Source organism: Mesoplodon mirus (assembly GCF_964341445.2).
Source record: "Mesoplodon mirus genome assembly, chromosome: 14".
Lineage (NCBI taxonomy): Eukaryota > Metazoa > Chordata > Mammalia > Artiodactyla > Ziphiidae > Mesoplodon > Mesoplodon mirus.
Genome location: NC_138990.1, coordinates 45,859,034 through 45,921,017, shown reverse-complemented (window position 1 = coordinate 45,921,017; position 61,984 = coordinate 45,859,034). Strand labels below are relative to the sequence as shown.

The following is a 61,984-nucleotide window of genomic DNA, read 5'->3' as shown; positions in this document are numbered from 1 at the left end:
CAGACGATGGTGGTTTAGACAAGGATGGGAGCAGGATTTGTTGACAGATTGGATGTGGGGTAAAAATAGAGAAGTCAAGGATGACTCTAAGGCTTCCGGTCTGAGCAAGTGGAAAGATGGAGTTCGCATGTTCTGACCTGGGAGGACTGCTGGGAAGAGAAGGTTTGGGATAAGGGTGGCGATCAGGAGCTCAGTTTTTGATGAAGCTTGAGATGCCTATTAGACATTAAAGAGGAGAGGTCAAGCTGACATTTGGGTATATGAGTTCAGAGTTCAAGTGAGAGATCTGGGAATCATCATATAAGCTGCCATTTATTTTTTTAAGTTTTTTTTTAATAGAAACGTTCAAACACATATAGAAACAGAATAGTACAATGATCCTCCATGTACCCATCACCCAGCTTCAACAATCATTGCTTCCTGCTGTTTCTAGGTAGTATTTAAAGCCTTGAGACTGGATGATATCTCCATGGGACTAAGTGTAGGAAGGTAAGAGAAGAGGGTGACCAAGTCCTGGAATATTCCAGCATTAAAAGGTTGGGAAGATGAGGAGGAACCAGCAAAGGAGACTGAAAATAAGTAGTCAATGAAATAGGAGGAAAACTAGATTATGGTGTCCTGGAAGCCAAGTGAAAAAAGAAATAATCTCCAAATAACAATTTAATTACAGTAGGATAAGTGCTAAGGCAGAAAAAGAAGTGTGCAATGAGAATGCATAACATGCACTAGGCTGATTTGGGGGGGTCAGGAAGGCTTCTTTGAGGATGTGACATTTAAGCCGCAGCCTTCCCTCATCTTCCGTATCTCCAACTAAAATCCTGCTTCCTCCATCCTGCTTCCACTCTGACAATCAGCTCCTCCTTTCTGGGATGGCTTTATCGAGGACTATGTATCAGGCACTATGGTGTGCTGGGGACACAGTGTTGAGAAAGACAATAGCTGTCTTCAGAGAGCTTGTACTCTAGTGAAGAGACTGACAAGTAAACGATTTTGTTAAAACGTGGTGAGTGCTAACGTCCCCGAGGCACAGTGGGCCTTGAGATCACCAGGGAAGGGCACATAACCCACCCAGGGGTGGGAGGGGTCAGGAAAGGCTTTCTAGGGGTAACACCTCTATGCATACCCTTCAGCTTGGCTTGGCCCTTTCAAGTGTTAACCCTTGCCCACAGCCTTGGATTCCAAATCTTGCCTGAGATCCCTGGCCCAGCCTAAATCCTGACCTCAGCACTGGGCTTTGCTCTCCTTCTCTCTCAATATGAACTGTTCCAGCCTGGGTCTCCCTGAAGCCTCCTTCTGAGCTGCTCTGTTGCCCTCTGCTCTGGAAGCTGGCACTGACCTGTCCTCTCGGGAACATGCAGGCCTTCCTGCCTCCACAACTAAGAGTAGACTAAGGACTCACCTTAGGGAAAATTGGTATCTGAGGAAGGCATAAGAGCATGTGGGTAAATCAGTAACCAAAATCTGAAGAACAGAAATCTCTTGCAATCAAGTTAAAGCCAGGATGGGAGAGAACACGTCTATCTTGTTCACTAGGAATCCACAGCTAGGATAGCAGGGCGCATGGCAGGAATAAGTGTTCAGTAAATGTTGAATGAAGACTAGAGTTCCATACAGGGCACCAGCCCTCAGCTGTCCTTCTAACTCCTGCACAGTTTTCCTAGCTCCTGTCCAGGTACAGAATGCCTTCCTCAGACCTGGAATTCAAGAGGACCCTTTGCAAAGATTTTCATAGGGCCACTTGATGGTTCTTTGAGAAACAGGTGCAAGCTGTCTGTTTCACTGCCAGGCTTTTCATGCATAGATTTCCAAGCAAAAGAAACTGTTGGTATTCTCCCTGCCGTTGCACTCGACTTCTGGAGGCAGCACGGTTTCCAAGGCCAGGGAGGCGAGGCGAAGGGCAGCCCTGTTATCCGTCTGCTCCGACGCCCCTTTCCCGTCTTGCCTTCTCGCTCCCCGCCGGGTGGCAGTGGCGGGGCGGGCACGTGCCGGCGTCTGCGCCCCCTCCCGGGCACCCGGGGCTGCTGTCCCTGCGCCACGGGCTGCCCAGGAAAGGAAATCCCGAAGGAAGCCATTGTTATTACCACGTCCCCCTGCTGTTGTCATCGGCCGAGGCGTGCCTAGAAGCCCGCCCCCCACGCCCCGTCCTGCATAGGGTCCCGCGGTTTCTGCCCATTTTCGAGCTCGCCCGCCCGCCCCGGGCCACTTTGGGCGAGGCTACCGCATCTGAGCCCTGGCGTGAGCAGTGGCCCTCACGTCCCAGCTCCAAGGCTCTCAGAATTGGCAATGCCCCAGGCCCAGTGCGGACGGAGCTTTGAAAACCGACGGCGCCAGGCGGGACGTGCCCGGGGGGGGCCCTGGCATAGGTGAGCGGGACATGAATTCCACCCCAGCTCTGACACGAACCAACAAGGTGACCTTGCTGGTGGCTTCCCCTCTCGCCTTGCTATAACCCACGGAGGGGGTTGAGGCCCCATGCCTCTAGGGGAGATTGGGGGACGAAAGCCACCCCCACCCTCGCTCCCTTGCCCCGCGTGGACTATGGGCTGGGCCTTGCGGGAAGAGTGTGGAGAACAGGCTGGCGCGGGCCCCGTGCAGGGTGTGGGTGGAGGCGGCGCCGAGGGCGCGCGCAGACCCTTTCGTTCTTCCGTGCCGCAGCGCTCCCGGCGCAGTACGATCTCTTAGCACACGCCGCCCGCAAACCTTGGCACAAGCCGCACTCTCCCCGCCGGAACAGCCAGCCCGCCGCCCAGCTTGCCTAATCCGTTCAAGCCTCACCTCCTCCGCGAAGCTCTCCCAGGTTAACCCCATCACTTCCAACCACTCTAGCTGGCACGTCCTCCATTTTTTTTTTGTTTGTTTGTTTTTAGAAGTACGCACGGAGTCTCATTGTCTGAAAAAAACAGTGTTGGGGTTAGATGACTGTCACCAGAGCCCTAAATTCATTGTGACGGGTATTCTGAAGCCCAGGGTATTCTGAAGGGTGCGTTTGATGGGATTCTTGCCGGGGCTGGCTAGCGACTCTCACCCTCCACCTTCCCCATCCATGCTCACTCTTTCCCCTCCTCCTACGGACCCTTCTCTTCACAGAGTGTCACAGCTTGGAGTGCACAATCCAGTAACCACCCCTTTTCATTGTACACTGGTGGCAGGTGTGAGGGGCACAGAACGTTGAGCATTTGAAGCTTCGACTCCAGGCTCAGCCACAGACTTTGCTGTAAGTCATTCCTTCCCCTGGGCTTTAGTTTAAGTGAGGCAAGATGAAGTAATGCCCGGGAAGGTGCTACAGGTTTGGAGGTAAGGACAAGCTGACCGCAGCCTCCCTCCATGAACCTGGGGCTGTGACCCCAGAGAAGTGGAGCGCTCTTCCTTTCGGCTGCCCCAGCCTCTAAGTGACAAAACTGCGGCTGTGCGCTCTCTCCAGTCGCCTTGTGGCGTCCTGAACCGGGGAGGGAGAGAGGATGGGGTTCCAGTCCCAGTCCTTTATTCACTGGTCGTATGACCCCGGACACTTCTTCCTCTGGGACTGTTACTCGTCCAAAAAATAGGGATAATAATGGATTGAAGGAGAGCTGGAAGCTTTTTGTCGCCCCATGTCTCTATAAAAATAAATAATAATGAGCGAGCGGTACAGTGCTTGGCAGCAGACTTTGCTCGCGAATTCCGACCCCACATCCGCCACCGAGGGGTTTCTGGCCGGAGTCCCTGGAGTTCTCCCGGATTTGTCACACTGCTTACCCCACATTCTCTTTCTGGTTCTCTCCTCCACACCTGTTTCTGCCTTCGTGTGGGGAGGCTGGGGCCACGAGGTGACGGGTGGTGGGGAGAGGGGGTGGGATGCCCTGGCGCGGACCTGCACGGGGCGGTGTCCCTTGGGCGAAGATTGGTTGGAAGGTCCCTAGGCTTGAGGAGCTCGGCTGGGAACTGGTAGGCAGGGCTCGGGTAGGGGCGGGGCTGGTCTGCCTAGGGGTGGGCTATGGAGATTAGGCGTTCTCTAGAACGCGGCGGGGGCGCAGAGAGCTCCCACCGCCCCACCTGGCTCCGGCACCGGGAAGTAGGGCCATACCTACGGGGACGGGGCTCCGGGGGCGGGGCTTAGGCGTGGGGGGAGAGGGTGGGGAGCCTGGAGGCGGGGCTTGGGGAGCTCGCCCCACGCGGGGCGGGGCTCCAGCAGCCGCGGGATCTGCAGTTCGGACTGCCGGCGCCACAGTCGCCGCAGTTCCCTCCACTGTGGTGGCCCCGAGGCCCTGCGGGGAGTCTGGGGGTCGACAGGCCGCTCGGACTTGGCGCGGGGTCAGCCACGCCTCTCCCTACCTCGGTGCGGCCTAGACGGTCGGGGCCGCGGGGAAATGGAGACCTCTCCCGCCACGGGGGGCTCTGAGACCACTCGCCTGGTGAGCCCCCGAGACCGCGGCGGCGCTGGTGGCGGCCTGCGTTTGAAGAGGTAGGATTGACCTGGGTCGGCCCTCGGCTGGGGGGGCGCCACCCTTCCGCCTTCCGTCCACTTCGTTGTCTCTCTCGGCCGGCCGGCCCAGCGCACCGCGACCCCCTCGGCTTCGTGGCGCTGCGTTCTGTCCCCTTCGGCTGCACAGAGAGCCCCGGCCCGCCCAGCCAGCCCCGACCCCCCCCCCCACCAACAGCCCCATATGCCTCCTCCTGGCTACCTTCTTTCTCCCGGTCCCGGGAAACTGCTCCTCGGCCCGCCCCCCAAGCTTCCCGCCCCCTCCGCCGCCCCCGCCGCGTCTGACCCCCGCGAGCGACTGCCCCTCCGTCTGGCCGGAGTCCGCGCCAGGTGCCCCGATGTACGCATTGCTCCGGGGTCGTAGGAGCCCCTCGCCGCCCAGGCCCCCGGCCCTACCCTCCGCGCTCCCGGGCTCGGGGCGCCCCCTCCAGAGTGGCCAACTGTGGGCACCGGGGCCGACGATGGGCCCGGGCTCCGCAGCGGGTCTTCCGGGCTCCTGTGGGGCGGGCGGCCGCTGGGAAGCGAGGGGGCGGTAAGGAAGGAGCAGGTGCGGTCTGGGCGGCGGGGGTATTCCCGGCTACGCACAGACGGGGCCGGGGGCGGCGAGGTGTGAAATGAGGCGCTCGGAGCGGTCGGGACAGCGGGCCGGGGGCGGCCGGAGAACCGCCTCCGCGTCCCGCCGGCCTCCCGCGCCCGGCGCCCGGCGCCCGCCTTGTCCCTCCGAGCGGCCGCGCCAGGCCCTCCCTGACCACCTCCGCTGGCCATTTTGTCTGTTTGCCCACCGTTCGTTTATCTCGGGAATTTGACAGGGTCTCCGGCTTTTTCTCTTTCCTCATCTCCCTTTCTTTCCTTTTCCCTCCCAACCCCTCTCCCTTTGTCTCGGGTGTGGTGCCCCTGTGGGTTTCTCGCTCTTTCCCTGGATGGGGGCCGTAAACCCCGGTGGATGGGGGAATGGATGAGCAGAAGGGAGGGAAGACTTCCGTCGGAATCTCTCCCGCGGAGGACTGCAGACGGGGGCAGCTGTGGCCCTGGCATCTCTTCATCTACCTTTCGACTCTGCTTCAGGCCAGTCTCCCTTCTACCCCGCTCAATATTATTTGTTGTTTGTCGGGGGTTTCAGAGGGCCAGGGAGAGCAAGTTGTCTTTCCTTCTCTGCACACAGCAGGTGTGTGTGCACACCAACAATGAGGCTTCTTTAGTGCCCAGTTAATGCAAAACAAAAGGGAGCAGCCTGTTGATGGGTGACTACCTTGACGCCTGGCCGCGCTGTGTCTTACAGGGCCAGGAAAGGCATCTTGCCCACTGCCTCAAAGCCACTCACCCTCTGTTTGCTCTTCAGACCCGCATCTCTGACTCCCAGCTTATTCTCATTCTCATATGACCATTAGTCACCAAATCCTGCAGTATTTTCTGGAAGAGGCTCTTCCCTACCTGCCTGCCTCTCTCAAAGATTCTGCTCAGGGAGCCTCTGGCCTTGTCGGTTCTGGACCCCTCCATCTCCTCTCTTCTCTTCCTCCCAGACTAGTACATCGTCAAGGTCATCCATCTCACAGATCGGGAAAGATTAAATCAATCAGTGTATCTCCCTTTATGTTACTTTGAGCCCATCACTTTCCTCCTCAGCCCTTCCCCTGGTTCCTCACACTTAAGTTCCAAGCTGCATATCTTGTCATTGTCATTCCATGTGTCTGGAGCTCCTTTCTCTACCTAGGTCTTCTCTTAAACATCTCCTCCTCTGTGAGGGTCTCCTCATCCCCTTCAGAGTTGGTCACTCCTTCCCCTGTGCTCCAAAGTCCTTTGTTTATAACCCTCCTGGCCCCGGCTTCTCCTTGCATAGTTAGTCATTTGCGACACTTCTGTCTCTCCCACTAGACTGAGCTTCGGTACGTGTACGCTGCTTGGTTCTCTCATTGAAGAATAAGGGTGGATTTCAAAGCCACCCTCATCTCCCATCTCCTCTGGAAACGCACCTGGAATCATACACACCCAGATTCTAAGTCTCGGAAGGGGATTCCAAGAAGTTAATCTACCTGCCAGCACTTGAATTTTCCCTAGAAGCACCAAATGTGCCCCCATCTCCCTCACAGCTGAATTCGCCCATTGGGCAGAGCTGTCCTCATCCAGAAGGCCCCAGGCACCCTTCCCCACTTTACTGCTGTGATCACATTTCTATCTGGAGCCTTCATTTTCTCTCAACGGTATTCTTGTGACACCTCCATGAGTATTTCTAGAACTGTACTTTTCTATTTAGGTCCTTTATGCTGTGGAAGGTTCTGTTCTCCCTGGGGTTCAGGTTGGGTAGTCATGGGGGTGAGAATTAAGCCAGAACGGGCTGAAAACGCAGTTAGCCTGAGCTCGGCCTCTGGCATCCCCAGGTGAGGCCTCCAGCCCCATTCATTTGTCCTGGGAGGCTTACTGCACTGAGCAGTTAAAGTGGCCTCTGCTGGGTGCTTATGGTCACACTGAGGTCCAGCTAACATGTGGCAGACTCCAAACCCAGCACTCCTACTGCTCCCAATCCCAGCCCCACCAGTCTGTGTTCTCTCCTCCCCATGACAACCCAGCTCTGGAATCTGGCCATTAGTTCTCTGTGCCAGGAACTTCAGACTTTTTGGGTCCCAGCATTCTACTCTCCTCTTAAAGGGCCACGTCTAGCTGAATGTCTTAGAGAGGGAAGGTGAAGGACCTGGGAGTGGAGGCACCAGGGGGTAGGTCCAGCAGGGAGGCACTAAGGCCAGGACCATGTGCTGAGCCTCACCCCACACTTCCACACCACTTCCCCTTCATACTGCCTTCGCCGGGCATGTGCGCCTCCTCTTTATCAAAATCCTTCCCATCCTTCCAGGCACTTCTCAGCTGCCTCCTTCAGTTGTTTCCCTGATTTCCTCATTAGAGTCGGTATGTCCCTCTGAGCCCTGATAGCGCTTTAACTGCTCTAAGGCAATAGCTACCTTTTGCTACATCTCATAGCATTTAGGTACACATTTGTCTTGTTCACCAGAGGCTCCCAGAGATCAGAAAGGATATCCTGCTCATCTTGTATTCTTCGTGGTGCCTATCATAATGAATTGATCTGGTTGGAGTTTAATCTCAGCTCGACCACTAACTAGCTGTGTGGCCTCCATAAGTCCTCTCCCCCTTTGAACCTCATACTTCTAATTCTTTAATAAGTGGTAGACTAGACGTCTCTAAGGTGCTTTCCATGTGTGCTCTGAGATTCTATGGCTCTGTACGTGAAAGGAAAAGGGAGGCTGGAATCTGAATTGTCCATTTAGCCCCATCTCTCCTGTGGCCCTCTGTCCACAAGGCCTCGGGAAAGGATAGAGAGGTGGGACATCTGATGAAGCCAGTCTGGGGGATCCAGGACTGGGAGTGAGAAGCAGGTTAGCCCTTGAACCAGGCCCCAGCTTGAACTGGGCTGCCTGCCTCAGTCTCTTCACAGAGCCCTCCGAGCCCCTTCCCGAGGAGCCCAAACCCATGGAGACGTCCTTCCACCACTGCCACAGGGACCCTGTGCCACAGCCAGGTCTCACCCCTGAGAGGCTGCAGGCACAGAGGCAGCTGTGTGCAGCCTGTGCTGTGTGCTGCGTCTTCATGGCCGGGGAAGTAGTCGGTAAGTCGGAAAGCAGTTCCTCCGACACCATCCTCCGGACGCCTGCCTAAGCCACTTCCCACCCGGAGTCCCAGGAATGTTCCTGGGTGGAGGTGCAGAGAAGATGGGGATGGCTGGGACGGGGGAGGTGGGTGCCCAGGACTCAGGAAGTGGGAGAGGGCGAGGGACAGCGCCAAGGGAATTCAGGGCTGGCTCATCAGTATGAACTGGTCTTGTAAAAGCCCTGTTTTCTTCTGATTAAAATATGTCATTGTGGGGAATTCCCTAGTGGTCTAGTGGTTAGGACTCCCCGCTTTCACTGCTGAGGGCGCAGGTTCAATCCCTGGTCGGGGAACTAAGATCCCACAAGCTGCGCGGCATGGTCAAAAAAATGTTATTGTAGAAAAACTAGAAAATGTGAATGAGTGAAAAGAAAAAAAAAAACCCACGTGTAATCCCATTACCAGAGAAAAATTGCTGTTCACATTCTGGTATGTGTCCCCCCTGTCTCTTTTCCATGCCTCTACACACACTGCATGATATTTTCTAAATGGACCAGACCATATATCGCTTTACCCTTACAGGTGGGTATTTGGCGCACAGCCTGGCCATTATGACTGATGCAGCCCACCTGTTGGCAGATGTGGGTAGCATGATGGGCAGCCTCTTCTCCCTCTGGCTCTCTACCCGTCCAGCCACCCGCACCATGACCTTTGGCTGGCACCGCTCAGGTAAGGCCCCTGCATGGTCTGATGACCTCCCCCAGTCTTGCCAGAAGGTACCTCTCAGGGTCCTGGGCAGCTCTCTGATAGCTTGTCTTCCCCTGCAGAGACTCTGGGGGCTTTGGCCTCTGTGGTCTCCCTCTGGATGGTCACTGGCATCCTCCTGTACCTGGCCTTCATCCGCCTGCTGCACAGCGACTACCACATCGAGGGGGGTGCCATGCTGCTGACCGCCAGCATCGCAGTCTGTGCCAATCTGCTGTACGTTCCAGTATGGAGCAGGCACCGTGTGGGATTCAGGGCGAGGGCTCCTCCTCCAGGCTGGGAGAGCAGGCTCTCCTCTCCCAGACAGACTCGCAGCACGCACATGCTGTTCTCATCTCTCTGCTCTAGGGATGCCCGAGAAGGGACTGGGGTAGAGACCTAAAATTCAGAGTCAAAAGACCTTTGTTAAAGGCCTGCTGTGTACTGGCCACCCTGCTGGGGGCTGTCATCAGCATTGTCTCATTTAAAGCTCCCAACCACCCCATGAGGTAGGTAGTATCACTCCTGGTATACAGTTAATCAGATAGATCCCAAGAGGTGACCAGGGGACTTGCCCAGGGCACATAGCTACTTTAGTAGCAGGGTCAGGATCTGAATCCACGTCTCTGGCACCACGTATTCTTGCGCCCAGGCTGCATTACTTGTCTCTCTTGGACCGTATTGTCTTTTTCCTGGGACTGGGAAAATAGGGAGAAAGTAGATGGAGAGCGGGCTCCTGGGGAGGTGAGAGGAGGAGCCGTGGAAGCGGGCAGAGGAGCCTGGGAGGCCACCTGGGCTGAGCTGCTCTGCTTCCCCCTCAGAATGGCCTTTGTGCTGCACCAGGCCGGGCCCCACCACAGCCACGGGTCCAGGGGGGCAGAGTATGCACCGCTGGAGGAGGGGCCTGGGGAGCCCCTGCCCCTGGGGAACACCAGCGTCCGGGCGGCCTTTGTGCACGTGCTGGGGGACCTTCTGCAGAGCCTTGGGGTGCTGGCTGCCTCCATCCTCATCTACTTCAAGGTACCATCTGCCCCAGCCTTCCTCCCCCAATTCCACCCCCCAGCCCCTCCTTCCCTGGACCCCCTCCCACCCCACTCCATCTCCCAGCCCCCCAGGACTCCTGGCCCAGGGTTATAGTCCCTTTCACCCCAGCAGGGTTCTCAGGGGCCTCTCAGGTCCTGTTTGTCCAGGATGCCCCTAGGTCTTCCTCTGAAAGGTCCCTGATTCCCAGGCTTAGGGCTTTCTTTCTCTACAGCCTCAGTACAAGGCAGCTGACCCCATCAGCACCTTTCTCTTCTCCATCTGTGCCCTTGGATCCACCGCTCCCACCCTCCGAGATGTTCTCCGCGTCCTCATGGAAGGTGAGTCAGACGCCACTGCTCCCCACCCCCAGGGGCCCTCTCTGACCTCACCCCAGGACTAGGCACCTCTGTTTTCCTGGAGAGTGTGGGGAGAAGGCCTGTTGGTGGAAGGAGGATTCAGGGATGGGGTAAACTGTGGGGATCAACAGGGTGAGTGGTACAGGATGGGGGAGGTGGGGTCCTGGCCTCTGGGCAGGAGTGGCCCTGGCAATAAGGCGCGGTGGGTGCTGCTTGCAGGTACCCCCCGAAATGTGGGGTTTGAACCTGTGCGAGATACCCTGTTGTCAGTGCCAGGAGTTCGGGCAACCCACGAGCTGCACCTGTGGTCCCTTACGCTTACTTACCATGTTGCCTCCGCACACCTGGCCATTGGTGAGTCCACACTGACCCCAGCAAGCAGTTACTTTCCAGAAATATTTCTCCCTTCCCGTACCACCATCCAAACATAGGAAGATGGTCTGAATTAACGGCGAATGTTTCCATCTCTCTGTCTTTTGTATTTCTCTCTCTCTCTCTCTCTCTCTCTCTCTCTCTCTCTCTCTCTCTCGGGGAGGTTTCACTCTCTCTGAAGTAGTGCTGGGAACCAGCAACCCTTTAAGAGGTCACTGGTACCTACAGGTCTCGTGATGGGGCACAGTTAGGTAAATTATGGCTCCTCCACTCAGTGGAGTATCATGTAGCTTTTAAAAATTGATGATTATGAAGACTGTAGGGCAACTAGGAAAAATGTTTATGGTATAATGCTAAGAGAGAAAGCGGAATATAAAATTTTAGCTACATTATGGTTCAACTATTTAAAATATATATGGTGACTCACAAGCTGACAAAGAATTTTTGAGTTTCTTCCAGATGCAAGAAGCAATCAGAGACATGCAATTTGGATGCCAAAAATATTATACTTTGTAGGATATTGATGGTAACTCTAGAGGGACAATGAGAACAGAATATTTAACATCTGGAATGTCATGGAAAATCGGGTGGTATGGCTGCTGAAATGCACAGCTGTATACTGATACTCAAAGAGCAGAAGAGAATAGAAAAATAACGGTCTAGTGTGTTAGCCTAGCTGATTAGGGATGAGTCTGTCCGACCTTTTTTACAGTTTTACACAGTTCATACAATATATAGAGAAAATAAAGCTTCCCATTCAATCTTGGCTTTCATGCCATGCAAACCCCTGGGTCCCCTTCACCCATCCTTATCTGGGCCCCTGGCTGGTTCCCAGTTCCCCTGGAAACCTGCTGCCTCTTATCACTCCCCCGCAGACTCCACGGCTGACTCTGAAGCCGTCCTGGCTGAAGCCACATCCCGGCTCCACTCCCGGTTTGGATTCTCCAGCTCTACCCTGCAGGTCGAGCAGTACCAGCCTGAGATGGCTCAGTGCCTGCGCTGCAGGGAGCCCCCCCAAGCCTGAGCCACGGCCGCACCCTCACCCCACTGCCAGGCCCAGGCTCAGCCCTGGACTCTCAGCAACTGCCTCCCTGCTCACGGAGAAGGGACGGAGCTGGGTCCGTACCCTTCCTCTCTGCCCGCTTCCACCTGTCAACCCCCCAGCCCCAGTGGGCAAGACCAAAGTGTGTGTGGGGAGTGGGGCCAGGGTCAGGCTGAACAGGGAAGTCAGGGCAGTCGGGGTGTGTAGAAGTCCTGTGGTCCCTGCTCCCTGTGCTCGGGGGAGCCCCCAGCCTCCTTTCCGTGCAGTTCATTTGTCTGTGTGGCAGCCTGGCTGGCTGGCTGGGGGATCTGCCTGTCTTTGTGCTGTTGGCGTGCCTAAGCCTGGGGGAGGTCAGCAGGGGCCCCCTCCCCACGTGGCTGTCTGTCTATGCAGGAGCCCCAAAGCCTGCACTTTGTCCGTGTGTTCTGGCCTTATGGTTTTGTGTCTGTGTGTGTGTGTGTCTTGGTGCTGTGGCCTGTGTGTCTCTGTGCCTGTGTGGCTGTGCTATGGTCTCTATGAGTCTGCACCATCCATGTGTCTGTTTGGGGGTCCGTCTGGCCATCCCTCTGTTGGTGCTGTGCCCTCGGCTCTCCCAGAGAGAGGGAGGACTCCGCCGCACCTCTGCCAATAAACTTGTATCTTATTGCACCTTTCAGCCCCTGTGCTGACTCCTCAGGAGGGGGACACAAAACCGGTCATCTAGGAACGGATAGAATCCCTCAGCCAGAGTGACCTTGCACAGCTCCCCTACCCCCTTCCCAGCCTCTCCATCCTCTCCACCCTCAAATATCCATTCTGATGTAGGCTGAAACCCACCAGTCCCTTTACTGCCTTCACCTACTTCGCAGTGTGCTCGAGCCTGGGTCCTTGGCTCAGGGAGATGCCCATTCGTTCTGGGCTTGGTTATAGGAAAAAGCTGGATGGCAAGGAGCTGAGGGATACTGGAGTCATTCTGAAAGGCTCCCGCAGGCCAGGTGGCCTTGGGCTCGGTGGTTGGAAGCTGCAGCCATTTGGGAGAGAGGGGTTGGACCACGGTGCTGATTTGGCTTTGTTCTCAAGCTGTGTGAGGTGCTGGGGAGCAGCCCTCAGTCCCAATTGCCCCAGCCCTGCCTCACAGCAGCCAACCCCAAGTCCAGGTTTGAGCTGTGGACACCAAGGACCTCTTTTACAATTATCCTCCCTTTGCCTCATATACGTTGAATCATATATTTTGACAGATTTGACCTTACAGATTTCATTAAGGGATTGTTCATTTTCTCTTAAAAAAACATCAAGCCCTTTGTGCTTTCGTTTTGGATATAGTGCAGGAGTCCACCGGCCTTCCCATCCTAGGTTGATATAACTCCAGCCTGAAGCAAAGACCCGGAGCATTTTCATTAGCTCGTGCGTATTTCTGCAAGCCTTCTCCCCCACAGTGGAAATATCTTTATTATTAAATTGTGTTGATTTTTTTTTTTTTTTTTTTTTTTTTTTGCAGTACGCGGGCCTCTCACTGTTGTGGCCTCTCCCGTTGCGGAGCACAGGCTCCGGACACGCAGGCTCAGCGGCCATGGCTCACGGGCCCAGCCGCTCTGCGGCATGTGGGATCTTCCCGGACCGGGGCACGAACCCGTGTCCCCTGCATCGGCAGGCGGACTCTCAACCACTGCGCCACCAGGGAAGCCCAATTGTGTCGATTTTTTAAAATTATAAAGGCAATATATGTGCGCTTTAAAAACCTATCAAAGGAGGGAATTCCCTGGCTGTCCAGTGGTTAGGACTCTGTGCTTCCACTGCCAGGGGCATGGGTTCGATGCCTGGCTGGGGAACCAAGATCCCACAAGCTGTGCAGTGTGGCCAAAAATAAAAATAAATAAATAAAAACCTATCAAAGGAAAGCGTAGAAAGTGAATGATTCCCCTATACTCTTACTCCCAGAGAGAACTGCTATTCACAGTCTCTCTGCTCATATTTTCTTTTATGTACAAAGATTTCTTTGTAATAACATAAGAGGATTACATTATAGGCGATAACATGTAACCTGCTTTTATGATTCAGCCATACATCCTGGGTGCGTCTTTCCACGTCAATACACATAGATTTCATTACTTGTTTTAAGGTGTGGTCTTTGGACCCATTGAAAATAGGCCTCCCCATTCTGATCTTCAGCTGGGGGCCCCTCGACCAGGATGGGTGAGTCGCTGCTGGCCTGAGTCTAGCACGGGAGGCTGGGTGCAGGCGAAGGGCTAGCAGTCCCTCACACTGGGCACCAAGGCTGCCCCAGCTGCTGTCCATGCTTTGCTAGTTCCTGCTACTTTCTCATTTTACGACTCATTGATTACAGGCCCCAAGTGACAGGATGGGGGTGGGGAAGAGTGAGGAAATAGGGAGTGGGGAAAACGACTAGATTTTTACCCTATGAACAGCCTTAAGCTGCAGCCCTGCCCTATATGCACGAGGCTGGATCCCTTTGCAGGACAGGGAACCGAACATTCAGGGCAGGAAGAGACCTCACAAAGCATGCAGTCCACCTCTGTCTCATACCCCTGCAAAACGAAGAGGAAGCTGAGGCTCAGAGAGGGAAAAGGACTTCCCCAAGGTCACCCAGCAAGTGACAGGGGCAGGTGCAGAGCCTGGGCTCTCACTCCCACCCAGGCCCTGGGAGGCTCTTGCACAGTTGAGTTTCTCAGCAAAACTCTTCTCGGCTCCTTCCCAGCAACCTCCTGCTGCTGGCTAGCCCCTCCTGGGGCTCTGCGCTCAGGCTCCTTGGTTCTGCCTCGGCCTTCTGCTGATACTCTGGTCACTGGTAACCCCTCTGCATTCCAGCTTTCCTAATTATAAACAGAGGGGTTACATGACGTTGTGGGTACAAGTGTGCCCAGTATATAGAGGGCATGTAGGAAAGGGTTACCTTTTGGGTGGAATCTATGAGGGATTTCAGGGAAAAGGGTGACCCAGCACCCTGACAGCAGGGACAGGAATGACATTTATTGAGCTTACACTTGGTGCCAGGCGCTGTGAGGCAGACAATATTGTCTGTGCTTTACAGATGGAGAAACTGAGGCTTACCTGCCCCAGATCATGCAGCTAATAACCGTCAGAGCTGAGATCCAAATTCAGTTCTGGCCGCACTAAGTCCCCAGCCCTTTTCAACACCACCCTGCTTTTCCACCCCCTCCAGGCATTGCTGTCAGGGACGGGGAAGCACAGAAGAATCAGGAGCATTCTCCCCGCTTCGTAGGGCATTCCCAAGGGGGTCCAGGGAATCCTTATCTGCAGGAGCTGCCTGCACGCCCCTATTATCTCCCTGACCCACCTCTCCACTTGCTTATCCAGAAGCCCCTTTCCTCTTGGTGTCCTTCCTTGATGGTAAAAATGAGTGGTGGAGGCAGAGGTGAGGAGAAAGGGCCGGGAGGGAGGCGTGGGGACAAGGGGAGGCCTGAGAAGAGCAGAGCGGGGGAAGGGCCCATCCATCAGCCCAGCCCTGGCAGCTCTTTACACAGCTGGTTAACCAGGGGAGGAGAGGGGAGAGGGCCGCTCTCGAGGTGGAGATGTACCAGAAAAAAGGGAAAGCCAGAGGAAGATGAGGTGGACAGGAGGGAGGGCTCAGTGCCATTGCAGGAGCGCTTGAGAGAGACCAAGGAGTCAGACGGAAAAGCCAGAATGGGAGGCTGTGGATTGGAAGGCCTCGTGCTGCAGAGACAGGGCAGGTGCTGAAGGAGAAAATCTGGGCAGCTGGGCAGGCCCTGCCCTCCTCAGGGAGCTGCTCACCCAGGGGGCCGCTGGGCCAGCTGGCCATGGGTGGGGAGCCGTGCTTTCCTGTTTGAGGGGCGAGGGCTGAGGACCCGGCACACCAGGGAAGCAGCCTGTCTGTGGTCAAGAGCAAGCTCAGGGTGATAAAGCGGTGTTCTCCTCCATCCAGTGACTCTGCCGCCCCCTCGGGGACTTCCCTAAGCTGTGGGCCCATTCTGGCTGCCTTGAGCCATGCTATCAGAGGGGGAGCAGCGCCCCCCTGAGGCCTGTGCCGTGGTAGCAGCCCAGGCAGCTGGAAGACTGGAGGGAATCACAGGACCCTGAGTCAGGCTGGGACGACCCCTGCCCCTATTCCTGGCAGAGTCCCCCACCTCTGTGGAGAACTGAATTTAGGGAGTTTCTTTTATTTATTGATTGACTGACTGATTGATTGGCCTCGCTACTTGGCTTGCGGGATCTTAGTTCCCTTACCAGGGATTGAACCTGGGCCCCGGCAGTGAAAGTCCTCACCACTGGACTGGTAGGGAATTCCCTAGAGTTTCTTTTATACTTGAAGGACTCTTCCTCCCCAACTCTGAGTTCCCTGGGCCTCCCTGTCCCTGCTCTCAGCGCCCCGGCCATCCCATCAGCACCTGGTCACCACCTTCCAAAGGGTGCTGGGCAGTTCCCGGGTGCCTGTGGGGCAGAGCCTGAGGCTGCACGTGCAGCCACGATCACAAATGATCCCACAAAGTGGGCCCTGTTGCCAGGACTGATGAGAAAGTGGGTGGGGAGCACGGGGAGGAGGGCCCCAAGGTCGCCAGAGCCTGCACTCTGCTCCTGCGCCCCATTCCCCACCCTACCTCTGCTGCTCTCTGGCTATAACATCCTGAAGCGCCTGGAAGCAGCCCCAGGCCTGGGCGACGCTTACTCAGAGGGCAGCTCTCCTCCTGTCGGGGCTGACCCTCTGTACCCAGCACCAATGCAGAGGCCGTGGTAGCTACCCTGGGAAGGGCACGTCACAGCCCGCTCATGAGCTATTCCCAGCCTCTCCTCCTGAGCCAGAAATCCCACTCCCTCTGTTACCAAGCTGATACTGCTCACTGCACAACAGGCCAGTAAAATCAAGAGATGAGTTGTTGGGTCAAGGAATAGTGACTTTATTTGGAAAGCCAGCATACTGAGAAGATGGTGGACTGGTGTCCCAAAGAACCATCTTAACGGAGTTAGAATTCTGGCTTTCTTTTTTCTTTCTGTACTTACTTATTTGGCCGCACTGTGCGGCATGCAGGATATGGGATCTTAGTTCCCTGACAAGGGATCAAACCCCCTGTACTGGAAGGCGGATTCTTAACCACTGGATCACCAGGGAAGTCCCTCAGGCTTCTTTTATACTAAAAGGAGAGGAGATGTGGTTGTTTGCTGCAAACTTTTTGGTGCCCGAATGCTTTGCTCTTGCAGCTGTTTAGGTAGGTCTGGTCACAATGTTCCTACAAACCTCCAACAAGACAAATGTTATTCTCTGTTCTGCAACTTTTTATCTCTATATGAATGCAAAAGTGTATACCTTTAAAGGTCAGAGCCCTGGGGCTATCCTGTATATTTCAGGCTGTAGGCAACATTCTTAACTTGTAGCAAAAGTAATAGCCTACAAAGGTTAAAAGTAAAAACAACAACAAACAAAACAAAACAAATTAAAAAAAGCTAGATCCAAAGTGGAGTCAGATTTGTTCTTCCCTATTACATTTCTGTAAGATTTTATGGTCAATTCCTAAGTGGAAGCCTCATTACTGGAGAAAAGAAAAGTGCAGCCATCCATAGCCTCCCCCATCCTAGCCTAGAGCTATGATCCTAGGGAAGGCTGCAGCCTCCTGATACAGAATAGTTTCCATTCTTAAAACAAAATCTTCCCAGAATAGAACAGGAAAGCTCTGTGTAGGTGGGCCTCCAGGCACCCCTTTTGAGTTTTCCTATCCTGTTTGGTGCTGTGCCCATGGCACCTGGTGGCAGGGTTTACTGCCTGACTTTCTCTCTGACCCAAACAGTCTGAACATCCATTTCCATTCTCTCGTTCCCTTTGGCTCAACCAAGATAGATAGGCTATAAATTTTAAAAGGACTGTAGCCAAAAAGCCTAGGGAAAAACTAAAGGGAACCAAATCCAGGAGATAAAAAACAGCTAAAGCTTACCAAAATAAGCAGGTTTCAGACGTTACAACAGCAAACTTGCCTTTTCCCTGACCGTGGAGTCTGCCCAGAGATCACCTCCCGGCTCTGGTCCACCTCGCCCACCTGCTGCACCAGAGCAGGGTTCAGATCAGGACCCAGTCACACAAGACTTCTGGGAGGCACAGCAAGTGGGTGAGGTTGCCCTGCAGATTGCTTATGCCCCGAGGGAAGGTACTGCTTTCCTCATGTTTGCCTCCCCAGCACCAAGCTCGCAGCCTGGCACTTAGTAGACTCTCGGTAAAGACTGCTGGTGAAGGAATGAATGGATGGAAAGATGGGGAAGGAACGGGTGTGGGGTGAATACAAGCCCATAAGGAGGTGCCATCTTAGTCCCCAGGCCCCCAGCCATGGGCCAGCAAGCCAGTGCCTTACGGGCTAACTCCCCAGGGCAAACCTGCACCACCCTTTGGTGGTAGCTAATCAGGAGTCTGTCAAGGAGGAAGTAACTGATATTTGTAGAGAGGGTCCTCCAAGGTGGGTGAGGTGCCATGGCCCTGCCTGGGCATTGCCTGCCTAACCCTACCACAAACTCACGATGTCTAGCTTCCCCTTTGAGCCCTGCTTGGTGATCCTTTTATTAATCTCCTGAGGATCCAGCACAGCTTTCCCAGCCTTTTCTAGACTTTCAGGTTCTAATCCCTACACCTCTTTTCTCCTTGGCAAACAACCCTCAGCTTCTAAGCCAATACCTCACTAAGCCCATAAACATGGTGTCCACCTTCCCACTCACAAAGCATCAGACTGAGTCTGTGCCTCAGACTGCATTCTCTGTGGCCTCCTGCAGGATCTGATCCTGTCCACACCTCTCCCCATATCTCACATATCTGAAATTCTGGGCCTCTTTGAGGGCTTTCTTCTGAACTCTTCTCCAACCCTTTCTGAGGTTCAGGTTTTAGCTGACCGCCTTGGCTCCCATTCTCTCGGTGAATAATACAGAGGCACAAATTTAAAGAGCTTTCATTACCTTTACGTTGATGATTCGGTCAACAGATGCTTATTAAGCACCAACTCTGTGCTCAATACTTTTCTAGGTGCTTGGGATACATCAGTGAATGACGTCTCTGTTCTCACGGCACTTAACAGTTATCACATATAAATATCACATTTACCTCTGCTGCACTTGTCTCAATTCCCCAGCTTTGTTATCGACGAGACATTTCCATAGAGATGTCCCACAGCAGCTGAACAGTATCCTGCCCAAACAATTCATCCTTTCCCACCCCATCCCCGTTCTCATCTCAAGAGCCCACCCCACGGAGCCACCCTTCACTCTCCTTAGTGTTTTATAACATCCATTCTTGTCTCTTCTCTTCAGCCATCATCTGCTTTTAGCGCAGCATCCTACCTGGCTTCCCTAATGGTGGAACGGCTGCTACCCCCAGCTCTTCTGGCACTCATTCTCGACCCCGCACCATCGCCAGCAACGTCCCCCACAGTCTACAGGACATCGTCACAGAATTACACATGCCTACCGATGCTACACTGGCAACTTCCAACTCTACCCTTTCAACTTAAAGCCCTAAGGTGCACTGACTTACCGGCCCACGGTGGCAGGTCGTTAGTGACAAGTGGCAGGAATAGGATGAAGGTGCTCAAGCTCCAAGTGGAACACCTATCTTGAGGGGATTTTCTTCTTCACTAGGATAGGCAGTGAAGAGTTGGGGGAAATGATTTTGCAAAGAAATAAGCAAATACATTAGGTCAGACCTCTTTTCACAGGGGAATATATTTAGAGTTCATTCAAGAGTAAGTAAAAAAGAATGTTAATATTTGTAAAGTGCTAGAACAGTGCTTGACACATAATTAGAGCCACGTTAACTTAAAAAAATAGATCTCTTAATGAGGAGGAAGGGAGACAAGGAAACTTTTTTTAACTTTATGTGGTTAACGATAATCACGTGGAACACATGAAGTTGTTTCTTAATGAATGTGGGACAGTCTCAGACAGGGGTGTTTTTTTTAAAGGTCTGTTTTCATTTCTTGCAGATAGTCTATTTTTACTTCCCAGTGTCATAAGATCTCCTTTCTGGTTGTAGGGGAAAGAAGTTTATTCAACTTAGAGCTGTGTTACAATTAGGAGAGCCAGAGAAAGGGTCAGGGCAGGGACACCTCCCACCACTTAGCAGCTGAGTGGAACGTGTGTGCCACTTGGCGGCAAACGCCGCTTCCGCTGAGGACAAGCCTCCCTGAGTTCTGTGGGAATCTGTGTGTGACAGATTCCTAGTACTTGGGAAAATAATCTCTGATTTGTTCGAATAGCCTAAGAAGGGTAACTGAAGTCCTAGAAAGGAGTTGAAGCGTTCTAGAAATGATACTCTCCTTTCCAACCAACCAGGTCCTCCGGGTACCTGAGGGAGAACTCGTCAGGATCCGGGGTTTGAAAAGCCTGGGAAGGACTAACATTAGGGGGATTGGAGACAGCTCAGCGACCCAGACGAACAGATGATGTTATACCTAGTCCCACCCTTCTTCCAACAGTGCCTGTGGTTATAAACTCCTATTTCTGTTGGAATCTACACCCAAACCTCTTGGTCTGGCTCATCAGACTCTCAATCCTGACAATATGCCTAACGATACGGAGCAGAAATGTCCTGCTGGGTCTGGGTGTGTGTCCTCACCGTGCTGCACACACAGAACTACCACTCCTACGTTCAAGCTGGAAGGCAAGCTTCTTCGCCCTCCTCCCAGCCACCTGGCACAGCTTGCCCCTTCCTCAGGAACCAGCCCGAACCCCAACCCCGTGGATCCTTCTGACACCAGGAGACCTGTGCTGGTCTCTTCTGAGAACCAGCTCCCCACACACAACTTAGACTTGTTCTCTGGTTGTTCAGATTTGTGTGGCTTGTCTCTCCCACTGAGTTTGAATGCCCTTAAAGCCTGAAGTAACTTTTTCCTTTTTAACAGAAAGGTGAGTTTGAAGTCAAGTGGTCCTGATATGTGAATCCTAGCGATGTGACTTTGGTTAAAAGCCACCTGGTAATCTTCTGTTTCGCGTCTGTAAAACGGTTGAACGTTTGGCATAGGATTAAATATATGTGGAAAGTTCCTGCTCATGCTAAGTTTTCAAAAAACGAGTTCCATCTCCTTTTCCCATCCCTGCAACCTGCTAATAGCTAACAGCTCTTTGCACAAAGCAGGTTCTTCCTGAATGACGGTGGAGCAGTTTGGACCATCGTGTGCCAATTCAGTCTGTAGAAGTCGCTGGATGTCTCACCACCTAAGAGGCCTCAAAGCTGAGGATCAGAATTACCTTGTTCATCCTTATACTCCCACTGCACATGGTGCTTTGTACCCAGAGGGAGTAAGTTAGCCTGCTGGATCCAGAAATTTAACGCTGCTAAAGTTCATGAAATGGAAGAGCTCTGATCCACAGAAACCCTAGTGTGCAAAGATACCTGAGCTACTCCACCTCAGCCCGCTAGCCCAGGGTTCCCAAGTGAAAGTGCTCCTCAGCCCCCCTTACCCTAGTCCAGGCTGAAAAGTCCAGTGAGGCAGGCTCCCAGGGATGGTAGGTAGGAGGGGCTCCTCCCAGTAATGGCAGCTGAACTCCAAGCAAGGTTTTGAGGATGCAGTGGCCACCTCAGCCACTGAGGAGAGGACTAACCAGAGGAGAGAAAAGGCCTATGGTGTAACGAACACCACCAGCAGGACGCAGATGCTCAGCCCTCCCTTCATGACTCATGCACCTGAATGGAGGAAGGAGGGCCGGACACGTATCAGTGTAGTGCAGGCCGCAGAGAGCACCAACAGAATGGCATGTTCCTGCCCAGAACCCCAAAGAGCCACCACTCTGAAAATGGGGGACCGGCTGCTCCCCTGGCCAGAACATGAGCCTGCCCGGCAAGGCTACTCTCGTATTTGGGAAGCTATTCTCATTTTCTAGAAGAAAGCTCTGCCTATTACACTTAACATCCTCTGCTGAAGCCAGGATACATGCAAGGAAGCAAGAACCAGAGGCAGCTCAGCTGTTTTACTAAGTCAGTGGAAAAGTAACAGTACAGATTTCAGGTGCAATGAGGGAGACGGGGCCGACCGGGCCCCAGCATCTGAGGCCCCACCCCCATGCTAGACAGCTCCAGTCCAGTCCAGCGTCTGAAGCGTGGTCCGCATGTGTGTGCATATGAGCACATGACCTATCTGGATGCCCGAGAGCATCTACTAAGTGTGCTGCCTCCGTGGAGGGCACCGGATTCCATGCCCAGCAGCTGGGCCTGAGAAGAGGCTGAGGAGTCGGGCCCTAGAAGCGGCCGAGCACAGTGGCTAACAGAGCCATGCGGATGTACATGCCATTCTCCGCCTGCCGGAAGTAGGCTGCTCGGGGGTCCGAGTCCACCTCCACGCTGCAAGAGAAGGAAGAGTTACCACGTGGCCCAAGACAGCCTGAACAGGACTGAGTGCACTCCCAGAGGCAGACCCCCGCCCCCATATCCTCAATTTTGATGCCATGTCACCTTATCTCATTGACTCGGGGCATTGGGTGCATCACCACCATCTTCTTCTTGGCCCGGGTCATGATGTGGGGAGTGAGGATGAACTGGCCAAAGCACTGCGAGGCAGAGAAGGGCCCCGTTAGCACGTCCGGGCAGGGGTGGCTATGAGCCCACGAGCCTGGGTTCCACTCCCCGCTCCTCGCACTCAGTTATCGCAAGCAAGGGACCCAGCTTTCCTGGCTGCTAGTCGGGATGCCCAGCAGCTCCAGCCCTGGCTTCTCAACCCTCGTGCTCACAGCTTCATACTCCTGGCTAGAACCGAAGCGCTCCTTCTGGATGCGGGTCATGTAGAGCACGTCAGTGTCGGGCAGCGCCTCCTCAATGCTCTCAAATTCCTCCTGGAGGGTGAGGCCCAGCCAGGGTGAGTGTGGTGCCAGCACTGACCGCCCAACCCAGGTCCCCCACGGGCTCCCAGGGCCTGACCTGCTTGGTTCCGCGGGACGCCACGAAAGCCCGCACGTTGGGGGGCATGTGCAGGCTGGGAGGCGCCACGTAGCGCAGGCTGACGCGATACTGGGTGAGCAGGCAGGCCAGTGAATGCACCGTGCGTCCGTGCTTCAGGTCCCCAACCATTGTGATCTGGGGAGGAAGCTGGTCACCAAGAGGGCCCCCAGACCGAGCACCCCCGCACCCCCATTTTAAAGCTCTCGGCCTCAGGACCAGAATGTAGGCCTCAGAATGCGGGCAACATGCGCTGAAATGCAGAAACCACCCCCCCACTGTCCCCCTCTCCAGACCATCACCAGGCAGGCCTCCAACTCCTGCCACCACCCTCACCGTCATGCCGTTGACCGTCCCAAGCTCCTCCCGGATGGTGAAGATGTCCAGCAAGGCCTGGGTGGGATGCTCTCCGACCCCATCCCCGGCATTGATCACTGGCCTCCGGCAGTGCTTGGCTGCCAGCTGTGAACACGGGAACAAGGAAGGAGAATCCTGTCTTCTGCGTCTCAGGGACCCCCACTCCCTGCCGCAGTCCCACTCCTCCTGGGGTCCCCGCACCCATCTGGCCTGACTGAGACCTGCAGTCACAGGAAGTGTGGGCAGAAGGGCCCTCGTGTCCCTGGGTCCAGCCAAATCAATCCTGCCCCGGCACACAGGCTGGCCTCACCTCCACTGCTCCAGGCTGGGGGTGCCGCAGCACCACGACATCGGCGTAGCAGCTCATGGTCTGCACCGAGTCAGCCAGGGATTCACCCTTCTGGACGGAGGACGTGGCTTCTGAGAAGCTGAGCACGGCGCCCCCCAGCCGGGCCATGGCCGCTGCAAAGGAGCTGCTGGTCCGCGTGCTCACCTCGAAGAACATGGAGGCCATCACCTTCCCCTGGGGGAGGCGGGAGTCATGTGTGCACACACGTGATCACCTTGGGGAGCGCGTGGGCTGATGCCCGCCTCCCCAACTTACGCAAGAGGGGTGCTAGAACCCTGTCCCCCAAACCTTCCCATGACCTGTTGTAGCCTTGACATTTCCACCATAGTGTCACTCTGAGCTAAAGGTCTGCCTTCAAAAAGCCATTGTTAAGAGTCTGAACGAGACATTCATTCTCTGGGAGAGAAGGAAATACCCTAGGCTTCTCTCCCACGAATACATCAGCACCAACCAAGTGACCAGATTAGTGGGCCTGTGTGCTGGTGCTCAGGGCCTCGCAAGTCAGCTGAATACTGAGCGGAAGAGGGCAAACACGGGGGCGGCCTAGAGAAGCAGGACCTCCCAGAGTAGGGCTTACCTATGGAGGCTGTGGACTCACACGAGGGGACCTATGGCAGGGGAGGGAGACCCCTCTGACCACTGCACAGCCCTGCTGACACGGGTCTGGATCCCCAGCCCACAGCCCTGACCCTGACCTTGAGGATGTCGAGGCTCCGCTCCTTCTGCACCATCATGCGCAGCGTGTGTGCCACGTTGAACAGGTGAGACATCTAAGAAAGATCCCAAGTCAGCTGGAAAGGCGGTGGCCCCCAAGGGCCCTAGCCCCGACTCTCCAGGTCCTCAAAGCTCTGGGTATCCCCCTCCTCCCTTCCCCAGGCACCTGATCCTTGGTGAACTGCTGGACAGACAGGATATGTTGGCCCACTAATGAGTGCAGCAGGGGTGAGGTCTGGGGGTGCAGCAGGCCAGGGGTCCCCAGGTTCTGGGGCGACGCCTGTCTAGGTACTGGTGGTGGAGGGTAGCAGATGCCATCAAGGGTTCCCATCAGCTCTGCAGAGTGAGGGACGGGGCAGAAGAGGCGGGTCAGAGGGTTCCCCCTACCCAGGCCAGATCAGAGAGGACCCCACGGTGAGCGCATGTTCCGGGGCGTCTCTCACCTGGCTCAGCTGCCTTCCGGGAGGTTTTCTCCTTTGGCTCCTCAGCTACAAAGAGGGCAACAGGACAGATGTAAGCCTGTGGCTGAGGTGCGTGAAGAGCCCCCACTTCCCCAGGACTCCGGATCACAGTGTCTGTGTTAAACCAACTCACACCACAGTAGCTATAGCAGGTTAGGTGAGGGCAGGAAGGACCGGCAGCTCTGGGCACAGACACGTGATTTCCCACAGGGGCTGTTGTGTGTAATCAGTGGTGCCCTCCCGGGACCCTCCCAGTTGGCAAAAAGATCCTAGGCAGGGAGAACGGCCAGGCTCACACCAACCAACAACCTGGATTTACCCCACGCTCTGCTGCCCCATGGGATCCCAGCTCCCAGGCGGAGGAACACAGCTGCCCACAACAAAAAAGGGCCTGTGAGAAGAAGCTGTGGGATGCCTCCCTCATGCTGGGCGGGCTGATTTAGGCAAAGGGGGGCACAGCAGGTCAGATGAGGGCAGCAGGAAGGACAAGGTAAGCGGACAGAGGTGAGGTGCTGGGGGGCGCTGGGACAGTTCCAAGGCCACCAAGCCCCCAACCTCAGCCCACCTGGGACACTGCGGGGGAGAGGAGCCCATCCCGACACGTCTCTAAGTCCAGGTGGCCCCACCCTCCACGTCATAGGACCTTCCTCTTACCTGGCAAACCTGGGTCAGAGGCTCGGTGGATTCGGGGCGGCAGGTGGAAGCGGCCATCGGGAAGCGCTGGGATGCCCCGGCGGGGCCTCTCTGGGGTCTGGAGAGACAACACTGGGTACTGACCTGACCCTCAAATTCAATCCCTCAAGAAAAGCCAAACTGCTTCCTGTCCGCTAGGATTCTACCTCCATCACGTCCCCTCAGCCCCGCCTCCCACTGGGCTGCCCTCAACAGGCGTGGGCCCACTGGCCTCTCTGAGATGTCTCTCTGCTTGGGTTAATAATAGGTTTGTGTTTCCTGTGGGAACACTCCTAAACTGAGAGCTAATTCTGTTTTGCAGTAGAGGGAGCAGGTGGTGAGGATATTAAGTGTTAAGTGATGAACGTTCCACCGCCCAGAACCACCAATGAAGATGCTTATGCTGTCAGCTCCGCCCCTGACTGTACCCCCAACCCCGCCCCCCAGCCCGAAGCAGTGCGCGTACCGTGTTTAGCTCACTGGCAGCGGGGGCCGAGGGCGTGAGCTGGGGAACAGCCCCCTGCGGCCACTTGCGTACATCCTGTCCGTAGCCCGGCGGCACCAGCACCTGCGGACAGAAGGCAGGGGTGGGCAAGTGAGCCAGACTGGGGTCCTAACGGGGTGGAAGCCAGCGAGAAGAAAAAAATGCCCCGGGGACCTGCACCCACCCGCACCCAGGGCAGTTGGACGGGTAGTGGGACCACAGAGATGTGCTGGGGCGGGAGGAGAATAGCACGAGCGGGTCACAACCGGCCTGGGCCCGGGCCACACACATACCTGCCCGTCAATGTAGGCAACCTCTCCTCGCAGGACCACACGGCGGACGGTGCCCTTCACCTTCTGCCCCTCAAAGGGTGTCCAGTGGGCCTTGGAGAAGGGCATGTGGTTGGGGACTGTCCATTCATGCTCCAGATCCACCTGCAAGAGTCACGGGTTATGCCGTGCACGGGCTGCAGCGTGGAACAGCTCCCAGGGCTGGGGAGCCCCCGGCCCTCAACCCCGCACCTCCACATAGGTGTCCTCCTGGGGGGGCAGGTGGAAGATGCGCCGAGGGTTGTGGTGCAGTCGCTGCAGCAGGTCATCCAGGCTGAGCCGGCCCTCGCTCACTGCCGTCAGCAGTAGGGGCAACATGGTCTCCAGCCCCGGGAAGCCGGGGGGTGGCTGGGGCCCACACTTCTCCTCCACGGCATGGGGGGCTGGGAGAAGAGAGCATGACCCTCGGAACCAATTGCCTCCACACACGAGAGGTCACGCATGCCACCAGGATGGTGCCTCACTACCAACCCCAATGCTAATTTTTTCTGGGAATCAGAAGGTAGGGAAACTGGGACGGCTGTCATCTTTGGGGGCGCACACCTTTCACCCACATTCTCTCATTTACAGTTTACTCATTTGCTCATTCGTTCTTTCAGTAAATATTTATCAAGCACCTATGACAGACCAGGAACTGTATTAGAGGCTGGGATCCTACCCAGATCAAGGCCCAATCTTCATGGAGCCCAAGGTCCTTGCCCGTGAGGATGGGGCACGAGCCCACCTGGGCAGAGGGGGTTCGGCCTGGGCCCTCTCACCATGGTCGGAGGCAAAGCAGTCGATGACGGCCATGTTCTCCCATAGGGCTTCCACGTCCTGCCGGGAGCCAAGCTCAGGCCGAACCTCCCCCTTCCCGGGCCCCAGATGCTCCAGGTCATCGCGGCTCAGGAACAGATGGTGGGGCGCCACCTCACAGGTCACTGGCAGCCCCCGTGCCTTTGCGGCTTTAATCAGCAGGATCTGGGGGAGAGCAGGGAGACCTCGAGGAGGCCTCCCTCCAAGCCCCACCCTGCAAAGTCCCTGCAGCCCACCTCCCCTCTCGGAAAGTCATGGGGCAGATGTGCTGGGTACGGGCTCCGGGCTCCCCTGCTCATGCCCTGCCCCTCTCCTGCCCCCCAAGGACTACCCTGATCACCTGAAGTTACTGGGAAAGCAACAGGGGCACCTCTGCTGGGCTCTCACCTCTTCCTTCCGCGCCACGTGACAGATGTGTACCGAGCGCTGGGTCAGCTGGGCCACCATGAGGACAGCGGCGACACTCTGCCGCTCTGCGTGAGCCACAATGGGGAGGTGGGACGGCCATGTCTCGAAGTGCTGGGGGCAGGAAGAACATTCTGGAACCGTGCAGAGCCCAAGCCCTCACGGAGCTCCTGACTCACTGCTGCCAGCCCACTGTGTGGGGCCCTCGAGCCGGGAGGTACTGGTTGGCTGCCTCCTCCCACCTGCCCACCCCTACCTCCATCCACTGGGCCACACTGTCCAGCCGCAGCTCAGAGAAGGTCTCGTTGAGGTAGAGCTTCAGCCCTGCAGCAGACCCAGCCACAGCACCCAGGGTCCCTGCGTTTTCCGACGAAGCTCCGAGGAATAAGGCATAGTCACAGCGGGCGGCGGCCTCTGCCAGCTGGAGAGGGTACTTTGAGATTAGGCCCCTCAGCAACGGTGCCAGCTTGGCACCCATGCGTGGCCTGGGCCCCTGGGGAGGGGCAGAGGGAGCAGGGTTCAGGGAGGTGGGGGAGGCTGGTGGGGGCACGTGGGTCACCAGGAAGCAGGAGAACAAGGGCTCACCTTCTGTGCCAGGGCCAGAGCAGGGGCATCAATGATGGGGGGCCGGGTATTAGGCATGGCACACACCATGGTGATGCCCCCGGCCAGGGCAGCTGCTGTGCCTGAAGCAAAGTCCTCCTTGTGTGTCCCCCCTGGTTCCCGCAGGTGCACGTGGATGTCAATCAATCCTGGGAGAACACGGAGGCGGCAGATTAGAGGAAGATTCCGAGACACGAAGGGCATCGAGGAGGTGAACTGGGGTGGCAGGAAAATAGGCAGCGGCTGATACAAGTGAGAGGTGGTGAGGTTCGTCAAGGGCATCGTGGATGGAGGAATAAAGGAGCTTAGAGTGAGGAAGATTCTGGGCCCTCCCCACTCTGTACACTCTAGGGCAGAGTGGGCCCCACGGCCATCCTTTGCTGCACCCAGGGTCCGTGCCAGCTTCTACCAGTGTCCAGAAGCCAGGTTCTCTCAAGAGATGCACTTACCAGGTAGCCGCACGAGCTTCTGGGAGGTCATGCAGTCAACATGCACCTTCAAAGGAGGGGCTGGCCCCATCTGTCCTAGGGCCTGCAAGGTGGAAACCACGGTCAGCTTTGACTTAAGGGCAGCCTGGGAGGTGCAGATAGGGATTGGGTTTTCCCATAAACCAGGCTTCTGCCTCTTTATACCCACCTTCTCTCTCTGCAGCCACAAAGCTTGATTAGCATGGCTGTTTCATACTGAGATTTCCCAGCCCCAGGGCACGCTCACTTCTTCCTCTTCCCCCACTGACACTGGCTGCCCCCTTCCCGGCACCCAGGTGTCAGTTACCTCCACAAACAGTTTGGTGCACTTGATATCGATGATGAGGGGCACGGAGAAGTCAGCGGCCAGGCGCCGGGTGCGGTAGCCCTTGGTGACGAAGGAAGAGAGACGCCGGCCCCCGGCCCCGCGCATGGACAGGTTAATCACTAGCTCGAAGTTTTTCTCAGCGAGCTGCTCCAGGATACTTCGCTGTGGTGGACTCTCTCCATTCACTGCTTCTTCAAAGTGCCAGTCCACAGCCGTTACCTGTGGCCCAGAGACAAGGTGGGGGCCAACCTGAGCCTGGCAGGGGCCAGGAAGGCCAACCTGAAGGGAGGAGAGGTGGCCCAGGAGCCCATGAGGAGGATGGGGACCAGGCTACCTCTCTTTGCTACAGGCAAAGCATTTTTCTTGACAAGAAAGGTATCTACACTATGGTTACCAAGGACTCTGCGGTATGAGCACACACATCACACAGAAAGATAAAATGCTGGTAGGAAACATGCCAAAATGTTAACAACGGTGGGGAGGTCAGGAGGGAATTTTTTTCTCTTTGCTTCTCTGTAGGTTCTACTGCTCTACATGGAACATATAATTTGTACAATGACAAGAAAAGCAGGGGAACAGGGAGAGAATTCCTGGGTGCTCTCACACCCTTGGAGAGCGGGCAGCGTGGGGTGGGGCGGGAGCAGCCCATACCTTGACGCCGTGCTCTGTATAGAAGTCAGCGGTGCCCAGGCTGGCGTAGAGGCTGTAGCCCAGGCTCTCCAGCAGTCGCACCGTTGGGAGCAGCTCACTTTTGTTCTGAACCAAGAAGGAGGATGAGGCTGTGTTTCTCCCGTCTTCCACTTCAAGGTCAGCCCTGGCCCAGGGAGCCAAGGCCATCTGTCCCCCCATCTTCAGGCACCCCCCGGATTCTGTACCTTATAGCTGCCAATGGTCAGCAAGATGTTCTTCTTGGGGATCTTAAAGCCAGTGCTTAGCATGGCCTTGAGGTAGGCCTCACAGCGGCTCTCCCCAAAGCCAGCCACTTCCCCGGTACTGGTCATCTCCACACCCAGCACCACGTCAGCACCCGCCAGGCGGGAGAACGAGAACTGGGGCACCTGAGAGAGCAGGAGGCGAGTGAGGCGCAGGCGGGAGGGGCCCACATCCTGCACCGGGTGGGCGGGGCCTCAATCCCCTCCCTTGGCCTCCTCCAGACGGCGGGGTGAGCCTTCCGGTGTGGCTCCACGTGAACCCACCAATCATCGGCTGCTTCCCAAATATTCTCGGGCTCCCCTCGGGCTCCACGAGGCTACTCCCTGGCCTTGGAACATTTCCTCAACAAGCTTGGCCAATCTCAAATCTCACAACCTGACCGTCCTCCAAGGCTCATTCCAAATACCACTTCTTTTCTTGGGCCTTCTTGAGGGTCACCACCCTCTCTGGAAGTCGCACCTCCTTTAGCATTTTGTTTTTCTCTCTACTATGCAGGTTTATCACACACTGTTCTAGATACAAGCTGTTTTTGGACCCAACTGCTCTTGCCTCCCATCACTAGAGTGGAAGCTCCTAAGGGACAAAGACCATCTTATTGCCCTGACAGCCCAGGAAGGCCCTGCCCACAGGAGGTGCTTGGTTTATACGTCGACTGACACAGCTTGTGCAGGAGATGAACTCCCTCCGCTATTTGCCTCCCGCTGACTGCTAACCTCAGGCTTCAATCCTCCTTACCTTTACCCCCACGACTCCAGAGCCAGTCATGAGCCCCACAGGATCCACTTCTTCCCCCATGATGACCCGTGTGGCCAAGGCTACTAGGTCCACACCCAGTGTCTTGGAGACGAAGGGGAAGGAGCGGGAGACACGCACGTTGCATTCAATGACTTTCAGCTGGTCGTCCTGGGCAGAGAGGGATTGGTTGGGCCTTCCACAGGTGGGCTTGTGACACCATCCCAGTGACCTTGGCTCTTCCCCTCACTCATCATTCTGTGGGTCATCAACCCGGGACAGGGGGCAGGATGACTGTTACAAACCCTGACAATACTGTGGGCTCGAGCTGTGACCCTGCCCCTCCAGCTTTCCTCCTCCAATGAGGGCTCCCTGGCACCAGGGCCGGCACAGAACAAGGAGGCACCACGGACCCCTGGTCCCTGCCTTTAGCCCCCTCTTACTACCTTGGCAATGAGCTGCAGATTGAAGGGTCCTGTGACCTGCAGCTCCTGGCCCACGGCGTGCACGATGGCTTTGATCCGCTCCAGGGTTTTGGCAGTGATGTCCTGCGGCGGGGTCACCAGCGTGGCATCACCTGAATGCACACCTGCGTTCTCCACGTGCTCGGAGATGGCGATGGCTGCCACCACACCATCACAGGCCACAGCGTCCACATCAATCTCCTAGTGGGGGGGGGGGGCGGGCGGCGTGCAGGGCAATGTGATGTAGAGCAAGGTCCATTTTCTTCTCCCGCTTGCCCCTGCAGGAAGCTTCCCTTCCTTTAAGAGCCCTGGCACAACCCATCCTATCCAGCCCCTTATGCCTACAAACTTCTGTAGGACCACAGAGGGGAGTCGCCTCCGAGGCTGGCAGCCTGCCTGCAGAGACTTGTCCGCAGCCTCCCACCTTGGCCTCCTGGATGAACTTGGAGATGACCACAGGGTGCTCCTTGGAGACAGCTGCCGCACTGCTCAGGAAGCGCTCCAGGTCCCCATCGGTGTAAGCCACATTCATAGCAGCACCACTTAGCACATAGGAGGGGCGCACGACACAGGGGTACCCCACGGTCTGGCAGAACTGGCGAGCAGACTAAGGGCAAAGGGAGCTTAGCTGGGTTGCTCACACTCGCCTGTGACATCCTCCAGCCTCCAGCCCCCCGCAGGCCCCGGCCCACCTCCAGGTCGCTGAGCTCCCTCCACTGAGGCTGGCTGATACCGATGGTGTCCAGGAGCCGGGAGAACTTAAAACGGTTCTCAGCCGAGTCGATGGCTTCAGGGGACGTGCCCAGCACCCGGCACTGTTGCCGATGCAAAGCCATGGCCATGTTGTTGGGCAGCTGCCCACCCATGGACAGGATCACGCCTTCAGGATTCTCTAGCTCATAGATGTCCATCACCACCTACGGTGCAGGAGGAGAAACAGGTGGCGGTAGCAGACAGGTCAGGGGCCTGAGCCTTCTTGCTCGCTGCTCTTCATCCTTCACCCTCAAACCCCACAAACCCCACAAGTTCCAAAGAGTCTTAGGTCCGTCAGCCGCTCCTACTTGACTGGCCTCCCAGGCTGACAGGCAGCCTTCATCCGTCTCACCTCGAAAGAGATCTCATCGAAGTAGAGTCGGTCACACATGTCATAGTCGGTGCTGACTGTTTCTGGGTTGTAGTTCACCATGATGGTTTTATACCCCATCTGCGACAGCGAGGGGAAGGACAGTCAGCAATTAGATGGGAAGAAGAGCACTGAGAAAGTAAAGCCAAAGCAGCGCTTCAGAGAGGACCGCCTCAGCTGTCTCTGAAATTGCTGTACAGGACGGCTGCCTTGGGAGGGAAGCAAGACCAGCAATGAAGGTATCGGAAAAGCAGGTACAGAGTTCTGGAGAGGAACCACATGTGAGGCACAGGATGGCTTAAGGGGACCCCCCCAACCCAAAGTCCTGCGATAGATGTAAGGTGCAGCAATGACTAGAAAGTGCCAGGATTGAGTGTGGGTGGAAGGCAGCTGCCAAAGCTGATTAGAACAGCAGAGAAAACCATATGAAAGACTAGCTCTTGGACCTTTCGGAGCTGCTGGATGCAGCCCACAGCACACCAGTCAAACTCGACGCTGGAGCCGATACGGTAGACGCCAGAGCCCAGGACCAGGACATGAGGCGTTCGAAAGCTGAGGTCATGGGTGGTGCCCCAGTATGTCAGGTACAAGTAATTTGTCTGGGCTGGCCATTCAGCTGCAACTGTATCAATCTGCTTCACCGCTGGGCAGATCCCCAGTTCCTGACGCAGCTTGCGAACAGCCAGCTCTGTGCTAAAGAAGAAGGGTCAGAAACATAGGCCCTGGGAGTGGGGTATGGACCAAGTAGAGGGCGGAGATCCCAGGTAGGGATCAGAGAGGAAAATTCCCAGGGATGAAGGTCAGAGGCCTCCAAGCTCCCCACACCCTCCCCCTCTCTGAGGGCCCCTCACTGGTACAAAGGTTCTCTGCCCGACACTTCTCAGCCAGAGGCCCTCCCCGCCATCCCTGACCTGAGAACTGCAAGGGCAATCTGCTTGTCTGAGAAACCGAGGCGCTTGGCCTGCTGCAGCAGGTATAGGGGCAAAGACTGCCCACGATGTTGCTCTAGCAGCTGGGTGTGTGCTACGATCCGCTTCATTCGGTGCAAAAACCAGCGGTCGATGCGAGTAAGTTCATACAGGCGATCCACCGAGTAGCCAGCCCACAGGGCAGCTGCCACCACAAAGATGCGCTTGTCTGTTGGAGTCTCCAACTCCTAACGGGGAGAGGGCAGACAAGCTAAGCCTCCGTTTCCTCATCTGTAGAAACAAATCTAGTGATACATCCTCATAATAATGAAAAATGAGAAATGAAGTCACCGAATTCTCAGCAAAGTGAAAACACAGCAAAGGTCCACAAGTGACTGGTGCCAGTATTACTGGTAACAAGCTCAGGGGCTGGGGACAGAGAAGCAGGGTCCGTTCTGAGGGTACTGCCAGGGGAAGGGGAGCCACTTACCACATCACTGACAGGCTTGACTGTGTGATCAAAGCCCACGCAGTTCTCATCCACCATGCGCAGAGCCTTCTGGAAAGCTTCCTCAAAAGAACGCCCAATGCCCATGACCTCACCTGGAGGGATACCATGTGAGGACTGAGGGCCAGAAGGCAAAGGCAGCTGCAGGCATGCTGCCCAGGATGTCCGTAGTTGTTTTGTGTTTTTTTTTTGGCCTCAGCTTGTGGCATGCAGGATCTTAGTTGCCCAACCAGGGATCGAACCCGCACCCCCTGCAGTGGAAGCTTGGAGTCTTAACCCCTGGATGGCCAGGGAAGTCCCCAGAATGTCTGTAGTTTACAGTCAAGTCCCACGGAGGTGGGATTTATGGTGTTTCATTGAGAATCTTACACTTGCACCTCTTCTCCCTACCATTTCCATGTTTTGTGTTTATTAGTGAAATGAAACTAAAATGCCTAAAATGGGCATGTGGATACTGGAACATGTTGCAGTTTTATCACAGAGGCCCCACCCATCCCTGTTGGGTTATCCAGTTATTCGGTTTGCTTTATTCATATTGTGATGATACCATCTGGGATCTGGCTCATCCTTTAAAACTTTAAAAAAGTCTGGATAACAGGAAGATGATCCCATTACTCTATGAATCCATCCAGAGCTAATCACATTTACAACTATCACTTTAGAGTACTTCCTCCTGGACTTTTTTCAAATATGTTTTATACATGATTATAGTATACACACAACTTCTACCCTGCTTTTTCCCTCATGGTAAGCTTGTTCCCACATTCTATGTCACTTTATTACCAGCAGTTTAACTCCTGTGTGATTTACCATAATGTAACTGCTCACTTACTGTAAGACATTTAGCTTTGACGTGTTCATCGTTCTAAGTGAGGCTGTGATGTTTTCTGTGCTTTAGGTTATCTCTTTAGGATACATTTCCAGAAGTGCATGGGCAATAGGTAAGATAAATCTTCTGGCCCTTGATAAGTATTAGTGGCTTTATAGAAGTTTGCACTTTACAATACAAAGTATAAATTCAACTAATTTTCTAAGAAGTGTGTATAATCATTTAAAACAATTTTTGCTAATAAGCAAAAATAATTATCTCATTTTAACTAGATTTCTAACTACTAAAAAGAGGGAACTTCCCCCACCCCCCAGCCCTGCTTATTGATTTCCTATTCTATAAAGTTTTGTTCATGTTCTCTGACAACTTACCCTAGGGTCTTCAAATATTCCTTACCAAATGTATTTTTCTGTTTACAATCCTAATATTTTTCTTAAAAAAAAATTTTAAAACGTCAAGATGCTACCAGTAATGTTAAGTAAGTGGATGAGTGATTTTGTTCAATTCCTTTGTAATGTGGTTATATTATAAAAGTTTTTATCTTGGGTAAAAGAGAAACCCAATGCACTAATACATGCAAGCCTAGAAAAATCCTGGAATCATATATATCCCCAAATTAATCTCTGTATGACAAGATTACAGGTGATTACTCTTCTTTGGTTAAACTATCTTTTCTAATTTCTCAATGATTCATGTATCTTACTTGTATATAATAAAAGTCATAGAAAGTTACCATGGCAGATCACACTCCAAGAACACTCAAATAGATGTAAGATACTTAAATGTCTCATCTAGGAATCAATCAATTTTTGACTGTCCTATTTTCAATCCACTTCTTTTAGCCACAATTTATGGCTTCATTCCCATGTTTATTATAATTTTTACATAACAGAAATTCATCTCCGGAAAGAACAACTTGGCAGTCCTGTAAGATTTCTAAAAATTCTGACATCATATCTGAGCTTAGACTTCCGTGTTTAAAGGCTACTACTGCTCTTAATGGAAATTTGGAGCACAGTAAAATGCTCTTATCCTTAGCTGGTGGCACTTTGGTACATGCACATGCTTGTTTTAATGGAAATGCTTTGCAGGACAAACTAAGGCAATTTAAAGGGTCAGTATAAGGAAGCATACTAACTCAATCCCAGCAGGCTCTCCACTGCTTGGAGGCTGACCATCGTGCCCACTCACTATTCATTACTAAGTGTCCCTGTTTTTATGAAAAGGTGTCTGATGTCCTGCTCTGATCTTAGACATTGTATTAAAAAACATTTCATTTAGTGACCATGGCAGGAAGTGCCCAGAGAAGGAGATATGCTCAGCATGGCTGCCACTGCGCTGACTTGGCCTTAGAAGTGTCCACAGGAAAACAGCAGTCGTCATTTCCCTGAAGCAATCAGTATTTAAACAAGCATGGAGAACAAACTGTCACTGGTATTAACAGCCTAGTGACGAAGCCATGGGCAAAATGCCATGAAATGCTGTGCGTGGAGTTTCATGGAACTGGTCTCACCCATGACAGGCAACGTACTGTAAACAGAGAAACATATGCAACTAGCAACAGATCTAGTTTTCAGTTCTTGGCTCCGCCCTTTACTCAGGCACACACTTTCCTTCTGTGGGCACCTGCTTACTCATTTGTAACATGAGAGAAATGAGATAGTCCAATGGCTATCACCCCACCCCAAGATTTCTGACATGCCATATGGGGAGTGGAGGTGGCATGTGTATTCTGACAGATTTCCAGATGCCTCTGATTCCCGCCCCTGAGGAGGACTGCTATCTTAGTTGGAAATATCCCTATTAGTTCTGAGAAACCGTGTTCCCAAGAAGCTGCTCATATAGGAGCTGAAAGATCATGCCAGGGAACTGACTCTATGACATTCTAGATCCTTGGGACATGTGGGACCCCATGAGGTGACCTTGGGAGGGGTCTCTTGGGATGTGTCTCTCACCAACACTCTTCATGCAGCTCCCGATCTTTGTGCTGACGCGGAGGAACTTGCTGAGGTCCCAGCGAGGAATCTTCACCACACAGTAATCCAGACTGGGTTCAAAGGCTGCTGTGCCCCCTGTCACCGAGTTCCTGGGAGCCATCAGGTGAGGGTGCCAGAAGGACAGAGCAGGAGATGTAAATGGTGAGCTTCCAGATAGTTCTCTCCATCCCACACATCCAGGCCAATGTCCTTTCCCCGTTCCCTGTCCCATAAACGTTTTTTTTTAGCTCCCCACCGCCTGTCCTCCCTGATCTCTCCCCAACCCCTGCACCTGAGTTCAGGTAGAGGGATGCCCAAAGCCAGCTTGGCTGCCACATAGGCCAGTGGATAGCCCGTGGCCTTACTGGCCAGGGCGGAGCTGCGAGAGAGCCTGGCGTTCACTTCAATGATGTAATACTGCAAAGAGAGAGAACAGAGAAAGAGTTACCAGATAACTGGCCTAGAAGGCCTGCCTAGGAAAGGTCTCAGAAAGGCAGGAAAATAAAGCAGCATCCTCCAACCCAAGGCCCAACCCTACCGAAGATAATCCCAGCTTCTACTCCAGGTTCTGTAGGGTTAAAGGGCCTCTTGGCCTAAGGCCCCAAAATTACGGAAGGCGGTCCAACAGCTGTAGTATCAGCTCCACGGCCTAGAGTCTCACCTGCTCAGACTCAGGATTCAAGGCATACTGCACGTTGCACTCCCCAACAATTCCAAGGTGCTGAGTCACCTTGATGGCCGTCTGCCGCAGTAGCTGGTACTCCCTGTCATTCAGCGTCTGGCTTGGAGCCACCACTATGGACTCCCCAGTGTGGATGCCCAGTGGATCTAGGTTCTCCATGTTACACACCTGTGAAGGGAGAGTCCCAGAGTGGTCACTGCCAAAGGGAGTCAGGAGAGGTAGGAGGTTGCATCCCAGGGTCCTGTTGCCTCTGGAGATGCACCATCCTGGGTCTGAGGGACATCGAACTCTCAAAGATATCAGCCGGACCCCGGCTCTTACAAGAGCTCATACTGCCTGACGCTATGCCCCTCCTCCGTCACTCACCGTGACACAGTTGCCATAGGTGTCTCTCACCACCTCATACTCAATCTCCTTCCATCCTTTCAGGGACTTGTCTACCAGCACTTGGCTGGTATGGGCAAAAGCTGGGGCCACGAGAGCAGAGAGCTCCTCTTTGTTAGAGGCAAAGCCAGAGCCCAGGCCGCCCAGGGCAAAGGCTGCACGCACCAGCACGGGGTACCCCAGTCTCTCGGCAGCTGCCTGGGCCTGCAATGAGCAGAGACGAACAAACGGATCAGGCCTTGACTGCGTGCCGCGCAGAGGGCTCCTGGACCCGGAGAGAATACGATGTCAAGGAAACGACACCCGTCCACCCCAACCATGCCTCGAACCTACCTGCTCGAGAGAGTTTGCTGCCTCACTGGGGGCCACGTGCTCTCCGATCTCGGCCATCCTGGAGGCGAAGGCGCGCCGATCCTCGGTCAGCTCGATGGTCTCCACGGGTGTGCCCAGGACCCGGACCCCATACCGAGCGAGCACCCCAGCCTTGGTCAGCTCCACACCACAGTTCAGAGCTGTTTGGCCCCCAAAAGTCAGTAACACGCCATCTGGGCGCTCATTACGTATCACCTGAGGGAGGAGAGAGGAAATAATAGGCATTAAGACCCTGGGGTTAGGGAGTGGATCAAAGAAGTTGGAAAAACCCAGAGTGCCACAGGATCCCCCTGCCCACGTGGGTCCCCTCCTCAGTCTAGCCTCACCCGAGTCATACCTGGGTTACGTAGTGAGGTGTTATTGGGAGGAAATAGACCTTGTCAGCCAGCCCCTGGGAGGTCTGCACGGTGGCAATGTTGGGGTTGATCAGCAACGTCTGGATGTTTTCCTCCTTCAGGGCCTTGATTGCCTAGGGGGACAAAAAGGGCATATCGGCCTCCAATGCAGAAGCAAGATTTTCAGTCTTAGACCAGTATTTCTCTTCCTCTTCTCCCCTCCCTGGACTCTCAGTCCCTAAAAACCCACTTCTGTTCCTCACCACCTCACCTTTCTGCACGTTCCCCAGATCTCCTGCGTCACTTCCTCCCTACAACGAATGCTCATGCCTCAGCCCTGTCTGCTCCTGGGGGCCACACACCCAGAGGGTCAGGGACGCACGTGCTTTACCTGAGAGCCTGAGTAGTCAAACTCTCCGGCTTGGCCAATGGAGAGGCCCCCTGAGCCCAGAATCAGAACCTTTCGTGGTGGGGGAAGCCCAGAGCCTGGGGTGGGAATCCCAGGAAGACAGAGGCGCTGAGCCAGCCGCTCTCGAACTACGGAGGCAAAGAAAGTCATAGAATGTTAGAGCTGAATGAGACCCGAGAGGTCATCTAGATTAAACCCTCAGTTTACACAAGAATCAAGAACAAGTCATGCCTCTAACGAGTGGCAGAGGCAGGACCAGAAGCCAGGACTTGTGATTCTGGGTTCCTTTGAATAGCAGCAGCATAAATGAATCATCTTGGCCTGACTGCCTTCCCACCCCTCCCACCTAACCTCCCAAACACCTATCAGTTTCCCGAGACAGGTCCATCTTATGCCTCTCCTGGAGCCCATTCTTAGATCCACAACCCAGTTCTACTCGAGCGCTTACCTGTCTGGCCCCCAGGGTTCCTGGTGGTGGCTTCTTTCACAGTGTCCAGAAAAATATCAAAAAGAAGTTCCATATCTGAAGGGCCAGCTTGGTGCTCGGGGTGAAACTGGACACTGTTGAAGAGAGTGGATCACGAAAATTGCCATCAGCAGCAGCAGCCTTGGAGGTAGGTAGTGGGAAAGAGGACGGGGGCCACTGCTGCGCTTTACTTTTTGATCTTCAAGTCCCAGTGGGCTTCAAAGCTGTACAGATCCAGTCATCATGCCAGCACCACCCAGGCTCACCTGAAGAAGGGCAGGCTCTCATGCACAATGCCTTCATTGGAGTGATCATTGGCGTTGGTGAAAAGAGGAAGCCAGCTTGCCGGCAGTGAGTCTGTTTCCACAGCAAACCCATGGTTCTGGGATGTTAGAAAGCAGCGCCCAGAGCCCACCAGCAAGCATGGCTGGTTATGGCCTCGGTTCCCGTATCTGGAGATGGAAGCGTACTGAGTCACAGGCCCCTTTCACCCTCCCTTCGCTACTGTACCAGACCCAGCTCCTGCTGATCTCGCGAGTCTCACCAACCCCCACTCCTATTTCAACACTAATGAACACCAACTCTACTCCCATTCCCAAGACTCCCCACACCTCACGTCAGAGGTGCGGGCACTTCCTCTCCCCACAAGTCCCACCTCATCTTGTAAGTCTTGGCCCCAATGGCTAAGGCCAACAGCTGGTGTCCCAGGCAGATCCCAAAGACAGGTCGGGGGTTCGGTTCAGATAAGACACGGCTCAGTGTGGATACCACGCTGGGATAGGAGGCGGGGTCGCCAGGGCCATTACTCAGAAAAAGACCCTCATACTCTGGAGTGGGCAGAAAAGATGATGTCAAAACCCGTGGTTCAACTAGAGAGAAACACCACTAGAACAAAAGCCCTTAGCTCCACCTCCTTCCCTGCAGCTCATGTTGACGTTCAGCAACTGGACCAAGGGCCAGATCTTCCACCCATGCTGTTTGTCTGTGACCTTGTACAGACCTAAGCTACTCACCCTGACTGTCTAATGCGTGGTCCCAGGGTACCACAGTGACCTCTGCCCCTCGCTGGCACAAGCATCGGATCTGATTGTACTTGAGGCCACAGTCCAAAGCAAGGATCCGAGGGGTACCCCCGGAATTGAATACCCGTGGAACCTGAGGAATACAGGGCGACGGTTGACAGCTGTGATTAGTACGCGTAATATGCACCCACCAACCCCCACCTTGGAGGCCTCTTCTGGTTCTCCCGCAAGTGTTCACCCCCCAGTATGGGCAGAATATAACTACTGTGCTTAGTGTGGAATACTCTCCCACTCTACCTCTGTACCTTAATGGAGACCTCCGGCACCAGGGCGCGGGCATTGGGGTCCAAGAAGGGCAGGGTTGAAGGCTCCGTCCCATCCTGGACCAGCTTTCCCAGCAGAGACCCTTGCTCTCGCAACTTCTTAGTCAGCTCCCGAGTGTCCACTCCTGCCCAAACAGCAGACTCTGAGAGATCACTCCCCCAACGCAGTCACACATGACGTCAGACTTCCATTTCAGAGCCTGAGTCACACACTGTGTGTGACTGTTCTATGGGCATCAAAAATTCCGGGCTATCCTGCTGGAAGTACCCTACCATGAAGTACTCCTGCCCCCAAACGTCACATATGAATTGAACCACCACTCCAGATCTGTTTACAGAAAATAATACCAAGGGACAAAAGAACACGCTAAATGACAATACAGGAATGTAATCAATAAAAATGCAGACTGTGGGGTTCTCTAAAGGAAAATCAACTGTTTGTGTCAAATAGGTTACAAGGCCCAAAGAGTAAAGATTATCAACCAAGTGCAATGTACAGACCTTGTGTAGACCCAGACTGAAATAAACAAAGTTTTTAAAAAATCAGAAAATTGGAGAAATTTTAAACATTCCTATATATTTGATATTAAGGAATTACTGTTAATTTTTTAAAGGTTACGGTAATGTTACTGTGATCATGTTTTTACAAAGATTTTTTTTTTCATAGCTATTGAACTATCTGTGGATGAAATGATATTGTGCCTGAGATTTGCTTCAAAATAATCTGGGAGTTGTAGTAGTGGTGATGAAATAAGTTTAGCCCTGAGCTGATGAAGCTGGGGATTCATTATCCTATTCCCTCTTTTTGCATGTTTGAAGTCTTCCATCTGAGTGAGAGCTCAGTTCCCTCCCCCAGCTCCAGCCCCCAGTCTAAAGCTTTCCAATCAGGTACACTGTACCACAGTCTTGGACTCAAGTCCCAGAGTCCACAGAGTCCTTGATTCTTTCCATCCAGGTATCTGTGCTCCACTCAGACACCCCTGTGCTTGCACCATACCTTGTAGGCCGGGTATGCCACGCTGTTGCAGCCACTCATGCAGGGTACGGGTGGCACTCCAGTGGCTGGGTGTGGGGCAGCACTCTCCTACCACCAGTCCTGCCACGTGGATCCCCGAGGACTCAAACCACTGTTGATGGGAGGAGGAGACTGTGAGGAGCCCAGGGCCACACACCTCCCTGCAGGGCCATGGACCCTGTACTCCAGCCACACTCAATGACGTGTCGTTCCTTTAACATGCCAAGCACCTCATGCTTTTGCCTTTTATCAGCAATGCTGTCCCCCGCATGAAACACTGAACACATGGGCCTGGGGTGCCTGATTAGTAATTGAAATGACATTTTCCTTTTCCCTTCCTTTTCTTCTATCCCCTTTTCCATGAAGTCACCCCCATTCTCACCCACTGCAGCTTGTGTCTCCTCCTTAGAGCTCACCCAAGTTCACTTTGTTTCTACTTGACTTGCTATTTCCATTGTATTACAAATGGGTCCAGATGTCTTCATCAGAGAACTATGAACTCAAGAGCAAGGTGCCTGACACGTGATAGTAGTCAGCGTTTACTGAGGGCCCACTTGGTGCCAGGCATTATAACAGATGCTGGGGGAGGAGCATGAGCATAAAAAAAGACAAGGTCCTGTCTTCAGAATGTTAATTTGCTACCTAGGGAACCAGAAAATTAACAAAGTAACATAGATAAAACAAGATCATAATCACAGGGTGTGATAAAAACGTACTGTAGAATAGGCAGGGGCACAATACCTTACTAAATAAAAACAAAGCTTCAGGGTGCAATACTAGGCATTATACCACCACCCCACCACCACCCCCCACTTCGTAAGGGATTATCATTTTTAAAAAAAGGTAATGTACGGCTTCCCTGGTGGCGCAGTGGTTAAGAATCCGCCTGCCAATGCAGGGGACAAGGGTTCGATCCCTGGTCCAGGAAGATCCCACGTGCTACGGAGCAACTAAGCCCGTGAGCCACAACTACTGAAGCCCGAGCGCCTAGAGCCCGTGCTCTGCAACAAGAGAAGCCACCGCAGTGAGAAGCCTGTGCACCGCAATGAAGAGCAGCCCCCCGCTCACTGCAACTAGAGAAAGCCTGCACGCAACAAGACCCAACACAGCCGAAAATAAAATAAATTTAAAAAAAAATGCTACTCAATGTAAATTTGCTACTCTATAGGTAAGCTTATAATAACTAAGTAGAGAAACAGATTGTTTATCTAGGAGAAAGTGGCATATTTAAACTACATCTGCTTAATGATGGAAGGTTTAAAGAAAGATGAATGGGATCTGAAGGCTAGTTTGGCAGAACCCTCCACGGCTAGGTGTCTGCACACGGACAAGTACATTTACAGCATATGTGCTGCAGAAGCATCCGTGGTGGGCCGGTGGCTCCAGGGGCCTTACTCACCTTGGTTCTGTCAGGGCCTCAATTTTGCAACTGTATAAACTCAACTTTGACATGTATCTAGAGTTGACAAAGCTGAAGACTTAGGTCAATTAACCAAGATAGTGGATAATAAACTAGAATGCAGTAAATTTATACAGAATGCAGTGAATTTATGTGATGAGGAATGGTTCTTCCAGGAATATCAAGCACGTCTCTTTCCTAGAGTTTCCTTTCCCAAGTGTCAGGGTGATTGGGAAAGCATATTAAGAATTAAAGCCTCAGTAACCCTAGAATTAGGACAAAGTGAGTTTTGAGGAATACTGCACTAGAGGCTATGGCTACTCTACAATTAACTTGTGTTGATTTTTTTTTTTTTTTATTACTTGAACTCTCAGAGGGCAACTTAGTTTCCAAATTCCAGACGAGGAGGAACAGGAGAAACCTCACTGAAAAGGAAACTGAGTTTCTTATCTACATGTAAGAACTCTACTGAAAAGTGATAAAGAATGAGGCAAGGTAAGGAAAGCAGGTTTAGAAAATGATAATCAACTTCATTGGTTTGGTAGGTGAACTGTGACCCACCATCACTGAGAAGGGTGTGACCCTAGTTTCCAGTCTCTTTCCCATTAATTTATGCACTCTTAAAGCACTGCTCCCATCACATCACTCTGCTGCTAAAAAATTTTCACTGGTTCCTTACTAGAGCCCAGACTCTTCGCCTTCGCCTCCAGCACTCTGTGCTTCTCAAGGTGTTACCTAACAAACCCTGCAGAGTGCTTGTCTATCACTTCAGTGTGTACCTCCTTTCTCCAGAATGCCTAGCGGAATGTCAGTGTCTTCACTAACAGTTAACAATTACTGATTTGAAAAGGAATGTAGAGAAAGCATTGGATGTGGCTACCTTGCTGAGCCCGAACTCATCCACTTCATCTGGGGGAATGCCGTAGTTACCAATCAGAGGATATGTCAGCACTAAGATCTGCGCTTTGTAGGAAGGGTCAGTGAGGGCCTCGGGGTAGCCGACCATACCGGTTTGAAACACTGCAAGAAAGAGGCAGAGATGGGGCTTAGGCAGGGCACTCTTCGGAGCACTGCCCCGAGCCAGGAGAATGCCCCAGTGGAGGCTGCCCTGACCGTCAGGGATAAAAGGGGCCGGGCTGGGGGATGGCGGGGGAGGGGGTGTGCAGGCGGGAAAATGGCGGGGTCTGGGCAGGGCAGGCTGGGCAGAGAGGGGCAGCAGAGAGTGGGATGAGGTCGGCAGCCAGCCCGGACTTGCTTACCCACTTCCCCGGCAGTCGACACAGAGGCCCCAAAGGGCTGGCCCCGCAGGACCGACCCGTCCTCCAACACCAGGGCCGCCATGGGAGCGGAGCTCAGAGGCCGGGGTGATTACAGAGAAGCGGGGAACGCAGCAAGCCCCAGCGGATGCTAGAACCACGTGAGGACGGCGCGCCCGGATTCGGTCCACGTGGCTAGCCGCGCCGGTGTCTGGATCAAGGGCGGCGTGGAGCGCGCAGGAGCCCAGGCGCTCTGGGCGGCGACAAACTGCGGCGGCGCGGGAGCTGGCGGCGTGAGGGGCGGGGCCAGAAACGTGAGGGGCAGGGCCAGGGCAGCGACAGGGTTGGGTCACCTCCTCTACCCTGCGCGAAGCGATGGGATACCTGAGAAAACCCGCTCTCCCAAAGTAGCCTTTACCACGCCAACGAAGAGAGGAAAAGAAAAAAAGAAAAACTGTTTATTATGGTCAACAGCACAAATGGGAACCGGTACTAGTCCACTCCTGGACTGGGTCTACAACACCCAGGGCTGTGCAAATTTCCATCCTCCTTCCGACGGCGGCCTCTGCCTTGGGAGGGAGGATCCGCTGACCAATGATGTCCAGGAAGCAAATCTCCCTGGCTGGACTAAGATGGGGATGATCTTTAGTCAGTAGGAAGACCTATGTGGTTCATGAAGCCTTGGCTTTTCGGCGTTGAGTCCCCCAAAGGAGGGTGGAGATGGATAATGTGGTGGATCCCAGAATACCAAAGAACATGAGCAGTGAGAAGGAGCCCTGTGAATAACAGACCAAAAAAACTTCACACAGGGTTACAACGTAACACCCAGTTCTTTCCTAGCATACCTGTCCCCTCACCCAGGGCAATTCTCTTACAGTTTCCTTCTCTAGGTGATTTGCATCAGCTCCTGGTCTTATGGCTCTTCTTTCAGAGAGGTACTTAGTCTATGCATTTCTCTTATCCCTAATTAGAAGACCTAATTCCTCACCTGGCGCATACACTTGTAGCCATGGAAGCCTTCAGCACAAACACACTGCAAGAGACCTGGACCATCAGGTGCACACGATCCATTCTCAGGACACATTTCTGGGAGCCAGAGAAAAACAGAGAACATCGCTGGATTTCATTAGGTATGTTTCCCAAATATCTCCTTCAACTTAGATTCTCTCAACGGTTTCTAGGTCAAAGGTAGAGCGGAAAGATTACAGATCATCAGAACACTGTTGTCATCATCATCATCATAAAGTTATTTAAAAAATATTAACCAAAGGTTAAGACCTTTTCTTTCCGAGGGGTTAAAGCTTCAGAAACCCAAACAAAAGGCACTTAAGCAACTTGACTGTCTTTCTGATCTAAATCGGAGAATACAAGGGAGGAAGAGCAGTTTCTGGAGGGGTGGAGGTGAGCCAACATACCTGGGTCCCCAGTGCTGTTGCAAAGGTTCCTTTGTTCTCGGCAGGTTTGGCTGTTTATATAAAAAGTGACAGTATCCCAAGCATTAATACCTCCAGGACAGTTGACATCTTGTGGCAGTATCCTGGACACAATACACGCAGTCATAATATGCAGCCTGACGTTGCTGAGTTCACAGCGCCGCCTCTCTTTAGTGCTCTCCCACACCCCACAGCCCTTACTCACAGAGTCTGGAGCTGGGTAAAGCCACGGAAGGTGTTGGCCAAGTCACCCTGGAGGGAGTTTGCCTGCAGGTCTCTGCAAAGCACACACTGTTAGCACTGTGCTCTAGGAAAACACCTTACTTCCATTCACACATGAATGTGTGTGACTGGTAATCCAGTGTGTTTCTGGACTGCTAATCCAGTTCTCATTCTGAGTTGTCCAAATGCAGACAGTATTTAAACATCCTTTTGGGAGTCCATCCTCAAAGACTTTCCCATCAACCCTTTGCCATAATCACCTTTTGGGAAGGAGGATAATTAACCACTTACATGATGACAGCAGTGTGTGCCTGAGGAAAGTATGGACCAGGGTCCTTCAGAGAGCAGTTCTGGAGATCCAGCCTGAGGAAATCAGGTAATCAGCAAAACTGTGTGTCTCTCCCCTTCACCCAAGGTAAGCTAATACAACCCCCTTATCAGCTAATATTAATTGAACACAGCTGTGTCGGGGCCACAACCTAGGTACTCTGGTAGATGTTTTAATCCTGCATTGTCCAATTAAGTCACCACTAGCAACATGCAGCTACTTAATTTAAATTTTAAAAATTCAGTCTTTCATTTACACTAGCCACATTTCAAGTGTTCAGTAACCACTAAGGTGGTTAGTGGCTACTGTATTGGAAGGTAGAGATACAGAACATTTTCATCGTGGCAGAAAGTTCCACCGGACAGTACCATTCTTATCAGTATATCTATGCATCTGTGCATCTATTGAAAGAAATTTGTTTCGTCAGGATTAGTGGAACTCACTCACACTGTAATATTATGATTCTCAGATCCACAAAAGGCCATCATGTGGGAAAAAAATTCAAGTCACATAAATGAAAGTTTTTTCCAAGTGCATTTTCTACCACAGATTGGATGGATGTAAACTACTGGATATTAAGGTCCATGCCACACTATTTTTTTCTTCAATATCTATTGCCGTCTGTTCCTTTATTCTACAAATATTTACCGAGTGCCTACTAACTGCAAAATTTTGGAGAATTAAAAATAACATTCAGTATCTTAGCTTGCAAGTGGCTTACAATGTAGTAGGGGAACAAGACCATCACCAAAAATAAAAACAATATAAACATTAAATTACAATATGAACAGCATATAAAATTAATTTGAGTGGTACAGACACTAAGGATTAGAGGAAGTAACAAATAAAAAGATATTACTCTGGTTTTTAGTAGTAGGGAACATTCACAAAAGATGTTGGAATTAAAGGACAAATATGTTTTAATTTGGTGGAGAAAGGCAATTTTAGGTAAAGAGAGAGGTTTGAACAAAGAAAGAAAGGTGGAATGCTTTTGGAGGTAGGAGAGTCTGGCTGCTGCCAGACCCTCATGAAGGGTTTGGGTGGACAAATAATTGAAAGTAATGTTGAAAAGGTGGGTTGGGCCAGTCTATGGTAGTTTCTGGTTTGAACTTTATCCCAGGGCAACAGACAATTATAAGTCTAATTTTAAAGCCAGAGAGTAAAAAGGGGAAAAAATTGGTTTTCAGAAATTTAATATAAAGAAGTATTTAGGCAGAAGAGGGAAAGAGAAGAATGGAAGCAAGACGTGTGACATTTTGAGTCTGAAGTGAGGGTGCTCTGAAAGAGGAAATGTTTAACAGGAATCTAGAGGTAACCACATGTATCTGGAGCTTGGAGAGAGGTCAAAGGAAACTAAAAGAGATCTAGTTTTGGGAGACACCGGCATAATGGTTGAAGCCATAAGAGGTGGATTCTCAAGAGTGTAGGAGGAAAGCAATGCAGAGACTAATTTGCATAAGGGGACAAGAAGAGAAATTTGCCTCAAAGACAAACATGAATTAATGAGAAGGGGAAGAAAACCATATTCCATAGTGTCCTTCAGGCCAAAGGAGTCATTTCATGCAGACACACAGTAAATAAGCCAAAGAGTTGACAATAAACAAAAGAAACAAGCTTAAAAAAATGCTAAAAATTATGACTTTTATGCATTTCAACCAGGAAGAACCACAGGGTTGTTTACTTAGCCAAAAATGCTATAACAGATTTAAAAGTCTGAGACTCATGGTTTAGATGCCTCCAAAACAGGCACGAATATTTATCTCAAAAGCCAATCAGGCAAGCCTTGAAAAATTTGGTTTGGGAACTCTTTTCCAGTATCCAGGGATGTCTTCTCCCTCACCCCAGGATGGTGCCCTTCCAATCCAGGCAGCAGCGGGCGTGCAGCATTAGCTCTGGTGTCTGGTTACAATAAAGAGCCACTTCTGACAAATTTTGCACACTCCCTGGACACTGGATGCATATCTGCAGAAGAAAGAAAACTATTAGGACTCCAGAAAGAAAAGCCAAGAAAAAAGCAAGGATCAAAAGTTAACTGCCAGTACACTCTCCAGAATTCCTCTAACGCAGGGCATGTAAGTGTCCTACCTTTATGTCAGGTTTACTAGAAGACGCATTTCTTCCCCTTGGAACCAGGCGCCAAAACAGCGCACCAGAGAATTTCTGTACTAGATCTTGTCCAGGGAAGGACCTCATCTTTGAGAATTACTATTCGAACATATATATTATGCCCTCTCCAATGACTTCTCAATCTGCCAGCCCCGATTTGGCGGGTGTAAAAGGACTGCAGGTACACAAAGAACTCATAAAGCATTACAGAAAGTACAGTCCTGCCAACGCACGATATACGGCATTCGTACGCTGTTAAGCTTGCAGAATGGCCAGAGGTCTCGTTTGTAGAAAGAACGACTCAAAGTTATTCAACGATTTTAAGGAGCAGGGGGGTCAAATTTAGAAGGTCTTTGGACGTCGGCAAGGCGAAGGCGCTGGGAGACAGCGGCGTGAGTACTCGGAGTGGGAGCTGGCTGGGCTATGTCTAGGGAGGCCCCAGGGACGAAATCGGGGCTGCGCGGAGGCAGAGGAGTGGGGAGAGCCGAGGGCCGGCAAGCAACTCTGTTTCAACCCAACCTTTAATTTGCTTCAGTACCTCGGGTAGCGCCAAAGCCCTTTCCACGCTCAGAACGAGGAGTAGGGCTGCAGCCCAGGGCACCACGCTCAAAGGACTGTAGAGCCCCCGAGGGGCCATTTTCCGCTCCCTCTGTCCTTCTCGGCTCATCGCGATACTTGCGCGTGTGGCCCCGCCTCCCACCGTCGCGCCCTCGCTGGGGCGTGGCCTAGTCTGCCAGGCTAGTCCGCTGGGCCGGTCGGTCTGGGGAGGGTGAGGGGTCGCTGATAGTCGCGGAGGTCAGCGCTCTTCTCTTTGTGCCCCAGTCCTCGTTCGGGGGGACTAACCACCCCCTTCTCCTTTTCCCCCTTAAGCGAAGGCCTCCCCGCCACTGCTCCCTCAGCCCCGCGTTCCTTGCGCTTGGAGCCTGGGTCGCGTATCCGCAGCGGCTGGGGGTTAATCCATTTGCCCTAAGTAAACATGGCGGCGCGGCGGCGTGGGCGGGCAGGGGGCGGGACCCCGCTGTCACCCGGTTTGGGGCTGCGGGGCCGGCTCTCCGGCGGCGGCCGGACCCACGTGTGGAGAGCCGGCAGGTGGGCCGGACTGGGGCGGGCCGACAGGGGGTGGGCCGGAACACAGAGGCTCGGGAGAGTGGCGTCAGGGTGGGAAGGGACGAGGAGGGGAGGGGAGGAGCGGAGAGGTGAGGGGCGGAATGGGCCGGCCCCTAGCGTGGGGGCCCGGGAAGATCGGAGGTGCCGGCGACGAGGTGGTAGTGGTCCTGCCACCTCGCGTGTGGAGGGAAGGAGAGAAGCCAGGAAATAAAGAGGGTAAGGGTGATGGAGGAGCGAAGGGCGAAAGGCAAACCCTGTCGGGAAGAGACGAGCCGGAGCACCCTATCTCCTTCAGCTCAGTCCTGAAACCACGCGGCGTCCTGTGTTCTGGCGAGGAGGTAGGGGCGGGATAGATGCTTCCCTAACTCCTCATTTCTTTGCCTTCCCAGAAAAAGGGAGCGATGCAGATTTCGGGAAGAACCACGGGACCGTCTTAGCCTTGGCTGGGCCACGGAGGTAAGGGAAAGACGAGCGCTGTCCCATGGTGGCCCGGCGCCCTGACCGAAGGGCGCCAAGCGAGCCCCGTGCCGGGAGGGACTGAGTGTTGGCTTTGGTTAGGGTTAGCAAAAGCTCATCAAAGCTAACCAAAGCTCGTCTTCAGTAGCCTGGCTTCCCTTCCACCTACCCCCAGGTGTCTGGAATCTCCTGAAAGGATTTACCTTCAGAGGGCTGGCACATTTCCTAAGGCATTAGTAGTTACTAGCATTTTAATGAGGGCCCCTAAAGCCTTTCAGAGCTTGAGGAATTCTAGGCACAAAGACAGATTTTTTTTTTTTTTTTAGTAATTTCCCTGGGAGCTATGCAACCTTTTTTTTAAAAATTAATTTATTTTATTTATTTTTGGCTGCACTGGGTCTCTTGCTGCGCGCGGGCTTTCTCTAGTTGTGGAGAGCAGGGGCTTCTCATTGCAGTGGCTTCTCTTATTGTGGAGCACGGGCTCTAGGCACACGGGCTTCAGTAGTTGCGGCGCGTGGGCTCGGTAGTTGTGGCTCGCGGGCTCTAGAGCACAGGCTCAGTAGTTGTGGTGCACGGGCTTCGTGGCTCCGCGGCATGTGGGATCTTCCTGGCCTACGGCTCGAACCCGTGTCCCCTGCATTGGCAGGCGGATTCTTAACCACTGTGCCACCAGGGAAGTCCACAAAGACGGATTTTGAAGGCATCTTTTTGGGAAGATTTATCCGTCAGTGGCACCTTTGCCTTTTGTAGGAGTCAAAGCAATTCACTTTGTGAGCAAAGTGAGAGTGGAGTTAGGGTGGTGAAGGATGATTCTCTTTCTTGTCTGTGTGTATCTTGGACTTTTTAAAAGAGTCCCACAGCGTGCTATTTGTGCCCTGTGTTAGAGTTTTAGTGAAACAAGTTATCTCTTACCTTTGGCTCCCCTCATATGCAAATCCACGGGGTTTAGATCAGTGTACAGTTGTTGCTGTTGTTTGGCCATGCCGCACGGCGCGTGGGATCTTAGTTCTCCCACCTGGGATCCAACCCGTGCCCCCTGCACTGGAGGTACAGAGTCTTACCACTGGACCGCCAGGGAAGTCCCCACTGTAGCAGTTTTAGAAGGCCACTATCCTGTTCTTAGAATCATGTCTAATGAAGCCTTTGTTACTGGGTCAGGTTTTTCCTGTCTTGCCTGGCTCTCTCTTCAGCCATCCGGGAGAGTTCTCTGCATCTCATGCAAATAGAATCCACAGGAACCCTGCTAGTTTACCCCAGCAGTAGAGGGTCTCCATTTCTGTACATCTGTTTTCCTGTCTATACTTGCACCTTTTTTCCTTTCTCCAACTACCTGCCTAGCTGTGTCATTAACGCTTTACCTCTTCACAGTGTTATGTGCACACAGCAGGCATCTTTTCTCCTCTTACTCTCCAGTAGTTCCCGTCACCTCTTTCACAGTAATAAAAACTTGCCAAAGAGGAGTGAGAAAACTCAAGGTGTTGCAATGCACAAAGGCCCAGGGCCTCTTTAGGTTAAACCCGAGTGGCCTGTTGGGAACATTGTTCTGGGGACTAACATTTGTGACTCAGTAGAACATGTGATTCAAGAGTTGCCAACTCTGATTTTCTCTCTTCATTGGCTCCAGGAGGTTCAGAGTTCAGGACTGGTTTGCATGAGGTCATAGTCTTGCCAGCCAGGCAACATCTGTCCAAGAACACAGTGTAGGAGAGCCGGAAGACAGCTAGGCTGATTTTTCTCCTAGTGGGCAAGGACAAAAGACATAGTTTATATTAATCTCTCTCTAGATTCGTTGAAATCTGATCTTTGCTTCAGGAGTGACTGACAACAATTAACACTCTGCTCCATCCCTGGTTCTGGGAGTAGTGAAGGAGGGGCTCCTGGTGAATTACCTGTCATACCTACTGACAGCATTGTTTTTTCCCCCTTGTTTTATATCATGCTGTATAACCCTAGGGAACTAGAGAGTGTTCATATAAAGTGCATAACCTGAGACATGGTGTTTTGAAAGTGATAGGTATGGTTACTTATTTATTATTGTTAACGTTTATAAAGTACATAACACTGCTGGATTATATAACAGGTGTTCAAAAGATATTAACTAACATCATATTAGGTTATCTAAATTCATGGGCCTCAGTGTGTTTGTTGGTAAATGAGGGGCTAGTAATAGTGATCTCTTAAGATTCCTTTAAGTTTTGACATACTGCGATCTGGTCCTTGTTCTGAGGATAATGTAGGTATATTCTTTGAGGATTAGTATTTCTTGTGCAGGAGTTAGAAAAGCAACTTTCCCATCTCTCAGCAACTCTTTTCTAGTTCCCCCTTGCACACAGTGCCAAGTGTGACTTAAAGTGAAAGCCTAATCCATCTAAGAATGCTATTGAATGTGAGCTCCCTGTTCCCCATTCTGGAGCCTCTAGGGCCGAGCTGGAGTTTGGGGGCTGTAGGGTGATAGGGCCGTTTGGTCCACAGCGATTGGTTCCCTGAAGGGTCCAGAACAAATAGCTGCTGAGCTTCCCTCTACTCCCAGTTCCTCATCTCACCTCAGCCACTTATAGACCAGATCCTCAGCCTCTGCCCAGCTCCAGACACACAGCTTCTCCAGGCAGCTTTGATTTAGAACAGGGATGGCTTCTTGCGGTAGGTGTCTGCACGCATGGGATAGGACCACTTTCCCTGACTGTTTCTCTTGCCCGCAGCTCCCTGGCTGGTTTGCTTGTTTCCAAAGTGCCCCTGTAATTGTAACTCTGAACCCCTGGCTCCAGCATGTTGCCGTCTCACTTTTGAATGGCACCACTCTTCCTGGATCTCTTACTGACTGTGGTGTCATAGGTGGAGGAGCTGAGAGGTGGGTGGCCGGCCTTATTTAGTAGTGTTGGGAGAACAGAGTGGCTGGCCTGGAGTTGCCTGAAATGGAATTTGGCGCTGCCGTGGAGGTGGCCTCCCTGGTGATCAGTGTTGAGAAGGGCTGCTGTTCGGACGGTGACACTGAGGGTCACAGGGGTGCGGGTACTGAGGCTGGGAGAATGGAGGAGGCCATGCTGTCATTCGTCTCTGTTTCTTCCTCCCGGCTGGCTTGTGGCGCCAGGCTGGGCTCTGCTGGCTCAGTACATTGTAGTGACTGGGTCTGTGCCTGCAGGTGGGGGCAGGGAATTCTGAGAAGAAACATGGGCTAGAGTTGATTTTTCTTTCACTGCTAGGGTGGAGACCTAAGAAGGTTCTTAAGTTTCACAGCTGTGCACACCCAAAAAGGACTTGGCCAAGTAGTTGTCTCCTGGCCGTCTCAGTCTGCTGCTTCCTCCCTCCCCTCTCTGCCCTACCAAACCCATATCAGTACCTCCATACCTTCAAGGGCTGCCACGGAGCTGGCTGGCCCAAATCTGATGGGTGTGGGATGCACAGGCCCAAGGGTGGGTGACCATGAAGGCAGGATAGGCCTGACTAAGAGCCGATTTCTTTGCAGCTCACCGGGACAATGTCACTTGGTGGTAGAGGAGGACGGTGAGACGGTGGCTGGGAGTCAGATTGTAGCCACTTGCCTGCCACTGCCCAGCCGAGGGGCAGCCCAGAGCCCAGGAGCAGCAAGTGGCTGCAGGTCACAGACACAGAGAGGGTATGAGTGTGGCGGTGAGCACCTCCGCTCCCCTCCCCACAGCCTCAGACACCAACATGGTCACATCCACCTTCTCCCTGGTGGACTATGTGGTCTTTGTCCTGCTGCTGGTTCTCTCCCTTGCCATTGGGCTCTACCATGCCTATCGTGGCTGGGGGCGACATACCATTGGCCAGCTGCTGTTGGCGGACCGCAAAATGGGCTGCTTTCCTGTGGCGCTGTCCTTGCTGGCCACCTTCCAGTCAGCCGTGGCCATCCTGGGCGTGCCGTCCGAGATCTACCGATTTGGGACCCAGTATTGGTTCCTGGGTTGCTCCTATTTCCTGGGGCTGCTGATCCCAGCACACATCTTCATCCCAATCTTCTACCGCCTGCATCTCACCAGTGCCTACGAGGTAGGTAGGGAGGAGCACATAGGACCCCCGGGGTCAGGGGTGGAGAGGAGGAACAGGGCACCTAGGGATCTGGGCCCCTGGATCTCCTTTGCCTGATGAGAGTGACAGGGAATACATTGTGTGTTTATAAGTTCTCTCTGGTTGAAGTTGGGCGGGGTGGGAGTTGGGAGAGAAGAAGGGTGCTGTGCTGAGTGGGGCCCGGAGTGGATACGAGTTGGATATTTCCTCTGCTCCTAGGTTTCTTGAGGGAAGTTGTGTGTAAATTGTTGGGGGTGGAGTGGAGAGGAATACCTTTTTTTTAAAAAAAAATATCTACTCCTACCTAGTACCTGGAGCTCCGGTTCAATAAAGCTGTGCGGGTTTGTGGGACCGTGACCTTCATCTTTCAGATGGTAAGTGGAATGAGGATGGAAATTGAGCCTGATGCATGGTAGCGGGAACTGGACTCAGGCTTGCTGAGGCAGCTGGAGCCTTCCTTGCTCTCAGACGAGCAAGACTGAAATTCCTGCTAGCCCCCGGAGGCATCCTGCTTCCCATTCCTTCCAGTTCTGGTGCAGGTACTATGGTGGCAGCAAGCCAAACTTTGGAAGAAGGGAGAGGGAGGTGGGCCTAGGTGAAGGGAGGCCATTGGGATATTGGAGCTGAGGTCCATCTTTCCTCCTCTCTCTGCCCACCCTCATCTCCTCTTCCCCTCACATTCTCTCTTCCGTACCCGACAGGTAATCTACATGGGGGTTGTCCTCTATGCACCATCACTGGCCCTCAATGCAGGTGAGGAGTCACAGCCCCTGACTCCCGGCCACAGCAGGCTGGGAAAAACCTTTGGGAGGGGCAGGTAGAGGAGAGTGTGCAGAAAAGAATCCAACCTTGACCAGGGTATTATTTCACTGCCTGGGCCCTTGGCTGGTCTCTACTAGAGGTGGAAAGCTAATCAAACATTACCAGGCCCCATCTGAATTGGTTAATCAACACCTTTTGGTGGAGCTTTGCAAACTTTTTTTTTCCGTTGTGGTAAATGATTTATAGCATCCTTAATGACTAAATGCTTCATATCTTACCAAAGCTTCTCTGACTTCTCTGCTGGGAAACCCTCCTCGGGAGACAGGAATGTGACTTTTTTTTTTTTTTTAATTTATTTTAATTTATTAATTTATTTTTGGCTGTGTTGGGTCTTCGTTTCTGTGCCGAGGGCTTTCTCTAGTTGCGGCGAGCGGGGGCTACTCTTCATCGCGGTGCGCGGGCTTCTCACTCTCGCGGCTTCTCTTGTTGTGGAGCACAGGCTCCAGATGCGCAGGCTCAGTAGTTGTGGCTCACGGGCCCAGTTGCTCCACGGCATGTGGGATCTTCCCAGACCGGAGCTCGAACCCGTGTCCCCTGCATTGGCAGGCAGACTCTCAACCACTGCGCCACCAGGGAAGCCCCAGGAATGTGACTTTTATCTGTTTACAGTGACTGGCTTTGATCTCTGGCTGTCAGTGCTGACCCTAGGCATTGTCTGTACCGTCTACACTGCTCTGGTAAGCACAGTTAGTCTTAGGGGAGGGAGGAGAAGAGATGAAATTGGGAGGGAGATGGGAGGAAAGGGAAAAGATGGGATAAGATCAGTAGGTGGGTGGTAGATGAGATAAGAATATAGGTGAGGAGAGGGCATGACCTTCCAGGATGTTGTGAAATGAGATGTAGGAAATGGGATGTGGGGGCTGAAGGTGGGCATGGGCTGGGAGTGACGTCAGCAGGATCTTAGCAGCTGTACACCGCTGGCGGCTGTCTGGTGCCCTCGCTGGTGGTATGGCTTCGTAGACATCTGTGGCAGGTGTGCTGTCTTTTCCCTGCAGGGTGGACTGAAGGCAGTCATCTGGACAGATGTGTTCCAGACACTGGTTATGTTCCTAGGGCAGCTGGTGGTTATCATTGTGGGGTCGGCCAAGGTGGGCGGTTTGGGGCACGTGTGGGATGTGGCTTCCCAGCATGGCCTTATCTCTGGAATCGAGTAAGTACACCCCTTCCCCGGCTGGGGTCTGTAGTGCCTGACAGCTGAGCCCACCTAGAGCCTGCGCTTAGGGCTGTAGTAAGCAGAGGGCAAGCTGTGGAAGTTGAAGTACAGCACTGAGGCCAGTGGGAGGCTGGCACTGCGGAGATGGAGGGTGAGCACAGCGTTCTGGCCGGTGGTTGAGTGTCAGGATGTTTTTAGCACCTGGGATGAGGCTATGGTTGGAGGGATGGAGCCACCCCCTCCCCACCCAACCTGCTGCCCTGTCTTGAGTCCAGCTTCGCCCTGGCAGCCATCTCTCTGCCCTGCCTGCCCCCTATTGTAGGAGGGTGGGGAAGGCTGAGTCTCTGGGGCAACAGTGACACGTTGGTGTCTCTGGCAGGCTGGATCCGGACCCTTCTGTGCGGCACACCTTCTGGACGCTGGCCTTCGGGGGTGTCTTCATGATGCTCTCCTTGTATGGAGTGAACCAGGCTCAGGTGCAGCGCTACCTCAGCTCCCGCACAGAGAAGGCTGCAGTGCTGTGAGTGCAGGGCCAGGAAGAGCGGGGAGCACGGGCTGGGGGAAGAGTGGGCCCCGGCTCCACTGAGGCAGTTGGGATGGGGCAGGATGCCGGAGCGCACGCGCACCCATTGGGCAGGACGTGGAGCTGCTTTCTGGGGCTTGGGGACGTGCCTGCTAGCGTCGTCTCCCTGCTTGGCACTGGCCTCTTTTGCAGCTCCTGCTACGCCGTCTTCCCTTGCCAGCAGGTGGTCCTCTGCATGGGTTGCCTCATTGGCCTGGTCATGTTCGCCTACTACCAGGAGTATCCCATGAGCACCCAGCAGACTCAAGCAGCCCCTGACCAGGTGAGAAGGCCTCCCTGACCCCCCTCCTGGACCCCCCCAAGGGGAGTGTCTGGGTGGCTGCAGGAGGGACTCCCACCCTGGGTGGGAAATGGATGGAAAGTCCTTCCTGTTCTGGAAATCTACAATCCAGCATGTGAGGATCCCAGCCCCCAGCTAATCACAGTGCCCACCCTACTGGGGCGGGGACCTACCTTCACTGACTCACCGCTCGGCACCACCTGCTCTGTGGGGAGCCGTCACACGCCTGGTCTCATCTAACCCTCCCGACAGCCTCATTTTACAGAGGAGAAAAGGCCGCACAACGGGGTGGCCAGCATGCTCGAGTCACACCACTCGCTGAGGCACAGCTGGGGTGTGGGCTGCGTCCTTCTCTCTCCAGAGCCTGCGTTCTCTCCGCTTACTGTGGGGTTGCCCTCAGGGCCTGGCCCCCTTCCTAAAGCACGCAGTCTCCAGACACTGCCTGACCTAGGCAGGGGAAGGGTGGTGTGCCCTGGGGATGGGCTTCTCTGAGGAGAGCTGTGCACTTCTGCTCTGCCTGCAGTTTGTCCTGTACTTTGTGATGGATCTCCTGAGAGGCCTGCCAGGCCTGCCTGGGCTCTTTGTTGCCTGCCTCTTCAGTGGCTCCCTAAGGTACACTCTTGGACCTTTTCCATCAGGCTTGACACAGCTGACCCCTCCTTGGTACAAGGTGATGGGTGGAGCGGGGGTCCCTCTGAATCTCTCATTGTGTTCGTTCATGTGTGAATGACAAGGGGCAGCTCGTCTGTGTGGGACAGCGCGTATCCTCTCCTGGGAGAGTCCCCTTTTTGGTGAAGGATTCTTTTATGATACCAGGAATTGATCTACTTGAACCAAACCTGTACCCCACTCAGAGAAGGCCAGGTGTCCCTGCCTCCCCGGCCTCTTCCTCGTCTGCCAACTGTCAGGATGGTGTTTGGGCTGCACACGTCCTCTCCTGCCTTCAGGGTGCTAGTCCCTCAGTGGGGTCCCTTGTTTTGCATTTCTCAGCTTCTGGACTTGTCTTTTTCTTCTTTCAGCACCATATCCTCTGCTTTTAATTCACTGGCAACTGTTACAATGGAAGACTTGATTCGACCCTGGTTCCCTCATTTCTCTGAAGTCCAGGCCACCATGCTTTCCAGAATCATCGGTGGGATTATGCTTCCTCGTCTTCTTCAGCCGTGTTCTTTCTAAGACACACCCTGAGAACTGTTGTCCCTCTGCTTTGAAGCACCCGTTTTAGCCTGGGCTCAGCACTTGCCCAATGAAGCACCAACCTTGTTTACATGTCAGGGAATTTCCTGGGGAGGTCTCTGAGTCACATAAGAGTGAGGACGGGGTGGGAGAGACCTGGAGGTGGGGCCTGAGGTAATATGCCCTGTTTCCAGGGACACAGAGGTAGTAGTTTGGCCGGGGAAGGAGCTTTGCTCTGCTTTTCCCGCTTTTATTGTGTTAACTCACATCTGCTTGTTTCCTCCTTTCTTTTTCCTCAGCCTTTGGCTATGGGCTACTTTGTCTGGGAATGGCCTATATTTCCTCCCAGATGGGACCTGTGCTTCAGGTAATGACTATGAAGGGAAGAAAGCAATTTTTAAGGGAGAAAAGGAGCTGATTGAAACCAGAAATTGAAGAAGACAGCTATTGTGAAAGGAATGACATAGGGGCAGGTGTCAGAGATTCCCCTTTGATGAGCTACCTTTAGCTGTGAACAGATTCTCAAGTAGCCAAAAGCCCCAGGGTCATTGTTGGCTGAGAGATATCTAAGGATCGGCCTCAGGAGAACCCCGAGCGCATTCCCTTAACCATTTCTGCCCTCTGGAATCCTGCGTTCTGATGATTCCAGGTAGAACAGACAGACAGATCTGACAGGTGGGGCTCTGAGGCAGTGGTGGTAGCGGTGCCACGTTGGTGAGGCTGGGGCTCTCTGAGCCTGAGTGTTCTTTTCCTCAACCCTGTCCTCCACAGGCAGCAATCAGCATCTTTGGTATGGTTGGGGGCCCGCTGCTCGGACTCTTCTGCCTTGGGATGTTCTTTCCTTGTGCCAATCCTCCTGTGAGTGACCCATCTGGCTCCACGGTCATGTGCAGGGGTGGACCTGGGGAACGACTTGGCAGGGCTCTCACCGTGACTGCTGGGAACTTACGTGAAGGTTTGGTGGGGCTGGCATTGAGTCAAGAGAGTGTGCCGTGTCTCTGGGCAGGGTGCCATCGTGGGCCTGTTGGCTGGACTGATCATGGCCTTCTGGATCGGCATTGGGAGCATAGTGACCAGCGTGGGCTCTGCCAGAGCGCCCACCCCCCACAACGGGTCCAGCTTTTCCCTGCCCGGCAACCTGACTGCTGTCACCGTGGCCGCACTGATGCCCTCGACTACTATCTCCAAGTGAGTCAGAGCTCGCTCTCTTTCTCCTTGTGAACAGCTCATTTCTGAGGGGTTTTCCAGGGGCCTTGCTAAGGGGTGGCCACCAGAGGACTTGGGCCAAATGTCGGGTGTTGGGTCCCAGGATTCTAGGACTGCGTAGGAGGGTGGAGCCAGGTGCCTGAAGAATGCCTGTCACTGAATTGCTAATTGTCTCACCCTCTGCTCTCCCCAGACCCACAGGGCTACAGCGGCTCTATTCCCTGTCGTATTTATGGTACAGCGCTCACAACTCCACCACGGTCATTGTGGTGGGCCTGGCTGTCAGTCTGCTCAGTGGTGAGGGGGTGTGGCATGGGGGCACAGGGAAACAGGGACCAGCCGAGGGAGGGCGCTCAGGGGTCTGGAGTCTGGAGCCCAGGGAATCCTGGGCTCCTGGGTGCCTGGAACAGTCACGCTTCTTGGTGGAGCTCGAGGAGGTGGGCGGGGACTGGGGGTTTAGAGTCCTGAGAGCAGGGGGCCGCGGGTGTGCCCTGGTTACATGATAGGAGCCTCAGGAGCACTTTGTCTTCAGGCGGAATGCGGGGCCGGACCCTGAACCCTCGGACCATTTACCCAGTGTTGCCGAAACTCGTTGCCCTCCTGCCCACATCCTGTCAGAAGCGACTTCACTGCAAAACCCCCAGCCAGGTAGCACCTCTGTTGTCAGATCGCCCCTCCCTTCCCTCTCAGGCTACTGCCGGGCCTCCTGGGTTCCTGTGCCTCCCTTTTCTTTCTCCTCCCATCTCCCCTTTCTCTGATGATTGGCCTGAGCTGGACTGTCCCGCAGCAGTTGCCTGGCTCCTTCCCACAGGGGAGCGGGGGCTTGGTGGGCAGAAGGGTCTCGGCCCCGCGAGGCCACAGCTGCTGGCCTTTTGTCTCCCTCCTCCCAGCCTCGTGCTCATCCCCGGGCCTGCTCCTCGTTGGTCTCCTTTCTAGCCAGGATCAAAGCAGGGTCATCTTTCCTGCAAGAGAAAGGGGAGGTTCCTTCACCTCCCCTTTGCCTCACGTTCACCCCACCCAGTCCCTTTGCTCTGTGTTCCCCAGGATCTCTCTGTGGACACCGCTGTGTTTCCGGAGAAGGTGAGCAATGGGATGCTGAGGGGCAGCAGAGACGAGGAGGCCGTGGATGTGCCTGAGGACGGCCCAGCCCACCAGGGGATCAGCCCCACCTTCATCCTTCAGGAGACCTCACTCTGATCTGGACTCGGGACCCAGCCCCAGAGACCACCCTGTGGCACAGGAATGGGTTCCTTGGTCATCCTCAGGGGTGATCAAGGACTGGATGACCTCGCCCACACCAAAGGACCTTGTTCTTGGGAGTTAGTGCTGCAGTAGAAGCTGTCATGTCACGGGAGGTGTGAGAGTAGGATGGGGTTTTTCCTTGTTCCTTGCCAGTCTGTTCTCTAGAGAACCAGGCTTGCAGAGGGTAGGATTTTGCCAGAGAAAGGGATAGAGGCGAATCCTCTGGCAAAAGGATAATGGCTTCTGATTCCACATCATCAGGCTCCTTTGAAGTGAATAGAAATAGCAGTGCTGGACCCACTTTGTCAAGATTGACCATCTCCCCGTAAAACTCAGCTGCCTTGGCCAGCTGTTGCTTCCCTCGCAGTCCCCTCGGAGCACACATTCTGTCAGCCACAAAGGGCCCTGGTGGCACCACTTTCAGGTTGTCTGTGATACCCAGGCCCCTCTCATTATCTGTCTACCTCCATTCTTGAGAGGGAGGTTTTGGTGTCCCTGAGAGGCGTCTCGGAGCGTACAGGTACATTCATCTCCCTTGCGAGAGTAGGGAAGCTTTCCCTTTCCCTCGCTGCCCCACCCTGCACCTCTGTAATGGGTACTTGGGGACGGGGAAAATGTTAATTTAAGAAACTAGGGCATGACCAGGTCCACTGTGGAGCGTGCCATCCGTCTGACTCCTGAGCCACGCCACCCTAGTGGCGTTTGGTCATTCATGCTGTTTTCTTTTGGAGTTTCTTCCCCACATATCTATGTTCCTAGGGAGTAAAAACTGCTCTTGGGCTAGAATTCGGGCTCCTGTACTGTCTGCACCTGCTCTTGTCCACCTTAGTGCTATCCCTGGCAAAGATAAAGAGCCCCTCTTCCCATGCACAGGTCTTCCTCTGCTGAGGAGAGAGGCACAGGGGACCAGTGATGGCTTGGTGAGGTTTCTGGTCTCTGTGGCTGATGTGTCTACAGGGGGTAGCATTGTGCTTATGGGGTGGAAGATGCACACTTTCCCTCTGCTGCTTCTCTTCCCCTGTGGCTCAGTCTGTTCCCTGTCCCACCCACCACGTCCTTGACCAATACGGTCACTGCTGCTCTGAGAATTTTCACTTTGGGACAGGAGGAAGAATGCTGCTATTTGGCTTTTAAAAATAGAACATTCGAGGTGGACTTTAATGGTCTTGTGAAGAACACTTTACTCATGCCCACCCACACCTGGTCTCTAGCTCTGCTTGGCCCCGTCCAACTGCCCAGAAGTAGCTCTGGGCAAGCTCTCCAGGCCCCTCAGCAGAGACTTAGTCCCACACACATCCATGGCCAGTCCCAGAAAACGCCAGGTTGACTCTGCCCTGAGGTCTGCCCTCCTCTTGACAGCCCCCCACCTTGGGGCTGAGGGCCACTGCTCAGCCCACGTCCCCACCCCAGCCAGCTGCCAGAGTTGTAGACCTAGCCGGGCTCTCATTTATTCATTCTTCAACATATTTATCCATCACCCACTTCATTCAAGGGCCTTACCTTGGCTGCCATCTTAGAGCTAAGGAAATGACTGTGCCACCCAGGGACTCTGTACCAGGTGCCACCGTTGGCCTTTGAGTTGCCCCTTTTTGTCTCAAATTCTTGCATTTTGGCTATATTTACATAGAAAAAGGGGAGACCCTACAGGACTCAGAACTTGCAAGAATTATATTTAAGGGGAATGGTAAAAAAAATTCATTCTCCATATAATTCAAATTCTGTAACAGAACACAGATGTTCCTTTGTCTCTAACGCAGTAACTTTTCATGCAGTGTTTTAAAAGTACCATTTAATGATTGAGGGTGGAGTCTAATGGACAGACCTGGGTTCAAATACTGCAGTTACTTCATCTATTAGGTGTGAATGTCACAGTTAAAGATTCAAAATTATATTGTGTGTAAAGGATTGATGCATTCCTTAAATGCCAGTTATTGTGATAATTTTTGTAGTTTTCAAAGCACTTTTCACGTGCTACCTAATTTTATACTTTGGGAGAGAAGTACATTCCATATCATCTGCATATTTAATGTATAAGGTAACTGGATTGCTTGCCTAGTGAAGGGTTGAAGCAGAGCTAGAACCCGGGTCTGTGACTCCCATGAGCCCACCAAAGTCACATCTCTTGCCTGGAAGCAGTGTCCTGTTTGATAGGGTGCTCACACAGGTGACAGGGTCTCTCCTGAGATCGCAGTCCAGAGAACAACGATGTACTAAATGGGGTGCTACTGTACCATCGTTCTAGAATCTTTCTAGGTCAGTGGCCTTCAAACCTTTCTTGAGGCCC

At 53.4% G+C, this 61,984-nt stretch overlaps 4 protein-coding genes across 5 annotated transcripts; 2 read left to right on the top strand and 2 right to left on the bottom strand.

The window, feature by feature from the left end:
• Positions 1–4,234: 4,234 nt before the first annotated feature.
• SLC30A3 (solute carrier family 30 member 3) lies at positions 4,235–12,205 on the top strand. The gene is made up of 8 exons (XM_082641798.1): positions 4,235–4,441; positions 7,891–8,072; positions 8,636–8,782; positions 8,881–9,034; positions 9,619–9,817; positions 10,053–10,158; positions 10,396–10,530; positions 11,424–12,205. The coding sequence occupies exons 1-8, from the start codon at positions 4,347–4,349 to the stop codon at positions 11,570–11,572; spliced, it is 1,167 nt and encodes a 388-aa protein (XP_082497924.1). The 5' UTR covers positions 4,235–4,346; the 3' UTR covers positions 11,573–12,205.
• Positions 12,206–21,480: 9,275 nt separating this feature from the next.
• CAD (carbamoyl-phosphate synthetase 2, aspartate transcarbamylase, and dihydroorotase) lies at positions 21,481–43,866 on the bottom strand. 2 transcript variants are annotated; one of them, XM_082642243.1, is made up of 45 exons: positions 43,564–43,866; positions 43,185–43,324; positions 40,888–41,017; positions 39,873–40,015; positions 39,559–39,700; positions 39,201–39,372; positions 38,812–38,997; positions 38,528–38,640; positions 38,062–38,207; positions 37,673–37,804; positions 37,297–37,530; positions 36,946–37,167; positions 36,559–36,747; positions 36,190–36,314; positions 35,877–36,007; positions 33,075–33,187; positions 32,588–32,832; positions 32,123–32,369; positions 31,659–31,757; positions 31,246–31,470; positions 30,978–31,160; positions 30,536–30,754; positions 30,093–30,260; positions 29,300–29,482; positions 29,076–29,180; positions 28,404–28,643; positions 28,079–28,160; positions 27,612–27,778; positions 27,283–27,447; positions 27,009–27,140; positions 26,585–26,786; positions 26,019–26,209; positions 25,791–25,931; positions 25,480–25,581; positions 24,996–25,092; positions 24,661–24,711; positions 24,324–24,368; positions 24,047–24,216; positions 23,862–23,936; positions 23,128–23,340; positions 22,797–22,922; positions 22,443–22,598; positions 22,256–22,357; positions 21,981–22,075; positions 21,481–21,869 (listed from the first exon to the last, which is right to left on the bottom strand). In XM_082642243.1, exons 1-45 carry the CDS (start codon positions 43,643–43,645, stop codon positions 21,767–21,769), a joined length of 6,729 nt encoding a protein of 2,242 aa, XP_082498369.1. In that variant the 5' UTR covers positions 43,646–43,866; the 3' UTR covers positions 21,481–21,766. The 2 variants fall into 2 exon arrangements, with proteins under 2 accessions (XP_082498369.1, XP_082498370.1); XM_082642244.1 differs by lacking the exon at positions 24,661–24,711.
• Positions 43,867–43,995: 129 nt separating this feature from the next.
• On the bottom strand, positions 43,996–48,611 carry ATRAID (all-trans retinoic acid induced differentiation factor). Its single transcript, XM_082642245.1, has 7 exons — positions 48,188–48,611; positions 47,384–47,505; positions 45,507–45,578; positions 45,199–45,270; positions 44,976–45,097; positions 44,549–44,646; positions 43,996–44,336 (listed from the first exon to the last, which is right to left on the bottom strand). The coding sequence occupies exons 1-7, from the start codon at positions 48,314–48,316 to the stop codon at positions 44,232–44,234; spliced, it is 720 nt and encodes a 239-aa protein (XP_082498371.1). The 5' UTR covers positions 48,317–48,611; the 3' UTR covers positions 43,996–44,231.
• Positions 48,612–48,842: 231 nt separating this feature from the next.
• Positions 48,843–61,589, top strand: LOC309815229 (sodium-dependent multivitamin transporter). Its single transcript, XM_082641884.1, has 17 exons — positions 48,843–48,972; positions 49,146–49,212; positions 52,676–53,220; positions 53,547–53,612; positions 53,940–53,991; positions 54,670–54,737; positions 55,056–55,210; positions 55,593–55,733; positions 55,929–56,058; positions 56,600–56,688; positions 57,096–57,208; positions 57,552–57,619; positions 58,024–58,110; positions 58,259–58,440; positions 58,652–58,755; positions 58,991–59,106; positions 59,503–61,589. Exons 3-17 carry the CDS (start codon positions 52,828–52,830, stop codon positions 59,653–59,655), a joined length of 1,917 nt encoding a protein of 638 aa, XP_082498010.1. The 5' UTR covers positions 48,843–48,972; positions 49,146–49,212; positions 52,676–52,827; the 3' UTR covers positions 59,656–61,589.
• Positions 61,590–61,984: the final 395 nt, after the last annotated feature.

What these genes read in the sequence shown, in the direction of transcription:
- SLC30A3 (XM_082641798.1), top strand. Translation starts at nt 4,347, where the DNA reads ATGGAGACCTCTCCCGCCACGGGGGGCTCTGAGACCACTCGCCTGGTG. An exon ending in CCATCCTCATCTACTTCAAG is followed by an intron (nt 9,818 to 10,052) that starts GTACCATCTGCC and finishes CTTTCTCTACAG; the next exon opens with CCTCAGTACAAGGCAGCTGA. An exon ending in TCTCCGCGTCCTCATGGAAG is followed by an intron (nt 10,159 to 10,395) that starts GTGAGTCAGACG and finishes TGCTGCTTGCAG; the next exon opens with GTACCCCCCGAAATGTGGGG.
- CAD (XM_082642243.1), bottom strand. Translation starts at nt 43,645, where the DNA reads ATGGCGGCCCTGGTGTTGGAGGACGGGTCGGTCCTGCGGGGCCAGCCC. An exon ending in TGCCGGAGGTCTCCATTAAG is followed by an intron (nt 39,701 to 39,872) that starts GTACAGAGGTAG and finishes TGTATTCCTCAG; the next exon opens with GTTCCACGGGTATTCAATTC. An exon ending in GCCAAGACTTACAAGATGAG is followed by an intron (nt 38,998 to 39,200) that starts GTGGGACTTGTG and finishes TTCCATCTCCAG; the next exon opens with ATACGGGAACCGAGGCCATA.
- ATRAID (XM_082642245.1), bottom strand. Translation starts at nt 48,316, where the DNA reads ATGAGCCGAGAAGGACAGAGGGAGCGGAAAATGGCCCCTCGGGGGCTC. An exon ending in GGGCTTTGGCGCTACCCGAG is followed by an intron (nt 47,506 to 48,187) that starts GTACTGAAGCAA and finishes TTTCTTCTGCAG; the next exon opens with ATATGCATCCAGTGTCCAGG. An exon ending in GCTACAAGTGTATGCGCCAG is followed by an intron (nt 44,337 to 44,548) that starts GTGAGGAATTAG and finishes TGTTATTCACAG; the next exon opens with GGCTCCTTCTCACTGCTCAT.
- LOC309815229 (XM_082641884.1), top strand. Translation starts at nt 52,828, where the DNA reads ATGAGTGTGGCGGTGAGCACCTCCGCTCCCCTCCCCACAGCCTCAGAC. An exon ending in ACAGAGAAGGCTGCAGTGCT is followed by an intron (nt 55,734 to 55,928) that starts GTGAGTGCAGGG and finishes CCTCTTTTGCAG; the next exon opens with CTCCTGCTACGCCGTCTTCC. An exon ending in AGATGGGACCTGTGCTTCAG is followed by an intron (nt 57,620 to 58,023) that starts GTAATGACTATG and finishes TGTCCTCCACAG; the next exon opens with GCAGCAATCAGCATCTTTGG.